Source organism: Mus caroli, unplaced genomic scaffold (genome assembly GCF_978045245.1).
Source record: "Mus caroli unplaced genomic scaffold, Mus_caroli_1 scaffold_12, whole genome shotgun sequence".
Taxonomy (NCBI): domain Eukaryota; kingdom Metazoa; phylum Chordata; class Mammalia; order Rodentia; family Muridae; genus Mus; species Mus caroli.
The window spans coordinates 12,377,316-12,449,404 of record NW_028227267.1 but is presented as its reverse complement, the minus strand read 5'-3'; the positions used below and the strand labels follow the sequence as shown (position 1 = coordinate 12,449,404).

General features: G+C 42.9%; 1 protein-coding gene and 1 pseudogene across 1 annotated transcript; one reads left to right on the top strand and one right to left on the bottom strand.

The window, feature by feature from the left end:
• Nucleotides 1-827: 827 nt before the first annotated feature.
• On the top strand, nucleotides 828-8,033 carry LOC147001643 (uncharacterized). The gene is made up of 5 exons (XM_085829012.1): nucleotides 828-1,022; nucleotides 1,761-1,914; nucleotides 3,503-3,634; nucleotides 4,310-4,493; nucleotides 7,878-8,033. The coding sequence occupies exons 1-5, from the start codon at nucleotides 893-895 to the stop codon at nucleotides 8,031-8,033; spliced, it is 756 nt and encodes a 251-aa protein (XP_085685138.1). The 5' UTR covers nucleotides 828-892.
• Nucleotides 8,034-43,922: 35,889 nt separating this feature from the next.
• On the bottom strand, nucleotides 43,923-57,408 carry LOC147001642 (uncharacterized; annotated as a pseudogene).
• Between the last annotated feature and the right edge of the window lie 14,681 nt (nucleotides 57,409-72,089).

Below are 72,089 nucleotides of genomic sequence, written 5' to 3'. Positions count from 1 at the left end.
GTCTGATATTTGCTGTGAGTACAGTATCATGGTACAACCTGCAACCTCCTCATTGCTCAACTTCACAAGTCAGGAGAAGTAATGGCTATGAGGCTACAATGTAGTAATGTACAGTCCAGGATGACCTTTGCTCTCTAATGCCCACTTAAATTGTCTGGTTGTATTTGAGAACAGGAGCATGTGCAAGATAATGTTTTGAAGATGGGACAGCAAGTTTACTATTTATTCCTGCCCTGTAGATGATCCCCTATGTTTCAAAGAAAAGGGAGTTTTCCTTGTAAAAGATAGGATTGTAAACCAGAGATTTTGTGAAACACATGGATATATATGGAAAGAATGCCCACTATCAAGGAATGCACAGTTTGAAAATATTATCCAGGTTTTATACAATTAAATATATAGGAGAATGATGACATTTGCCTCTGTGAGACAGGAAAACCTTGGGAAATTGGAGTGTATGTCACAGGAATTGACTCAGGTGGTATACTTATTTTTGTGAAAAATCTACGACATCCACAGTCCCTAGAGGTTTGGGTGCTAACAAAAATCTCTTAAGCATGTCAGAGTCCTAACCAACATTCCCCATCAAAAGCACATGACTTCTAATGAAGCACTTTGAATTCTCTAGCTTTGGAAGGAGATGTTGCCAAAGGGTATCCCATGGGTCCATGAGGGGCTCCAGGAAAGGCACCACAGAAAAGGACCAGGTAGGGGAGAACGAGTTAGCAGGTAGGTCATGGCAGTTCCTAGTGACATTGTTAGTAATGCCTTCCTTGGACAATCTCTTGTATCTAGGAGAGAACTAGAATCTTCTGTGATGTCATCTCTGTGTTGTGGTAACAGCAACTGCCTGTGAGTCATCCCTTCGTTTGCTCTGGGTTCAGCAACAGGGATGTTTTCCTGGCTGTTCAGGCTATGTCAGAAAGAGAATGGAGATGAAGGAGAGACCAGACCAACACAGAAGGAAGAGGAAATCCTCTCTCTTAAAAAAGGAAGAAGGAAATCATTCTGGAGAAGGCACAGTGAGTCCTAGGCAGAGTTGGGGAACTTCCTGGTAGATTTAGGCTTGAGCTGAGCCTTCCAGGAGTAGGTCTTACAAGCTGAAGCCTTGGACTTTGTCAATGTCAGACAAAGAGTCAAGAATTTCTGATGATTCGTTTGACAGAGCCAGTAATTGACAAACCTTCAGCTACTTTTCTGGGAGCTATTTAATTTCATTATGAGTGACAAAGAATGCCAGGAGTGGGCACTATGAGAATAACAGTGTGTTATTCCTTTCATAGAAGGGAGTTGAAGAACTTCATCTTCCAGATTACTGTAGGTTACATGAGTCTCTGAAGAAAAGAACAGAGAAGGATGCTCCCTTGGTCATGTCATGTGGTGAGGTCTCAGACACTTTGGATTTGAAGACACACGATTAATTAGGGCTTAATAGTGCTAAGCACGATGAACTTCAGGATTTCCCTGCATCACATCTGATATGACCTGACAATGTTCCCCGTATCTTTATTTCTGAGGCATCTTATAGATTTCAGGGCAAGGGGGCCTGTAATAGGGAGTGTGGCATATGTCTGATAATGATGGTTAGGAAGAAGAACATAGCTTGGCAAACCAGCTGGAAGAGAGCTTTTCTGCTCTTTTAGGGATTCACCCTCTGTTTACCTTTTCTCTCCCTAAATCTTCTTCTTGGGACTCAGAATGGTTTCCACTGCCCCTGGGCCATCAAGTATGCAAATTCATTTTTGTTTTTCATTCTCCAGGGTCTGCTTCATCTGAAAATTCCAACATCACTAATCAGACATCAAATATAAATGAAGTAGAAGAACTGAAATTGTATATGAGGAAGATCAGCAATGACATGGAGGAAATGTGTGGAGTCCTGGAACTTTACAAGTGTGAAGATTTGAACTACAGGTAGTAATTATGCCCAGTACCCTGTTGACTGTATTGTGCCATCTGTGAACCCAATTTCCTTCCATGAATGGAGTGTGTCATCTCCCATCATTCAATTAAGTAGCCCTGACAGGTGTTTCATTGTTGGATAAACAAGGTGCTGTGTGTTTATTATCATCTTCTTTTGTATTTGACTTTGGGGTGCTTGCAATCTGATTCTTGTTGTAAAGAGCTGAAAGGACCTGCTCACACTTGCTGCCTCTCATTGTGTGAATGCAATGCCTGCAGGCTATCATGGCTTTACTCTGATATTGTTCATTATATTCTGAGAGATGGCACCTCCCTGGATTTATTTGGCATTCTAATTGTGTCTGTGTGTGTGAATGTAGTTGTGTGTGTTTTGTTCAGGACTGGGGCTCTGGGACCTTTGATGGTGTCTGAGGACTTGTGTGATGCACAGTTTGCAGGTCCTGATAGTGTTGAGTCCATAGAGGCCCAAAGTGATCACCAGGGAAGTTTGCTCCTGGTGTTTCCTTGCTGTCACACAAGAATCCCCTGGGGGAGGAGGTGTGATAAAGCCTTTGTCCTGTAAATACTAGTGGTGCCCTCTGGGAATTCCCATAACAACAGGAACCAAACAAAGGAATGAGAATCCCTGCCTTAAAAATAAGAGGAAAGCCATTACAGATATCTACTGGACCCATGCCTGTGGCATATTGTAGTGGAAAATTGTCATAGAAGTAGTCTATTCCTTCATGCTTGCCCTGGAAGCTTTTGAAGGTCAGCTACCTCCATTTGGTCCCCTGGCTCTGCTGTCCTCTGCCCAGGATAGTAAGTTTAATTAGCATCAAGTGGACCCAGTTTGAATGAGCCAGGATGTGGCATGCACTTGGCTTGGGTAGCCTGTTTGTGAAGGAAGATGGAATATTGTAACTTGTTTAAGATCCCACAGCTCTGATCTGGGACTGAGAACAAAGCAGAACAGCCCCCAGGCATGCCAGGGCAGGGCTGTTGTTAAGGCATTCCTAAGAACATCTTGGCCATAAAGATGAAATGGAATTCAAGGACAAATGGGACTATATTATCTAAGCTAACACCATCTGGCCGGAATCTCCCCTCAATCTGTAGACAGGCAGGGTCATCTTATCTAGTCCATGACATCTGGCCGGAACCTCCCCTCTGTCTATTGCCGCTTGGCGCCAGGAAAAAGTCATACATCAACTGGTTGCTATGTGAACAAAGATAAGCCCAAGCCCACCGGAACAAAGCTCTGATGCCCCTTTTGCTGATATGTAATCTTTCTGTTAATGAATCAACCCCATGCCTTTGTCAAAATTCTTTGTATTCCTAACCCTTTGCTTCCTTAAAAACCCCTAACTCCTGAGCCTTGGGGTCGATTCCCCTGCCTCCTGTGTGAGGTACGTATTGACCCAGAGCTCTGCTAATAAAGCCTCGTGCGTCTTGCAACAAGAGAGATTCTTGTGTTCGTGGGTGCTTCCCATCCCTGGACTAGAGTGGGGTCCGTATATTTGGGGTCCTACATTTGCACATGATTATTGAATCCTTAATTCAGAAGATTATTTGCTTCTTGGGCCATGCCCTAACACAGGATGAACACTGAATTCAACATCATTAAATCACAACATGAGAAGACAATGGTGGATATGGAGAAAATGACCAAGTCCATAAAGGGTTCCATGGACTACTCCAAGGAACTGATCGAGGATAATTATTCTTACAGGTGAGTCAGTTCCACAACTGAGACCTCCACAACTAGGCAGGGAATGCTTCTGTCCTTTTAGGACTTTGAACAAAAGCAAGGGTTCTGGATCCATGCTATGTGTTTTTTATCCAGGAACCCTGCCCGAGGCTAGGGTCTTGGATTTGTACCTCTTGGACTCAGATGTCCTAAGTGTGAAGAGTGTCCAAGACCCTCCAATCTTTATTCTTCCAAATTCAAGATCCTCTACATAGAAAACTTTTCCACCGTGCTGGAATTTCCAGGAACTCTGAACCTCTAGTATTCTGACCAAAGATTAAAAGATGTAGGATTCCTGACAAAAATGGAAAGAGTGTACACCTGTTGGGTCTTCTCAACTCTCTCAGAGGGGTAAGCCCTCTACCTGCTGAAGGTTTTTTTGGTACTGCAGACCTATAATCAACCATGAGGAACATTTCCTCTTCTGTGATGTATAGGGAGCACTCTTAGTGTCAGGGTTTTCAGAAGTTTGTTGAGTCCTGTGGAATACGGCTGGTATCTTGATTTCACTTGCCTCTGATTGGTGCTGCTATGTATAGTGTGGACTCTTCTGTGGCTGTCTGGGGATCAGGGCCCTTGCAGGGATCATGGGACTTGGAGGAGGGGTAAGCAAATGGAATCTGGCTGGGAATCATCCAATTTTGCTTTGTGGATCAGCATCAAGGAGCAACACCTCTTTCGTGAGTGCACTCAACTCAATGAAAAAGTAAGGATATTACTGAATGAGAACAGAAAGCTGCTGGTGGAGCAGGCTGGAACACAAGTGTCCTGTGGGGAAGAAAAGAGGTTCTGTGAGGAGGCCATCAAGAACATCTGTGTCCCAAGTGCCAAGGAGCAGCAGGTAGGATAATATATATCAGAGGCCGATTGCCCTCATGTCTAACCATAAACATAGACAATCCAATGTAACAGTCCAACAACTTCTCCAGACACTCACCTATGTCTCCTCCAAGTGTTTGTTTATGTGATCATCTACAGGCCTCTCTGTGGAGGTAGCCTGGTTCAGGAAACTGCAAGTTTGGCACAATAGATACCTCATTGTTTTCTGCTCAATTATGATTTTATGTGAATAAGTCTGTGTGTGCTTGTGTGTGTGTCTGTGACTGTGTGTCTGTGTGTTTCTTTTTGTGTATACATGGTTTTCCTGACTTGTGTCTCTCTCGGTGTGTTGGGAGGCCCTTCAATGATATCTGGATTGTCCACTCATTCTCTATATTACTTCTTTGAGCCTTGGACTCTCAATAAACATGACATTTCCTGTTTTGTTCTGTCCAGTAGTCTTGGCATCTCTTGTCCACTATCAGGAGGCATTCCCTCTCTTATTTATTTCAACAAACTGATAAACAATACAGCTATTTTAAAAATAAGTTTTAGATTTCTTTACTTTCCCTGCATAGAGTTATCTCCCTGGGAGATATCGGTTTGACTTATTGGCTCCAACATAAACATGCACAGAATCCTACAGCTCATCCCTCTGCTAACATGGTTTTTGCTAACTATATCGTGGGCATGGCTTTGTTTCAGGATAGATTCCCCCTCATAATTGGCACAGCACTGCATTTAAGAAATTTCACAGCATGTCATTTCATCAGCTTTCTTCTGACTGATATTGAGGAAGATTTAAGATCACATGAACTGTAATAGGTTCAAAAGTTCCTGGGTAGTGACCAAAAGTCACTGTCTTCCTCTGATGCTACCAAGGATCCTGTGTAGGTATAGTGAAGCAATACCTACACAGAGAGTCAACATGGGGCTTGCTGGAGGCTTTTCTTAGGAATCTCTTTCTTGGGAATTTGGTACTGGGTTGTCCAGGTTATCTGTGCAGAGCTTGTAACTTCCTTGTAGGACCAGCAAGTATCTGGATAAAAAACTTTCTGAAGAAGAGTTAATTACAGATGAGGGTGGCGGCAAAGACTGCCTGACTCTAAGAACCTTATACATATACACATCAGAGGTCCTAGAAGGTGTTCATGCAACAGGAAATGTGCTGGGCGAGAGTAACATTTTCATTGATTTGTGTTTGTGTGTCTCTGTGTGTGTATTGTGTGGTGTGTATGTTTGTGTGTCTTGTGTGTGGTGTGTGTGTTTGTCTGAGTGTGTTTGGACCACCTGGGGCTGAGCTTGTTTATACTAAAGTTGTGTGTTTGTGTCATACTAGGTAATCTTGTGTTTGTGATATGGGTTCTTGTATATACAAATATGTGTGTATGTGTTTGTGAGTTCGTGTGTGATTGTGCATAAATGCAGCTGTGTGTGTCTCTAGAGACCAAATTTCATGAGAAATGCACTCTGAGTTTTTAGTTTGCACCTATGAAATATCAAATACAGCAGTCCAATTATTCTGCATGCTCACCTAACTCCCAAATAAAAAAGAACACAAAAATTATTTTAGGGTCAGATTTTTAACTGACTAGAGACAAAACTATTGATTCTCATTGAAATCTTTAGAGCAAATAAAAGAGATATGGTATATGGAGGGAAGGAGGAGGTTGCTGTATAAAATCTATGTGTTTATGTCCCTTTTCTGCTCTTGGTGAATTGTGAAGGACCACCTGAAGGTCACGTGGCTCAATGTGTCTTCAAAGCATTCCAGGTTGTTTTCCTCCTTTCTTGCCACCATTACATTTCCTGCTACCTCTGCTCAGTAAAGCTTTGCCTTGTAGTTTGTCTTGGATTTTACTCATTGAGAGATTGAGTTGCTTGGAGCTGAACTTGCATCCAGCAGAATTCCCATAGCTGTGGAGCAAAACCAGGCCTGTTTCAGGAGCCCATTGAGGGTCTAGATAATCTAAAGTCCTCACGCTATCTTATCTGTGTAGCATTCAGCATGACTTTTCTTCAAAATCATTTTCTCAGAGTTAAAATCAGCCTCAGTGGAGTTTGGGAGAAATGAGGACCTTCAGACAGTTCTGGTAGTATAAAATTGAGTATGTTTGTTGGAAGCCATGTTCATAAAGTGGGAAAGAAGTCCTCTTTGACCCAGTGCTTCCAGAACAGGGAGGAGATATCCACAGAGTCTAGGGTGCTCAGGGTTGTAGTGGTCCTCAGAGCAGCCCTGAAGGAGAAGCTATCCTGATGTCCATCTGCTGAAGAACAGAAAGATACTGTGTGGTGTAGCCCTTCCATGAACTCAGTGTGAGATAATCCATGCAAGCATATGTCCTTTAACTAGTCAGCCATATCTTACTCAAAATAGACCTGACACAATCACATTCTGGGGAGAAAATGGTTCGTTTGGATCCTAGTTATAGCTAGTTCATATTACTCTGGGCTCATACCATTGGACACCAGGTCAGTCAGGTGATGGAAAAGGGAGATCCTATTGGAAGAAACTGTTTACTTTGGGACAAGTCTGAAACAGTGAACAAGAACAAGAGGCTGGTCCACCACCAACATGTGACCCTAGGCTGGGAAACAAACCTATTCTACACAGCCTTAGGAACTTACTGAGTCAGATTGGATAATAGGACGAGTACCCTGAATCCTAGACCAGTTTAGGAGTAGAAAGCATATCACTGACTGAGCTGCCTATATGCTATGCCCAGTAAGTACCTTTCCCATTCAAGATTTGCTTCTTTTAGGCCTCCAAAGTATCCTGGGAGATTTTTATATTAGTATTAACCGGGAAACTAAATAGGTCACAGTAATACAATATGCTTGTATTGCAAAACACAAATATTATGTGTGTTTGAGGGTGTGCCCTACAATAATCATAGATGTACAGGGGTGTTGTTCTGTTTCTTCATGACCATCACTTTTAAGGTTCATTACCTAGCCTTGTGAATATATTTATTTAGCAAACTTTTGCAGGTTCTAGGATCTATGAAGTACCCATGGGTTTTGTGTTGTATGGTTTCTATGGTTAATTGCAGATAGAGGGATTGACAAGAGGAACCCTGTGAGGTTCCTGCACTGGAGAAAAAATCATAGCCTTCACTTCAGTTCAGGGCATGCTCCCACCCAATAAGGATCCACATGGTTTTCAAGGTTGCACACATCTCTCTTGAACTCACATTCAGACATTGCTACAATGTTATTACTCAATATAATAAATATGCACAACTGGGGAAATGTGGTGTTTTTTAAAACTCCAGTATAATGTGTAGTTGACAGTTCAGTTTCTAGCAGCTTTTAAATGGTGAGAAATAATTTCAAGCTCAGGTGCTCTATGACAATTGGGATGCACGGAATGATCTCAGCTGATATGTCATGTTGTTTTGTCCAGCTGAATACAGCTGTTCTGGGAGGGACAGCTGAATTGACAAATGCTTACCAGGCCTTTGTTTCTTCCTTCCCTAAGTGTGAAATACTCCAACAGACACCGGAACATGGCACAGACCACGATCTCCCTCAAAGAGAAGTGCTGGAGGAGGAGCACTGAGAGTGCACCTAAAATACACCACTATTGCCTCTCATCCCTAATAACCATGGCTGTAATGGGCTGTATGCTCTTCCTTTATTTTGGTTTCTTTCGTATGAACAGGCCTTAATTTCATCTAGCCTCTGGCCCAGGAAGAGTGCACATTTAAAGGACTCAGTGAAGTGCTGAGGCTCATCAACTGCTACTGGGCATCCATGAAGACTCTGAGTGCAAATTTATCTTTTCCTGATGGGTTATCATGAATAATTACATGGAGATCAGTCAACCAAATTGTATAAACTGGGACGCAAGTCTACAACATCTTTTCTGTTTTGACTTGGGAGGCCATATCCTTCAGACCCACACTCTAAAAGGAGAGTGTTGCTTAAATTTCTCCTGCAAAGATTGCTACCTCCAGTAACTGCTTTTCTATTTAGTTGCCAAACAGCCATAGGATGTAAGTCTGTGCTACAAAATGTGCAGACAAAAATTTTGTGTTACACAATTTTTGTGGTTTGATTTTTATTTGAGTTTTGATTAGTTTAGTTATTTGGTTTTTCATGTTTTCATTCAAAGTTTTGTTATATATTGGTTGTTTATTTGTTCTTGTAATTAATTTGATATTTTGATAAGGCTATACATAGTACATATTGACTGTCAGCTTTGAGTTACAATTGAGTTCATTGCCTTTATTCTTATGACTAATACAGTGATCTCCAACTCTTCACTCTTAAGAAACTTATTATTCAGGGGTGATCATGAAATTCCACAGATATTAGTCCCAGATGGATCTCTGCATTCTTCATGGGACTTGGGCCCCATAGTTTCTTCCCAGACAGACTGAACTACAAAGTCCATCATACATTCAGTGTGGAGAGTGTGTCAAACTCGCTGGATAGGAACTTAATGTTGGAAAACTTACCCATGCTGCATTCTTGTTGTGAAATATTTAGCTACTGTGAAAATAATGTGGATGACGGTGTTGAACACATTAATGGCAAATACATCAGTATTTCTGTAATAGCTCTCATTAAGTCAAAGCAGAGTCTAAGGGAATAAAAAGCTGTCAGAAAACACAACAGTGTATGCTTCTGCTTTCCTTCAAATATACAGTCACTGGTAAATGCAAGTAAAGATAATAAATTCCAAAATTTTGGTGGGCAGGTTTCTGTGGGGGTTCTTCAATGTTCATTTTATTACTTTATGATTCACCTGTGTCTGCCCAAAGACATCATTCAAAAATGATGAAGATTGTAATTAGGTATCAGCTCATAAAGTCCTAACAAATGCCTTTTTCTTTGATATTTTCTTTACTTACATTTCAAATGTTAAACCCTTTCTTAGTTTCCCCTCTGAAGATCCCCTTTTTTCTACCCCCATCCCCTGATCCCCAACCCACGCACTCCCTCTTCCTGGCCTTGGCTTACCCCTCTACTGGGGTAAAGAACCTTCCCAGGACCAAGGATCTCCTCCCAGTGATGACCGACCAGGCCTTCCTCTACTACATATTTAGCTAGAGCCATGAGTTCTACCATGAGATTTCTTTGGTTGGTGGATTAGTCTCAGGGATCTCTGGAGCTACTGGTAAGTTCGTATTGTTTTTCCTCCTATGGGGCTGCAAACCCTTCAACTCCATAGGTCCTTTCTCTAGCTCTTTCACTGGGGACCCTGTGTTCTGACCAATGGATGGCTGTGAGCATCTACTGCTGTGTTGGTCAGGCACTGGTAGAGCCTCTCAGTAGACAGCTATATCAGGCTCCTGTCAGCAATCTCTTGTTGGCATCCTTAGTAGTATCTTCCCATAATTCAATCACAGGGTCAGCACCCAATCAGTGGTTTAGAAGCTCTGACCAGCAGAGAATTTCTAAACCTGATATACAACTTCAGCAAATTGGCTGGATAGAAAACTAACTCGATGAAATCAGTATCTTTCCTTTATTCAAAAATGATAAACAGGCTGAGAAAGAAATTAGGGAAATGACACCATTCTCAAGAGTCACAAACAATAGAAAATATCTTGCGGTGACTAACTAAGCAAGTGAAAGGCCATCCTGAGCCTTCCCCACCTGGTGATCCATCCCACATTCAGATACCAAACCCACACACTATGGAAGATGCCAATAAGTGCTTTCTGACAGGAGCCTGCTATAGCTGTCTCCTCAGAGGCTCCACCTGAGAGTGACAAATACCAAGGCACATTTTTACAACCCCTCTTTGGAATGAGCATAGAGTCCCCAGTGGAAGAGTTGGAGAAAGGACTGAATGAGCTATAGGGGTTTGCAACCGTCGGAAGAACAATAATATCAACCACCCATATATCCTAGAACTCCCAGGGACTAATCCTCCAATCACACATGTAGTGACCCATGACTCTAGGCACATGTGTGCCAGATGACAGCCTTGTTGGACATCAATGGAAGGAAAGGCCCTTGTTCCTTTAAAGGCTCAATGCCCCAGTCTAGGGGAATGCCAGGGTAGCAAGAGAGTTCTGTGTGGTTGTATGGAGGAGCACCCTCATAGAAGCAGTTGGAAGGGGCATGAGTTAAGGGGGTTCTAGGCAGAAAACCGGAAAAATGGCTAACATTTGAAATGTAAGATTAGTGTTTTAAAATAGAAAAAAAAAATGAAGACTCAGAAATTAAACTAGACTTTTGGACATTTGATCTCCTACAAAGTCAAAAATATACAATCCAAAAAGAAACATCTTCAATAAATGATACTCGTCTAACTTGCAGTAAGTATGTAGAAAAATGAAAGTAGATGCATATTTGTCACCTGGCACAATACTCAAGGCCAGGTGGATTAAAGAACTCAACATAAAACCAGATTCACTGAATCTAACGGAAGAGAGCAGGAAAGAGCCTCAATCTCATGGAATGGGGATAAATGTCATAAACAGAATTCTAATAGCTCAGGTTCTAATATTAAAAATTTATAAATGGGCCACAAGAAACTGAAAAGCTTCTATAAGACAAAGGGCATAGCCAATAGGACAAATTGGCAAACTACATATTGGGAAAAACAATGTTCACCAGCAATGTCAAGGTCTGTCTGATCCACAGTCAGGACTATGAAGCTCACCCCTATCTCAGAAAGCAAAGCAAAACAAAAATAAAAATAAATGTTTGCCAAGAAAGCTCTAGGTTGAACAGTACTCTCGTCTGTCTGAAATGCCCAAACGTGGTGGTGTGTGCTGTAGATTCAGCTACTCAGGAAACTGAGGCAGGAGGATGGTTTGAGGCTAGGGATTAGGTGGGAAGAACATAACAGACCCCATCTCCTTATAAAAATAACCCAAATAACTCAAACAACATCCTCATTCCTAAAACCAAAATCCCCAGAGTGTGAAGTAAGTACATTCGTGTGTCTGTGTGTGTGTATGTGTGTGTGTGTGAGAGAGAGAGACAGAGAGAGAGACAGAGAGACAGAGAGACAGAGAGACAGAGACAGAGACAGACAGAGACAGAGAGACCGCAAGAGAGAGACAGAGAAGTGGTGTTAGCCCAGGGGAGCTTAGAAATAGTGTCCATTTTTATTTCAGTTTCTAGAATGCTGGTTTTAGCCGCACGGCCATCACATTCATTTGAGAAGGTTTTCTGTACCACACATCACCGTTTTTAAAATCTTTTTTAAACAGGAGGATCTTATAAAGCTTCTGTAAGCTTGGAGTTTCTGCTGCTTCATAATTTTAATGTTTCGCATATCACGTGTTTAGAATGCACTCAACACCTCAGCTTTGTCAAACAAGTTGTCAGTGGTTCTTTCTCAACCTGTGGGTTACAACACCCTGCAGAGGATACCTTGCATATCAGACATTTACATTAAGACTCATAATGGTAGCAAAATTACAGTTAAGATGTAGCCGTGGAAATAATTTTATGGTTCGGGTCATGAGGAACTGAATTAAAGGGTCGCAATTATAAAGGTTGAGAACCACTGCTCTGGCCAATCATATCTGACTCGTGTCTGTTCCAAGAGCAAGGCAGGTGCTTTGTAAATGTGTGCCTGTGTCATTCTGCCCACTTTCTCTGTTTCTCTCTCCAGTTTAATTCTGTGTACTGTTCTTTTTCTTATGTTCTACACACTCTGTGTCACGCTTTGTTTTGGTAAAGTATGGAGAGGGGAATGCGATCTAAGAAGACTATGTGGATCAGGCAACCTGTTCAGATATGGCACACCATGTGTTCTCCGGGACATTTTCACAGTACTGGTGAGGGATGAAGTAGATGTTCTCTTCATATACATCATAACAAACCCAGAGGGTACCATGATGACACCCTCTCCTGTAAGGCCCATAGAGAATTCAGATATCAACTGAGTGACAGCTGCCACTCAGGGGATCTAAGTGAGACACTTTTAGTTCTGGGTGACATAGGCACAAAGGTGCAAGTAGTTTTTATTCCTTTGGCATTTTTGAGCCAATGTCTCTCAAAGGCCTTGAACCCCTGATCCTTCCAACCCTTTCAAATGATTTCTGAAGATTGAATAAGTATCAGGGATTTTGTATTACCCTTTCTTTAAACTGGGTCTTTTGCAGAACTTGGGCGATGTTGTTTTTTGTTTTCACTTCCACCGAGTTGATATGTTTTGGGTTGAACAGTATGTTAGAATGTAAGGGAAATCTGGCAGTTCTTGGTGGCTTTAAAGATCAGAGGGAAATGATGAGACACTTGTATAACAATGTTTGAAAGCATGTTTAGATGGTTTCACAATGAATATGTTATTGTGAGAACAGTGTTGATACCATGAGCCCCTGAATAATTCTTTTGTTATGACAGTGTATTTGGGTTTCCCCTTTCCCTTCCCTCCTTCCATTTACCTCCATCTCTCCCTCCATCCATCCCTCCACCCCTCTCTCCCTCTTTCTTTCCCTCCCCACTCTGCTTCCCTCCCTCCCTCCCTCCCTCCTTCCTTCCTTCTCTTTCTTACTTCTATGAGCTTATATAAAGGAGTAACAGAGCAAGGGGAAAGAATGGAGGATGCAAAGAAAAGTGGTGATGTAATACCTCACATTTCCATTTGTATTTATAAACTAGTATGTAAATTATTCATGATGGGCTCTAGTCATTTTTTTTTATATTTTATTGTTCACAATTTTATTACAAATATCCTTAAAAAGGAGATACTAGTAGTATGAATGCCTATGAAGTTGGCTGTGTTACCACATGGAAGATATTAAAGAAACTACTAAGTATTTATGAACACATCAACATCAAAACTTTAAAAATCTAAGTATATAGTAGTCCTCCAAAAACCTACAGCTTACAGATCGTGGTGGAGTACACCATTAAATCATCACCAAGGAGGCAGAAGCAGGTGGATCTGTGTGAGTTTAAGCATAGCTTGATGACACAGAAACTATAAAAAAAAAAAAAAAAAAACCAAAAAAAAAAAAAAAAAGAAACTATGTTTCAAACAAACAAACGAACAAATAAACCCTGGGGGTATGGGGGAGCTACAGAATGTATAAAAAACTTCTTTGTCTACCACAGTACTAGGGATTGAACTCAGGACTTTGTAAATATTAAGTTAGCACTAAAAGCACCCACTACTGAGCTACATCCTGATAACATACAATAAAAAACCTTCATACGTGTATACAATATATCTCAGTTATAGTCATTCCTTAGACACGCCCTCTAGCCTTACCACCATCACCTCCAGCCCCCAACTGGTCTTCCATACCCTTCGACTACCACTCTTCCCTCAACAAGTCTCCTCCGTCCTTCCCAACTTCATGTTGTTTCTTAAAATAACCCACTAAGTCCAACTGGTGCTGCCTGTATAAGTGCATGCCTGCTGGGTCATACACAGGGTTGTGGGAAATCTGCCAATTGCTACCTTTCTCAAAGAAAAGTAGCTCTCTGTCCTTTAGCAGTTATCAGTTGCCATTAGCAATTCATCAAGGGGAGGTGTTGGGGTATTGAGAATCCCTCCCCCTCCACAATGGAAAGTTTAACTCTCTGGATATTGTGAAGGGCTTGCACGGGTAAACACAGCTGCTGTGAATGTGTGTGTGTAACAGCCATGGTGTGTTCAGAGGCCAGCCTCTCACAGTATTCCTCTCCATTCTTCAGGTTTTTACACTCACTCTTTCCATAGCTTCTTCAATACTGTTTCCTGAGCCTTGAAGTAGGTAGCGATCATATACAAAACAAAAGACTATGGTATTGATACAGAAGCCAGTGTTAAGCTGTACTTAAGTTTCACATTTGTAATGAAATAAGTAACTGGGCCTCCACAAGTTCCATGGGAATCACAGACTAACCATTTGGTTTTCCTCTGCCTCATTTCCTCCTCCTTCTCCTGCTCCTCCCCCTCCTCCTCCTCCTCCTCCTCCTCCTCCTCCCCCTCTGTCCTCCTCCTCTCTTCCTCCTCCTCCTCCCCCTCGGTCCTCCTCCTCTCCTCCTCTTCCTCCTCCCCTCTGTCCTCTTCCTCTCCTCCTCCTCTTCCCTGCCTCTCCTCCTCCCCCTTCTCCTCCTTCTTCTTTTTCTCCTCCTCTTTCCTCTTTTTCTTATCCTTCTCCACTTTCTTCTTCTCCTTCTCCCCCTCCCCTCCTCCTCCTCCTCCTTCTCCTCTCCCCCTCATACTCCTACTCCTTTTTCTTCTTCTACCTCCTCCTTCACCTCTTCCTCCTCCTCTTCATCTATTCATTCTTCATTGAGCCTCCTGGCCCACCAAGGCCCTTCTTCCTTGCATCACCTCTGCCCTCTGCAAGGCATGCAATATCCTGTAGCTCATACTTCCTTTAGTTAAGCTGCCTCTCTTCACATGGTGGTCTATCCTCGGCTGTCTGCTCAGACCACATCTCACCCAATTTCCTTGATACATTCCCAGTTGACAAGCCGGGGGATTCACTCTTGATCTTTGGACAATATTCAGAACGAAGCAGGAGGAAAGTAAGTGGTCTTTTGTGAGTATTTGAGTCTTCTTTCTTCTTCCGTTCCTTTCTTATTGCCTTTAAGAGGAACATAATTCTTCATCAGCTATCATAGCCTCAGAGCAAGCTTTGTCACTTGGAGCTGTATCTTCAGGTTTCATCTTTTCCTTTGCAGGCAAGAAGGTCCTCTCTAAGAACTCAGCAAAGCTGACTGGAATCCAGGCGTTTCTTTTCTGTTATCCTGGAAGTCTGCAGGAAGACACCTCCTGGGCCTTTTCTTCCTCCAGGCACCCAAGTCTCCTTTACCCAAGCTGACCCGGGGGGGTGGGGGCTCTACCTGAGTGGGCTTTTTCCTGAGTCAAAACCAGACACTTTTTTCTCCAGACTTTTGTCAGCTGGCTTCACTTTTCATACTATTTCAAGCTTTAATTTTTTTTTTCTCAGTGGGGAACAACAATTTTGGTAATAAAACAAGATACCAACTCTTGTCTCAAGTTAGTAATATAGTTGTTGCGTACTATCTAGAAATTTACCTGCCTTTTCTTTTTTTTCTTTCCCTTCCCTTCCTTTCCTTTCCTTTCCTTTCCTTTCCTTTCCTTTCCTTTCCTTTCCTTTCCTTTCCTTTCCTTTCCTTTCCTTTCCTTTCCTTTCCATTTCTTTTCTTTTCTGTACTAGTAGTACGAATGCCTAGGAAGTTGATTGTGTCACCACATGCAAGATATTAAAGAAACTACTAAGTATTTATGAACACTCAACATCAAATCTTTAAAAATCTAAGTATATATTAGCCTCCAAAAATCCTACAGCCTGCAGATCGTGGTGGAGTACACCATTAATCCATTACCAAGGAGGCAGAAGTAGGTGGATCTCTGTGAGTTTAAGCCTAGCTTGATGACAGAGAAACTTTCAAATAAGCAAACGAACAAGTAAACCCTGGGTCGAGGGGGAGCTACAGACCGTATTAAGTTCTCTACCTCAGTACTAGGGATTGAACTCAGGACCTTGTGAATATTAAGTTAGTACTCCAAGCACCCACTACTGAGCTACATCCTGATAACATACAATAAAAACCATTCATACGTGTATACAATGTATCATAGTTACAGTTATTCCTTAGTCACTCCCTCTAGACTTACCACTACCACCTCCTGCCCCCAACCTGTCTCCCACACTCTTCGACCACCACTCTTCCCTCAACAAGTCTCCTGTATCCCTCCCAACTTCATGTTGTTTCATAAAATTGTTATGTCCTATAGGTATACCTATAGGAGTAACAATTCTGGTAATAAAACAAGAAACTAACTCTTGCCTCAGATTAGTAATAAAGTTGTTGCCTACTATTTAGAAATGTACATGCCTTTTCTTTTTTTCGTCTATTCTTTTCTTGTCTTTTCTTTTCTTTTATGTAAAATGTGGCATTTTACAGGTTGGGATGTAGCACCGTTGGTGGAGTGTTTACCTAGCTAGTATATACAAAGCCATTGTTTCAATCCCTAGCACTGTGTAAGGGAGGTATGGTGACTCGTGTCTGTAATCTCAGAACTCTACAAGTAGACATGTGGGAAGCAGAACTTCATCCTCAGCTTATAGTGAGTTTCAAGTTTGCCTGACCCAGAGGAACAACAACAACAAAAAAGGCGATGTCTTTTCTCTCTCTTTTTTATTTTATTATTATTATTTTTTTGGTCCTAATTCTTTTGTTAGAGAGAAGGAAAGAGATGAACATGTATTGAGTTCCCTGGTACCTACCAAATTTGTATATTTCTTGTCGGTTAATATGATAACAAACATTAAACTGCATTCAGAAACATATTTTGATTATTATCTTTGTGTGCTTTGGATCTCATGACAGTGATAGTTACCTGAGGTGCTTAACTACCGTTTCTGTGACAGTAAACTATTTAATTTTAGTGTCTCCCTCTACAGCCCAATGCTGTGTAGTTGTATGGTTCATTTGTTGTTGGCTTGTGTGGGTGAGGCTAGAGGCTGGGGACTTGTATATGTTCGGCAGGAAAATGCTCCACCTGTGAGCCTCCAACCACTTTGCTGGAGGTTTTTGTAGCTGTAGATTGTACTGAAGAAGTCTCTCAGCTCTTATATTTGAAAAAGGTACCACTGCACCATACACAGCCACAACCAATGCACCAAGATAAATGACCAACCCAACAGAGTGGCATTATTATGCAGTAGTTGTAAGAATCAATTTATAAGATATATCACCTCATCCTTGGGTTTGCCTATGTTCTCATCTGTGAGATTAAAAATCTTTTGAAACATTGAATGAAGCCTCTCATATATCATCTACCGCCATTAAACATCACATGTTCACAGCTGAAGAAATGGACCAGCCGACATCCAGAAGAGTCCTCCAGTCAGTCAAAAAAGAGTTCCTGACTAAGGACAAATTGTTTCTACTGGTTTCTTTCCTGGGGTTTGATTTTGCATTGCGTGTTCACTTTAAGGATGCTTGCTGATCTCTTCGTGGACCAGAGATGGAGGAAGCACTCCACTCTATTTGTTCAACACAAGATTAATTCAGGTCAATCTCAGCTCTCAGGTTTGTTCTTGTAGTGGTTTTGAAGGTTTCAAATGAAATGTTGCTGCATGGAGAGCTATGAAGCTGCAGATATTTGCAAGTGGGTTAGAGAGTGACTTCTACTAGCATCATATTGGTGGCCCTGATCTTCTGGCTGTTAGGGGAACACCACTTTGGCCACTGATTCAAAGAATGTTCTGTTGAGAGCATTTGCTAAGCAGGTTCTGATGATGGCAACTTGCTGATGTCAGGGAATTCCAGGGACATGAGCTCACTGAATCACTGCTTTCATTGGAAAAGTCACTTTTTGTCCACAACCATTCTGTGCTGGCTAGCTTTATGTCAACTTGGCACCAGCTGAAGTTATCTGAGAGGAAGGAACCTCAATGGAAAAAATGCCTCACAAGATCAAGCTGTTGGTATACCTATAGGACATTTTCTTAATGAGATTGATGGAGGAGGGCCCAGCACATTGTGGGTTGGGCCATCACTTACCTGATAGTTCTAGGTTCTATAAGAAATCAGTCTGAGCAAGCCATAAGCAGCAAGACAGTAAACAGCATTTCTCCATGGCCTCTGCAACAGCTCCTGTCTCCAGATTTCTATACTCTTTGAGTTCCTGTCCTGACTTCCTTCCATGATGAGCTGTGATGTGGAAGTATAAGTCAAATAAACTTAGCTTCCCAAGTTACTTTGGTTATGATATTGCAGCAATAGAAGCTCTAAGTAACAAATTCCAATGTAAAAAAATTCATTTAACATATACAACTATTAAATCTATTAGCATGTATGTTGGCACATGATAGCAAGTAGGACTCTAAATGTTAATTTATATGATAAGGGTTTAATATACCTAAGCACCAAGGAAGCACATATCAACCACAGTGCCATGCTGCCTCATACCCCATCCCTGTGAGCACAGATATCAAAAACAGAGCAGAGAGATCAAGCACTGCTGACAGCATACAGTAAATGCATCATTCTGCATCTCTGCCTTACTTCTGGGGTTAGGAATGCCGCCAATGTGCCACTTGGGGTAGGCAAACTCAGGGATATTAGGCTGTGTTTGTTCCTAGCCCCTGGGTTGCTGAGCCACATTGCTCAGGGAAGGCTGAAACACAGTCTCAGATAGAGGGCCCAACCTATGTTTCTCTGGCTGAAAACAGCAGGGTTGTGGGGGGGAAGGGGGAATCCATTGGAGGCTGTGGTTCTCAAAGTATTGTGCATCCAGAAGCTCCTGGGGACCATTAGGAGATGAAAATGGTGGTTCCAATCCTCCTGTGTACCCAGACACCGCTGGGGACCTCAAGGAGTTGGGGACAGGAGCCAGTAGCCCTAGATGAACCCATGTGGGGAATTCAGCTTAGCTCCAGGTGAGTGACAGGAGTATGGAGGGGCTAGAAGAGGGGTCCACTACAGGAGACTTAGCCACAGCTCTGTGTGTCAAAGCCTTTCCCCCCTGCTGTCCCCCATCCCACTACAGCCCACTGTCCCCCACACCCCTCAGGTCCTTGATGAAAAAGACAATCCTTGCTTGTATAAACTGTTTTATTCATGGCAGATGAAGATGCACATGTCTTACTCTGTAAGTTATTCAACCAGAGATTGAATATCTTTCACAGAAAGGGATGAAAGCTCATTGGTTAAAGACTTGGAACTTAGCTAGATATCCCATCTCAATGGAGAACTCTATGCAATGTGACTGGTTGTCATGATCCTCTGGTGACAGGGTCCACTTCCCCACAAAGGAGAGCTGTGGACACTCCAGGCAAGAATATAAATTGGTGGAGCCACAGGCAAAACAACATGGCAATTCCTCAAAAGAAACATAAAAATAGAGCTAGCTTCCTCATGAGGTGTTAGAAACAATTGTCTCATCTGGGCATATAGGCAAGTCTTTGGGGCATTTTCTTGATTAAGGATTGATGTGGTAGAGCTCAGCGCACTGCAAGAAGTGGGCTGCCTTGGCAAGTGGTCCCAATTGGTGTATGAAAGCAGGCTGAACAAGTCGTGAGGACCAAGCCTCTAAGCAGTGCTCCACCATGGCCTCCTGCACTGACTTTAGTTCATGATGGTCTATAACAGCAAGCTGAGAAACTCTTTCCTGAGTGTGGTAGTCACTGTTCTATAGCTGTGATGAAATTCTATCAACAAGGTATATTATACAATAAAGCTTTTAACTTAGGACTTGCTTAGTGTTTCAGAGAGTCCATGTCATCATGGTGGGAAATATGGCCACAGACAGGCAGGCCTGGTGCTAGAGCAACAGCTAAGAGCTTACTAACATCCTGATCTGCAGGGAGAAAGAGATTGTCACTGATTCTGAATTGGACTTTTGAAATGGGCTGAGAAAGAAATTAGGCAAAAAACACTGTTCACAAGAGTCACAAACAATATAAAGTACCTTGGTGTGACTCTAACTAAGGACGTGAAAGATCTGTGTGATAAGAACTTCAAGTCTCTGAAGATAGAAATTAAAGAAGATCTCAAAAGATGGAAAGATCTTCCATGCTCATGGATTAGCAGGGTCAATATAGTAAAAATATCTATCTTGCTAAAAGCAATCCTCAGATTCTATGCAATCCCCATCAAACTTCCAAATCAATTTTCAACGAATTAGAAAGGGCAATCTGCAAATTCATCTGGAATTACAAAAAACCTAGGATAGTAAAAACAGTTCTCAAGGATAAAAGAATCTCTGGAGGAAATACATAAAAAAGTTAGCCAGAGTTGGTACATGCCTGTAATTCCAGCACTCAGAAGAATTTTTTAAAAAATTGTTGTTGTTAGCGTGACCTAAATCTGTACTACAGAGCAATTGTGATTAAAAACTGCATGGTCTTGGTATAGCGACAGACAAGTAGACCAATGGAAAAAGAATTGAAGACACAGAAATGAACCCAGACACCTATGGTCACTTGATCTTTGACAAGGGAGCTAAAATCATCCAGTGGAAAAAAGACAGCATTTTCAAAATATGGTGGCAGTTAACATGTAGAAGAATGCAAATTGATCCATTCCTATCTCCTTATACTAAGGTCAAAATCTAAGGGGATCAAGGAACTCCACATAAAACCAGAGACAGTGAAATTTATAGAGGAGTCAGTGGGAAAAATCCTCAAAGATATGGGCACAGGGGAAAAGCTCCTGAATAGAAGAGCAATGGCTTGTGTTGTAAGATGTAGAATCCACAAATGGGACTTCATAAAATTGCAAGGCTACTGCAAGGTAAACGACACTGTCAATAAGACAAAAAGGCCACCAAAAGATTGGGAAATGATCTTTACCTATCCTAAATCAGATAGGGGACTAATAACCAATGTATATAAAGAACACAAGAGGTGGACTCCAGAAAATCCAATAACCCCATTAAAAAGTGGGGCTCAGAGCTAAACAAAGAATTCTCACCCGAGGAATACGGAATGTCAGAGAAGCACCTGAAAAAATGTTCAGCATCCTTAATCATCAGGGAAATGCAAATCAAAACAACCCTGAGATTCCACTTCACACCAGTCAGAATGGCTAAGATCAAAAATTCAGGTGACAGCAGATGCTGGCAAGGATGTGGAGAAAGAGGAACACTCCTGCATTGTTGGTGGGATTGCAAGCTGGTACAACCACTCTGGAAATCAGTCTGGTGGTTCCTCAGAAAATTGGACATAGTACTACTGGAGGATCCCACAATACCTCTCCTGGGCATATATCCAGAAGATGTTTCAACCAGTAAGAAAGACACATGCTCAACTCTGTGCATAGCAGCCTTATTTATAATAACCAGAAGCTGGAAAGAACCCAGATACCCCTCAACAGAAGAATGGATACAGAAAATGTGGTACATTTACACAATGGAGTACTACTCAGATATTAACAAGAATGAATTTATGAAATTCCTATGCAAATGGATGGACCTGGAGGACATCATCCTGAGGGAGGTAACCCAATGACAAAAGAATTCACATGATATGTACTCATTGATAAGTGGATATTAGCCCAGAAACTTAGAATATCCAAGATATGAGAAACAATTTGCAAAACAGAGGAAACTCAAAAAGAAACAAGACCAGAGTGTGGACAATTTCCCCCTTCTTAGAATTGGAAATAAAACACCCATGGAAGGAGTTACAGAGATACAATTTGGAGCTGAGATGAAAGCATGGACCATCTAGAGACTGCCATATCCTGGGATCCATCCCATAATCAACCTCCAAATGCTGACACCATTGCATACACTAGCAAAATTTTGCTGAAAGGACCCTGATATAGCTGTCTCTTGTGAGACTATTGGCAAACACAGAAGTGAAAGCTCAGTCAGCTATTGGATGGATCACAAGGCCCTCAATGGAGGAGCTAGAGAAAGTACCCAAGGATCTAAAGGGATCTGCACCCCTATAGGTGGAACAACAATATGAACTAACCAGTTCCCTCAATCCCGCCCCGCCCCCAGAGCTCATGTGTCCATCTGCATATGTATCAGAAGATGGAGTAGTTGGCCATCAGTGGAAAGAGAGGCCCCTTGGTCTTGCAAACTTTATATGCCTCAGTACAGGGGAATGACAGGTCTAAGAAGTGGGACTGGGTGGATAGGAGAGTGTGTGGGGGGATTATATGGGGGACTTTTGCATTAGCATTGAAAATGTAAATGAGGAATGTCACTAATAAAAAAAAGGAAAAAAAAGAGTACTTCAAGTCTTTGAAGAAAGAAATTGAAAATCATAGAAGATGGAAAGATCTCCTAAGCTATCTGGGGAAAGAAAGCAGCATGCAGTGTCACACAGCTCTCTCTGATGCAACTGCTAGAACTGGAATAGGAATGTTTGTTTGTTTAATATAAATGAATACAAAAGTTAGCCAGAGTTGGTACATGCCTGTAATTCGAGCACTCAGAAGGTTTTTTAAAAATTTTTGTTGTTAGTATTCCTGTTTTTTTGGATTTGTTTTGTTTAGAACTCTCCCAGCTATTTGCACTGGACCCAGAAATTAAGCCCATGCTCTGTACAGTCCTATTATTCATGTTAATCAGTGATTTTATTCTTAGCAACCACTCCTCAGATGATCTCATTATAACTTTTAAATTAGGAAAACAGTCATACAGACATTGGTTAACTTGTATGGTCTCACATAACCAACTCTTCATGACTGTAGAGTGACATCCCAATTTTTGGAATACCCAAGCTTCTATTGTTGAGATGACAGGCCTCTGTGGAAGTCTCCATTAACTGGCAGAGGACCTGGAATGGCTGGTGCCTAAAGGCCAAGGATGCCCCTCCAGTGTATCTGAAGCCTGAGGCAGAGATCAGACAACAACACAGGTTCACTTGGCCACAGCTGGTTCAGGACTCTATTTTGGATGAGCCTTGAGACCTGGATGAACAGAGGTCTCCAGAGATCTGGTAAAGGTGAGCAAAACACTTAGACTTGAGGAGAATAATGGATCTTTGAGATGCAAGTCTTTCTTTTTATTTATCTTTGCCATGTACATAGTTTATGTCAAAACCAACTTATTCTATAGTCCAGCCCTCACCTAATCAGTCTGACAGACATTTTGCACCCTCTGACAAACATCACTCCACCCCTCTTCTACCTTTCTTCTTGGCCCATCATTCTCAGTGATGAGCAATTCTGAGGAAATCCTAATAGCCCAAAAGGTTCATCTTTCGCACTGTGATCTTTAGGAAAGTGGCAGAGTTCTGTCCCAGATGCATGCAGATGTTCCTCTTTGCCTCCAACTTGTCTGGAAACCTTTGGTCTTACTTCTCCCTTCTCATCTTATTTGGACCTAGATTCCAATATTTCCACACAGAACAGAGGCTGAAGATTCTTAATGATACCTTGTGGTTTATTGCTTCTGTTTTAAACACTAGGTAGAAACTCCCATGACCTCACAAACAATATGATTTACAATTTGAAAGTCAGTGACCAAATGCCTTATTGTCTCCTCCACCGAGAAATAATGATTAAAAAATTAATAATAATCCATGGTGGAAGAATGTTGCTCTTGTTTGTTTGTTTGTCTGTTTATTTGTTTTGGGGGTGTTGGGTTTTTTGTTTTGTTCTGTTTTTTTGAGACAAGGTCTGTCTGTGTAACCCTGGATGGCTGGGGAACTTACAACATAAAGCAGGATGGCTACAAATTCAGAGAAATCCACCTGCCTCTGCCTCCCAAGTTGTGGGAGTAAAGTCGTGCACCACCATATCAGATAATAATGTTTTAATTGCCTAAACTATATCTCATAAAGCAAAGAAAATCAGAAGTCCAAATTGCCTCACTGTAAAGCTACTTTGATGACAAATTAAAAGCGAGGTACTCATCAGCTGACTGTGTTTTGTGTTTAGCACACTTTTGCCAAATTTACACAACAAATTATAGCCATTCAGAATTCACAATGAATATACATAAATGTCAAACAAAATAAGAAATCCATTACTTAATCAGGAGATATTTTTGACACACAAAGCTGTCTGACCTTGGGTGAGATAATTCTTTTATTGTTGTTTTTGGGATTCTTGTTTGTTTTTTGTCTGTTTGTTTGGGTTTTTTGTTGGTTTTTTTGGTTTTTAGATTTTTCTAAGACAGGGTTTCTCTATATAGCCCTGGCTGTCCTGGAGCTCACTCTGTAGACCAGGCTGGCCTCAAACTTAGAAATCTGCCTGCCTCTGCCTCTCAAGTGCTGGGATTAAAGGCATGCACCACTGCTGCCCGGCAGGCTGAGATAATTCAATGGCTGAAAGTCATGGAGACAGTTCTCATCCGTGTGTACCACTGGATGACCGACTGTTAGCCGTGCCACCTTGAAAGTAGAGCAACAATCTCCAGCCATTGAGGCATAATGAAAGATTACTGCGCTCACAGGCCAACAAAAGGCGCACACAGTCTTCTTCACATTCAGAGTTTATAGCAATGTCCTTTCAGACCATTGATACCTACGAAATGCATATGAAATGCTCTACAGCACCAAGTCCAAAGGGGATTCCACCTCACAGGGAACATACAGAAGGGTAAAGAGGCAAACCAAGAATGGAAACCTTACAGCTCCCAGTTGCCTTTTTCAAGCCAGCATCTCTTTCAAGCCTGCAGAGTTTTTTTGTCTTTGGGAAATTAAGTTGGATACAAAGTTATCTTGCTTATCACATGGCAACCTAAATGTAACTACCTGAAGTTCTACTCAGCTGACAGGAGAGAAGATACAAGTGAAAAACAGGGAAAGAGTAAAGAGGAAAACAAGATGTACCTAGACACTAGGAAGACATACACAATGGATGAAAGACATCAAAAAGATGGAGGTGAGGAGGGCGCTAAGATACAGAAGATAACTGTCAACCTACATGCCCTTCAAAGCACAGTCTTAGCACTGAGAGGGGCAGTGCCAGCACACCTCTTTCTCTCGGTCTGTCGGTCTGTCTGCCTGTCTCTCTCTCTCTGTTTCTGTCTCTGTCTCTCACCCTTTCTCTGTCTCTGTCTCTCTCTCACACATACACACACAAACACACACACACACACACACACACACACACACACACCTCCTATTCGTTACATTAAAAGTTGGAGTATCCACTACCCCCCCATACACACACACACACACACACACACACAAATGTTGAGACTAGTGTACTGTCCTAAAACGACCAATTTCCTTCCACTAAACTGATTAATCAAAAGCTCACATACCGAGTTAGTTCAACCAAATGAAACTTTCTACACTTTGCCAACTTTGAACTGCTGAAAGCAATTTGGCACAGCTCATCTGAATGGCCTACTATCACTAAAAAGAAGGAAGTAAATATACAGAAGACCATTAGGGAATAATCCTATTAGCAGTTTTTAAAGAGAATATATACACATTTTGTGTGTGTGTGTGTGTGTATAAATATCTATGAATATAAAAATAGACAGTGATATTTTCTAAATGTCTATTTTTTGAGAGAGGGTCTCACTATGTCACCCAGGTTAGCCTTGATCTTTAGGCAATCCTCCTGCATCAGTTTCCCTAGTGCTGGGACTACAGGTATATACCATGTTATTTGGTTGTCTTAAAAAATGTATAAATGTATATATATATACATACATATGTATACATGTATATATATGTATATATATACATATATATGTGTGTGTTTATATATGTATGTGTATATCTACATACAAATATATATATATATATTCTTACATGTATTATGTACATAAATAATATATAACACTTGTAAGTGCATAGAGATTTTCTGGAAGTTCCCCAAGAAAACATCACTTATGATTGCCTCTGAGAGGAAACCAGAGGTCAGTGGAAGATATGTTTTCTCTCATGGCTAGAATCCTTTAACCTGTAGTCTCTTGTATTGTTAGTATGTGTGGGTTTGAATATGCTTGGCACAGGGAGAGGCACTCTTAGGAGGTGTGGCCTTGTTGAAGAAGGCATGGCCTTATTGGAAGAAGTGTGACACTGTGGGCGTGGGCTTGTATACCCTCCTCCTAGCTGCTGGATTCTAGTCTTCTCCTGCTTGACTTTGGAACAAGATGTGGAATTCTCAACTATTCCTATACCATGCCTGCCTGGACACTGCCATGCTCCTGCCTTGATGATAATGGACTGAACCTCTGAACCTGTAAGCCAGCCCCAATTACATGTTCTCCCTCTGTTGCCTTGGTCATGGTGTCTCTTCATAGAAATGAAACCCTAACTAAGACAATATGTCTGACTACATACATGTCTTATTGTTGTTTTGAGATAGGGCCTTACAAGATAGGCCAGGCTATAGTCAAATTTACTATCTTCTTGCCACAGCCTTCTGAGCAGTATAATTAAAATACCCATTGCCAGCTTGCACAATGTTTTCAATTAAGAAAATGCCTAGACACTTTTCAAATGTCTCAAGTAATGCAATGTCCATTTTAGTGTGCAAATAATTTAGAGTATCATGAAATATTTACAAAAAGTAATTCAAATAAGGTTAATTACTTAAACTCTGGCCTTTTGTTAGTTTGGTTTTGAGACAGAGTTTGATGTAGCCCAGGCTGGCCTGGGACTCCCTTTGTAAAACAGGATAGCCTTGAAGCACTGATCCCCTGCCTCTATGTCCTGAGCATGAAAATTCCAGATGAGTGCCAGTGCACCTTGTTTCTATGCAGTACTGGGAACTAAATTCAGAGCTTCATGCATGCTAGCAAAGCAGTCTACCAGTGAGCTGCCTCCCCAGCCCAAACTGTTCTACACTGTTCACTACCTGCCAAACAGGGGCATGACCCTGGGGATCTTTAATGGGAACTAAAGTCAGTGGGCTTTGTTCCAATGATAATATTCACATTGCAAGTATTTAATAACTATGAAGTCATTCATGGAAAGATATTTGTGTGTGTGTAAGAGTGTGTGATTTCGTGCACACCCATGTGCCCGCACATTGATGGGGTCAAGGTCAGCTGTCTTCTTCCTCTTCCTCTTCCTCTTCTTCCTCTTCCTCTTCCTCTTCCTTTTCTTCTTCCTCTTCTTCTTCTTCTTCCTCTTATTCTTCCTCTTCTTCTTCTTCTTCTTTTCTTTTTGAGACAGAGTTTTGCTGTGTACCCCTGGCTGTCCTGAAACTCACTGTGTAGACTAGGCTGGCATTGAAGTCAGAAATCTGCCTGTCTCTGTCTCCCAAGTGCTGGGATTAAAGGCATGTGCCACCATGACCTGCAGCCCTCTTCTTTAGTCACTTTGCTCTTTAATTTTTGGACAAGGTTGATCCTTAAACCTGAATGTTTGATTGGCTTGGCCAACAACTCAGGGGGATCCTCCTGTGTCTGCCTCCCCAGCACCTGCCTTTTATCAAATGTGGTAGAGAGGTCTGGCCCCAGTGACAGTTCCTCCTGTGAAGCCCTGAGGGTGGTGCTGGCTGCTGGCCCAGGCATCCTCTCTGATTCTGGCAGGGACACAGCAGTGCCCCGAGGGGCTGTGGTCAGCTGCTGGGCTCTGCCCAAAAGTCTGAGCCCTGCGCATAGCACCATCTTTCACGATCCCCTCTGCGCAGCACCCTGAACCAAGGAGCCTGGATCACAAGCTGCCCCTGCCAAGACCTCTTGGGTCCGCTGCGCGCTACACTCCTGGGCACCCAGCCTTGGTATGTTCTGGTGTTGCTGACTCAGATTATAACTAGCACTGGAATGAGAGGATGAAAGTCGAGATAAGCCTCGAAAGACCTCCCTCTTACTCCTCCTAGGGTCTGGAGTGCTCAGAGGGAATGGAGAGCAGAGATAGGCAGGCGCATGCTGCAGCAGGTCAGCAGTGGAGATCCTCCTCCCCTTGTTCTAGGTGGCAGGAGTGAGGAGAAGGCTCCTGAGGGAAAGGGGGACACGGAGCTATCTCCTATGTTCTGGGGTGCACCTCTGGATCCGGAATCCCTCCACGTCCTCGGACCACAAGATACAATTCCAGCTAAGTAAAAGTTCCCTCTGCCCTGGAGAAGAACTGGGTCTCACGGACCCTCTCTCAGCACCATTGCTAGGATCTTACCTCCCCACCTGTGCGAGGGGATTCGGGTCCTTTAGGCCACTTCTTCAGTGCTGTTTAGTTTCGGGCCCACAATCATCCGGCGCATTCTGAAGAGAAGAGCATTTTCTGGGAGTTTCAGCTCAACTCTGAGAGCTTTTGGTTCAGAAAGAGTGATTCCCTTTGACTGACAGGAAGCTGGGAAGGGAATGGAGAGGACTCAGAAACAAGAGAGGACACACAGCCCAAGATGACAATATGCTGAAATAAATGTCTAGGCTAAAGCGCCCATCCAGAATGCCTGGAAGAATGCACTCAACTACATGAACAAAGTATAAAGCAAAGAATATATATACACACATCCACAGGAGAGAAGGCCACTTCCTGGTCCGGACTAAAGTCTGAGGAAAGAGAATCCACAGGCTGGAGCCTCAGCTCCCAGTCTTCCCTGGCCAGCTGCTTAAGCACAGCCACAGGGAAGACCAACCATGCAGCAGCAGTACAGAATGCACATTCAACCTCAAAAACCTACACAGGTGGGGGAAGAGGGGCTGAGGGAGAGGGTACAAAAAGGACAGGCTTCCTGCTGTCCACCTTAGAATACTTCACACTGCTGTTAGTGATTTCCCAATTGTGAAGTTCCTACCAACTGGGGGGGGGGGGGTGCTCCCCTCAGTAGAACAATCCTTTTAGCCCTTGCCCTTCAGGTTCCTCCCCTAGTTTGTCACTTACTCTTGACCTTGAAAATTCCTGGAAACTAAGATTTGGGGGTTTGATTCTTTCAGGTTTCAGCTACAACCTTAAGCCCAGCAATGATCTGCTGCCAGCTCTAAGAGATTTTAACTACACTGAAAATGTGAAATCCGTTTCAGTCATTTCAGCATGAGAGCGCGGCCATGTTTCTGAGACACAGAATCACCCTCTCTTGTGCTTCAGTTATTCCCTTGCACGAGGGAAAACATGGGGTGAAATGGACTTCAAAAGTCCTTCTGGCCTTATAATATGAAATTCTGTACTTACAAGAACACACTGCTGAGAACTCTTTAAGAAACAATAGCATTAAATAGCCTTGGCAGGAGATCCAGAGCAGTGCTTAGAGTACAGAAGGCCCATCATGGCCAAAATCAAAATAATGCCCTTTTAGTGTCCTTTGTCTTAGTCTGACTATTTGGTCACAGACAAGTCAAGAGAAAGACCCCTAGTAAAGGGCCTAACACAGTTCAGACTTTTCCTTTTAATGTAAACAAGACAGAGGGCACAAGCTGGGACTAAAATGTGAGTATGATTCTAATGTTCTCTTCCCCACACTCTATATAGCTAAAGGTCACTTTGACATCTATCCTGTATTTCAACCTGCACATTAAACTTTCAGGTTTTCTATAGCAACATTTCCCAGAATCCAGTCAAGGGTGACTGAAGTGAAAGGTGGTCTAAGGCCCATGCCTATTTGGTGAAGAAGACGGGTTCCATTTCTTACTCTTTGAAAGGATGCTGATTGCTTAAAGACACATTGCACAGCTTCACATCCAGGAGCCAGGCAATTAATTCCTCAAAGTGCAGGTATTCCTTACTTATAAAAACCTATCCTTGCAGCCTGCTCTGATCAACACAGAATTCAGTAGCCAGCTCCTAAAGCTTGTAACTTTGAAAAGCAAAGCCAGTCTAAGCCAGTTCCTGCTAAGTAAATGACTGCAACTCTACAGCATCTGCAGCTGTAGAGCAAACCCAGGAAGGTTGAAAATACTGTGTAGGCAAAGAATGGAAAGCTGCCTCATTTCCCACTAAAGGCAGCTCAGGGGAAAACCCTGGTGGACAACCATTGCTTCTGAGAAACTTTCAAGGAATCCACAAGTTAAAATAGTAATGAAAGAGTAAAACATAAAAACAAAATTCTAGGCCTTTAGGCCCAGGCTTGGGAATGTGGCCTTTGTGATAATAAAACAGATAGCAACATTCCTCCATCCACCCGCTTCCTGGGTTCAAAGAGTATTCATTCAAAGAAAGTCACCCTGACCATTACTGGAACCTGCAATGCAAATGTGCTATTCTTAGGGGCTCTTAGAAACTGTCTTGAGAGTTAACAATTACCAGGTATTCCTTGTGACACTTGTGACTTTGTACTTCCCTGTGACTCTTAACTGGTATCTTTGGTATTTTTTTTCCAACAAAGCCATCCCCACTTCCTTGAGTTGTGTTTTCTTCCTTTAAATACCCCCTTATCCAGCTACTCGGGGCGCCACGGTCCTCTACCCCTGTGTGGTATATGACCGTGGGCCCGAGAGCGCTCTTAAATAAAAATCCTCTTGCAGTTTGCAGCAAGACCTTTCTTGTGGGTGATTTTGGGGTGTCGCCTCTCCTAAGTCAGAACGTGGGGTAGTCCTCACGTTGTGGGTCTTTCAGTATCTCACCTACTAACTGCTTCTCCTAGTTAAAAGTGTTCAAAATGGTTATCTGACCTAAGGGACATGCACTTGCCTTTTCTTTGTTCAGTTTGTTTCTTTGTTTTGAAGTAGTCCCCTAGCACACCTCAGGCCCAATCTGACTTGGAATTTAAGGCAGGTCTCCTGCATCAAACTCTATTTCTCAAAATGGCTACTACAAATTCAAATACATGGCATATTGTCTCATTTGGTTTATAAAAAGGTCCTTGACTTTCTTTAGTGTTTTAGATTTTCAAATAATTTCTCCCCTACTGCCCACGAATTCCTTTTTATTACTGTTACTTTGAGATCTTCCTTGGTGAGCCATTGTAGTGCACACCTTTGGTAACAGAATTCCAGAGGCAGAGGCCAGCGGGCTTCTGAAATGTGAGGCCAGCCTGGGCTATAAAATGAAACTTCCATGTAGAACATATAACTAATCTTGTTGAAAGCTTGCATGTTGAAGTTTGAGGTATGAGTGCTGCCAAGAGCTGGAAGCCAGTCTGGTCTACATTGGTATAGGCCTGCTAGGGCTACACAGCCAAATCTTGTTTCAAAGAAACAAACAAACAAACAAGCAAACAAAAGCAACAAAGTGTCTTGGCTATACAGTCTATAGATGCTACAGTCAGGGTTAAACAGAAAGGAGTAAAGCTGACCCCCCAGTAAATTTTCTATGTAATAAGGTGCCATACCCCCCCCCAAGTACAAGAGACATAAGCCAAAGCTGATAAAAAATTTATGAGCACTCTCTTACTACTTACAGTTATTCTGAACTAAGCAATTGCTCACAAGCAGAATCATGAGTCACTTAAAGTGTCTAATCCCATGTTCTAGGGATTTACCTTCAATTGTGATAGAACTTAAGAGTTATGTGTCATATCTTGAAAACCATGAGTGGGTATTTGAGAAGCCATGGTCCAGGGTGTATGTTCCTGATCAGTCCAGAACCAAAGGACTACAGATGGAACCAGCACAGACTGGAAGGCTGCTCTGGCAGCAATATGGAACAGATTCTGCAATCACTATGTATTCCATAGTCAGAACTTAACATTCAAAAAGTTTGCCCTGTGTCAATTTTCTTAGTTGTTACCCAGATAACAAAACATTCCATGAACAACAGTGCTGTCGATTACAGGAACTTACTGTGGTCCTAGCCCACAAGGACAAAGCCTCTCACCATCCAGGCAGAAAGTGGAAATGTACAACCTCTAGCTTGTATTGTGGCCTTTTTGCTTCTAAACACTTCCCTTCCTATGTGTTCATTAATTCTGGACTATTAACTGTATACTGCCAACAGCTAATGCCAACAGGTATAGAACCATTTGAAAATAAAAACTAATTTTAGGCAATGAAGTATAGTCAAGCCTCCCTCTACTTAAGGTATTTTGTAAATACTCCCACATTTTTAAACTGAGCTAGAGTTGTAACTACCTATCTGCTACCCACTCCCACCCATGATTAAGGACTGCTTTGCTAAATATCTTCCTACCTGCTCATTCCCAACAGCAAAACGCTTGATTCTCCTTACTTATTTACTTTAGTGATGCTAGGGCAAGCCTTGCACTGGCATATTCTCTGTCCCTGATCTATATCCCAGCCCGCATTCCTTTCTTCTCTTGTCTCTGGGTACAGAGTCTCAATATGTAGCTTATGCTGACTCCACAATCTGGGTCCTCCTTCCTCACTTAGTTGTTGTGAATACAGGTGTGCAGCACCACACCCAATTCCCCCAAATACTTTTTGGGCTAAAATTTAAATTATGCCTATATTCACTAACACTATACTATATTCCAAAGCTAGCACCAAACAAAACCAAGAAACTTACTATGCTAGCAAGTATCTTCTTTAGGCTCAAGACATCAGCTTTTTTTTTTCCCCATATTCCTCTGGGTCAGGCCAACTTGAAACTCACTGTATGCTGAGGATGAAGTTCTGCTTCCCACATGTCTACTTGTAGAGTTCTGAGATTACAGACACGAGTCACCATACCTACCTCACACAGTGCTAGGGATTGAAACAATGGCTTTGTATATACTAGCTAGGTTAACACTCCACCAATGGTGCTACATCCCAACCTGTAACATGCCACATTTTACATAAAAGAAAAGAAAAGAAAAGGAAAGGAAAGGAAAGGAAAGGAAAGGAAAGGAAAGGAAAGAAAAAGAAAAGGCAGGTACATTTCTAGATAGTAGGCAACAACTATATTACTAACTTGAGACAAGAGTTGGTATCTTGTTTTATTACCAAAATTGTAGTTCCGCACTGAGAAAAAAAAATTAAAGCTTCAAATAGTATGAAAAGTGAAGCCAGCTGACAAAAGTCTGGAGAAGGTAGTGTCTGGTTTTGACTCAGGAAAAAGCCCACTCAGGTAGAGCCCCCACCCCCCAGGTCAGCTTGGGTAAAGGAGACTTGGGTGCCTGAAGGAAGAAAAGGCCCAGGAGCTGTCTTCCTGCAGACTTCCAGGAGAACAGAAAAGAAACGCCTGTATTCCAGTCAGCTTTGCTGAGTTCTTGGAGAGGACCTTCCTGCCTGCAAAGGAAAAGGTGAAACCTGAAGATACAGCTCCAAGTGACAATGCTTGCTCTGAGGCTATGATAGCTGATGAAGAATTATGTTCCTCTTAAAGGCAATAAGAAAGGAACGGAAGAAGAAAGAAGACTCAGATACTCACAAAAGACTACCACTTACTTTCCTCCTGCTTCGTTCTGAATATTGTCCAAAGATCAAGAGTGAATCCCCCACCTTGTCAACTGGGAATGTATCAAGGAAATTGGGTGGGATGTGGTCTGAGCAGACAGCCCAGGACAGACTACCATGTGAAGAGAGGCAGCTTAACTAAAGGAAGTATGAGCTACAGGATATTGCATGCCTTGCAGAGGGCAGAGGTGATGCAAGGAAGAAGGGCCTTGGTGGGCCAGGAGGTTCAATGAAGAATGAATAGATGAAGAGGAGGAGGAAGAGGTGAAGGAGGAGGTAGAAGAAGAAAAAGGAGTAGGAGTATGAGGGGGAGGGGAGAAGGAGGAGGAGGAGGAGGGGAGGGGGAGAAGGAGAAGAAGAATAAAGTGGAGAAGGATGAGAAAAAGAGGAAGGAGGAGGAGAAAAAGAAGGGGGAGGAGAAGGGGGAGGAGGAGAGGCAGGGAAGAGGAGGAGGAAGAGGAGGAGAGGAAGAGGACAGAGCGGGAGGAGGAGAGGAGGAGGACAGAGGGGGAGGAGGAGGAGGAGGAGAGGAGGAGGACAGAGGGGGAGGAGGAGGAGGAGGAGGAGGAGGAGGAGGGCGAGGAGCAGGAGAAGGAGGAGGAAATGAGGCAGAGGAAAACCAAATGGTTAGTCTGTGATTCCCATGGAACTTGTGGAGGCCCAGTTACTTATTTCATTACAAATGTGAAACTTAAGTACAGCTTAACACTGGCTTCTGTATAAATATCATAGTCTTTTGTCTTGTATATGATCCCTACCTATCAAGGCTCAGGAAACAGTATTGAAGAAGCTATGGAAAGAGTGAGTGTAAAAACCTGAAGAATGGAGAGGAATACTGTGAGAGGCTGGCCTCTGAACACACCATGGCTGTTACACACACACATTCACAGCAGCTGTGTTTACCCGTGCAAGCCCTTCACAATATCCAGAGAGTTAAACTTTCCATTGTGGAGGGGGAGGGATTCTCAATACCCCAACACCTCCCCTTGATGAATTGCTAAAGGCAACTGATAACTGCTAAAGGACAGAGAGCTACTTTTCTTTGAGAAAGGTAGCAATTGGCAGATTTCCCACAACCCTGTGTATGACCCAGCAGGCATGCACTTATACAGGCAGCACCAGTTGGACTTAGTGGGTTATTTCAAGAAACAACATGAAGTTGGGAAGGACGGAGGAGACTTGTTGAGGGAAGATTGGTAGTCGAAGGGTATGGAAGACCAGTTGGGGGCAGGAGGTGATGGTGGTAAGGCTAGAGGGCGTGTCTAAGGAATGACTATAACTGAGATATATTGTATACACGTATGAAGGTTTTTTATTGTATGTTATCAGGATGTAGCTCAGTAGTGGGTGCTTTTAGTGCTAACTTAATATTTACAAAGTCCTGAGTTCAATCCCTAGTACTGTGGTAGACAAAGAAGTTTTTTATACATTCTGTAGCTCCCCCATACCACCAGGGTTTATTTGTTCGTTTGTTTGTTTGAAACATAGTTTCTGTGTCATCAAGCTATGCTTAAACTCACACAGATCCACCTGCTTCTGCCTCCTTGGTGATGGATTAATGGTGTACTCCACCACGATCTGTAAGCTGTAGGTTTTTGGAGGACTACTATATACTTAGATTTTTAAAGTTTTGATGTTGATGTGTTCATAAATACTTAGTAGTTTCTTTAATATCTTCCATGTGGTAACACAGCCAACTTCATAGGCATTCATACTACTAGTATCTCCTTTTTAAGGATGTTTGTAATAAAATTGTGAACAATAAAATATAAAAAAAATGACTAGAGCCCATCATGAATAATTTACATACTAGTTTATAAATGCAAATGGAAATGTGAGGTGTTACATCACCACTTTTCTTTGCATCCTGCATTCTTTCCCCTTGCTCTGTTACTCCTTTATATAAGCTCATAGAAGTAAGAAAGAGAAGGAAGGAAGGAGGGAGGGAGGGAGGGAAGCAGAGTGGGGAGGGAAAGAAAGAGGGAGAGAGGGGAGGAGGGATGGATGGAGGGAGAGATGGAGGTAAATGGAAGGAGGGAAGGGAAAGGGGAAACCCAAATACACTGTCACAACAAAAGAATTATTCAGGGGCTCATGGTATCAACACTGTTCTCACAATAACATATTCATTGTGAAACCGTCTAAACATGCTTTCAAACATTGTTATACAAGTGTCTCATCATTTCCCTCTGATCTTTAAAGCCACCAAGAACTGCCAGATTTCCCTTACATTCTAACATACTGTTCAACCCAAAACATATCAACTCGGTGGAAGTGAAAACAAAAAACAACATCGCCCAAGTTCTGCAAGAGACCCAGTTTAAAGAAAGGGTAATACAAAATCCCTGATACTTATTCAATCTTCAGAAATCATTTGAAAGTGTTGGAAGGATCAGGGGTTCAAGGCCTTTGAGAGACATTGGCTCAAAAATGCCAAAGAAATAAAAACTACTTGCACCTTTGTGCCTATGTCACCCAGAACTAAAAGTGTCTCACTTAGATCCCCTGAGTGGCAGCTGTCACTCAGTTGATATCTGAATTCTCTATGGGCCTTACAGGAGAGGGTGTCATCATGGTACCCTCTGGGTTTGTTATGATGTATGTGAAGAGAATATCTACTTCATACCTCACCAGTACTGTGAAAATGTCCCGGAGAACACATGGTGTGCCCTATCTAAAAAGGTTGCCTGTACCATATAGTCTTCTTAGATCGCATTCGCCTGTCCATACTTTACCAAAACAAAGCCTGACACAGAGTGTGTAGAACATAAGAAAAAGAACAGTACACAGAATTAAACCGGAGAGAGAAACAGAGAAAGTGGGCAGAATGACACAGGCACACATTTACAAAGCACCTGCCTTGTTCTTGGAACAGACACGAGTCAGATATGATTGGCCAGAGCAGTGGTTCTCAACCTTTATAATTGCGACCCTTTAATTCAGTTCCTCATGACCTGAACCATAAAATTATTTCCACGACTACATCTTAACTGTAATTTTGCTACCGTTATGAGTCTTTTTTTTTTTTTAGTTTTTAGAACTTTATTTCAATGTAACTATATGCATAAGAAATACACTCATATTGGTTAATAGAATGCAATTATGTTTAACTTATCCTACACAATCTTGACCAGAAACCTGGTACATGGTTTACAATTTAAAAAAAAAAAAACAAAAAACAAACTGCAATCTGTTTCATCTCTACCTATTACAAATGTATAAAAAAATCCTCCATCAAATGCTGCAGACGGCAGCAGAACCTTGAGAAATATACCTTTGGTTTGCCTCAGAAAAGTAACACATATTGCACTGTAAAGGTTTATAAAATTGGCGTAAAACATTGTTGTAACGTCACAATACCAGTTTTAAAGAGTTCAGTATCTACCAGGAGGGAGAACTGCAGATGCTATCACACTTAGCCAGCAGTACACAGACTGTAAATCGACACAATTTGATCATTCTGAACTAAGACTGTCGGTTCAGCTCAGGTGCCCAGTCATCAGGAACCCTTGATTTTCTGTAAAGAAAGCTGAGTTTCTTCAGCATTTCCGTTTACAAGTAACAGCATGCTAACAGGCAAGTCGGCACTTCCGCTGTCCACATTCAGAGTGAAACACGTGAGGTGAGAGCTTGGGTTTTACTTTGCATTGTTTTACATCTGAAGTGGCCCATCTCAGGATTTATCTAAAAAAGCACAATGACCCTTCTTGGAAGACTAGAGAAAGACAACCTGACATTGTAAAAAGTCTCTCATCAAAGCAATGTAGCCTTTTATGGTTTACGCCTCAATTTAAAAAAAAAAAAGTAGCCCCAAAATAAAAAGCAGCTCTGAAAAAAGAAAATATAACTTAAGATATCTTGAGAAGACAAGATGAATACAGGTTCAGAATTAATAAAGATACATTTCTCTCAGGCTACCTAGGATTAGGCTGTAAAGAATGCTACCATTTCAAGTTTACCACTAGTTACTAGATATCAATTTACAAGTAAAATGTTCATTTTTGTGTTCCTTTATCAAGAGAAAAATTTACCTTCAGACTATGAGGGTAGTGATGGGGAAAGGGAGACTAGAAAACAAGATTCAAATAATCCCATGCAAGTATCCCAGTTTTCAAATGAAGAACCCCCACTGTCCTGGAGTCTCAATCACTAAGATACTTTCCACTGAGATGATTTTAAGCACAAACACATGGCTCCGGGGGTCAGGCCTAATATAGGCCTGAGGACCCAGTCCTTGTTTTCTGGAAGAAAGCCCTCAAAAGTCCCACTCAATTTCATGTAACAATGTTTTTAAAGACTAATTTAATGAGGTTTTAATTTCCGTTGTGTTTTTGTTTTTTTCCTCTAATCTTACAGACTAGATTAAAACTTACTCAATCCCAGAAGGCACTGAGTAAGAATGAATCCACAAAGACCTCTCTCTCCTAGAACCACCCACCTCCCAGCTCCAACCTGGGTTTGCGGAAGCATCTTTTCCAACATCTTGAAAAGGTAATGTAGGCAAAATTTGCTCATGAACATTAAAACTAGTTGTTAGAAAGACTTAACTAGTTTTATAATTTAAATTTAAAACATAAATATTCTGCAGTCTGATCTGCACTACAATGATTGTCGGAGCCTAGAATTCAACATTTACAAAGTCTCATGCACACACACACACACACACACACACACACACACACACACACACACACACGAAGCACACCCCATTATCTCACAACCGTGTCTTGAGAGAATCTGCTTTTTAAATCTTTGGCCTCCCAGTCAATTCCAAGTTCAACCGACTTTAACTAAGACTTCACTCAGAATTTCACCAAGCTTTTCACCCACACATTAATGCTTAGATCTGTCATGAACTGTCAAAATCTGAAGCCTGCTCAGAGATCGCCAGGTAAAATAAATGAAATACACAGAGGTTATTCCATCAAACGTCACCACTCCCTACTGGGCTCATACTTAATTTACTACTCCAGTGAGCACAGTCCATGCTGGGCGCTTTCATGCTCTGGAGAGCGGAGAGAACAGACTCTGGAGTACGTACATGCACAGCTTCTCAGTGTCTCCAGAGGACCTCCAGGGCGGCGACAACTCACTTAAGGCCTCTCCTGTACAGAGGCTGTCTCACAGGGACAGCGAGGCCACCCACTAGTCTGTGGAGATCCCTGTGAAAATATGATGCTTAAACTCCAAACTGTACTTGGTTCTAACCTCAGCCTTTTCAGCACTCACTGGAAGCAGCAGCAGCCTCTTGCTGGTACTCGGCACTTTCAACTAGCCTAGTCACGCGACCACAGTGGCTCTCTCACAACTGACAGTCTACAGTCTGAAGGGTAATTATGTCTCGCTCCAGGTTTGCTGCTTCCAAATACCACTTGGAGGTCTCTACTCAGTGGAGTAGCCATCCCACCATCAACCATCTACTGAAGACAACTCCTCAAAGGATGCTCACTCTGTAATGAGCTACAAACAGCAAAAGAACACTGGTGGCTCATTTTTGAGACAAATATTGTTCCATATGCATCTAGTGGCTTATGGGGGGGGGGATCAGACTGGAAAGCTGTAGAATTACACATATCCTCACCATTCAAAATAACTTATATGAAACTAATTCTGGCATAGATAAGTGGTGAAATTTAAAATAAAAAATAAAACAAAACCAAACCCAAAACAATGGATTGAACCTGCATGTTCTATTGCTTATAAACTTTCACATACTATTCTGCAAAAAAGACAATTGCAGCAAAGAAAAGGAAAATGGCCCTTTGCAAACAAGCCTAAAAGCATCCCTCCAAAAAGGAAAAACAAAAACAAAAACATGCATATATATGTATAGAGTGTTACTATTTAACACAATGCTGTTTCAGGGGGAAGGGAGATTAACTGCATAGGTTAAAGAAACAAAAACAAGAACCATGTGCAACATCTTAAGCCAGAAAAGCACCAAAATAAAAAATACCCAAAAAACAAAAATCACGTTTTATAAAGATTAACATATAAACACAAAATATTGATAGCAAGTTAGGAAGCAATTACCTGGACAGATACAATGTCCAATGTTGAGAATTTCTCTCCAATTAAAATCTTTTTCATCTCTAAAGAAACTGTAAAGTGCTAACTTAATTTATATAAAGCAGGCAAATTCTTCAAGTAATTTACTAAGCCAATTTGTATCGATCTAAACAAGGAACTAAAAATTAGGAACTATCGTGAAAAGAGAAAACCCAACAGGTTGTAGGCAGGCAAGGCAAGTGGTGTGTTCCACCATCCTACCCTTCTCCTTGCACCTGCCTGCACGAGCTAGCTACGTATCTGTCCTCTTACATTAACTCCCTAGGATTTGCTAAGATTTATGCAACAAGCACTAAACAGATGTACAGTCCTAAGAAAAAGAATGTTACTGAAAACTCAGCGCTGGAGACTAATTAAAGCAAGCTTTCGTTTGTCTACAGTCAAATTAACATTGCATGCTCACAAAGTCTGCACAGTGCTTCTGCCGAGGCTCTGCTACTCCTGCTCCTCCTGCTCCTCCCGCTCCTCCTGCTCTTCAGCTGCTTCGCGTCGGCAATCTCTACAGTTAGACGTCCAGATTTAGCCAGAAGTCTAAAAAGGGTCGGGGGAAAGGTTGAGAGCAGCTTTTTCATATTATATACACAGGCCTTCAACAGCGACAGCGTTTCCGATTGGCCGCTTGCGGTTGTCGCGTCTCGGCTTCTCTCTGGTGGAGGGAAGACCCGCGGCCCAAGGATCGATCGTTCCTCTCGCCATGATTCGGGGCCCCGCTCACCTTCGTCCAGGTCCATCCAGGCCTCGGTTCATCCAGGTCTGCGTGCTCGGCCACGGGCGGGCCTCCCGTCCCGTGCAGGCGATGGCAGAGTGTTCTTGCTCAGAACCGCCGCCTCAGGCCGCAGAAGCCCCGAAGGCCCAGCCTTGGCCTTCAGGTGGCCGCCATTCTTCCCACCACGCCACGCTCGCCGCCACTTTCGAGGCGTCCTCGAAGGCCTGGCTGGGGCTCCTCGTGGGCCGGGCCCTGGAGAGCAGGGCGCCGGTGGAGTCCGGGAGGCCGCCGCCATGCAGGCGCATCGTTGGCAGGGCAAGAGTCGCTGCGGAATGGCCGCGTGGCTTGGCCGGTGGCTGCCTCGAGGGCGAGGGCTCCTGGCGTCCGCAGGGTAAGGACCGAGGCTGCTCCCGGGCCCCTCTGGCTCACCCGGCGCAGGCCAAGGCCATGAGGAGCCCGGGGCGAAGAAGGCCGCACTCCCGAGCTCGCTGTGCTCTCTGCCTGAACTGACTTGGCAGTTCCCATTATGAGTCTTAATGTAAATGTCTGATATGCAAGGTATCCTCTACAGGGGTTGTAACCCACAGGTTGAGAAAGAACCACTGACAACGTGGTTGACAAAGCTGAGGTGTTGAGTGCATTCTAAACACGTGATATGCGAAACATTAAAATTATGAAGCAGCAGAAACTCCAAGCTTACAGAAGCTTTATAAGATCCTCCTGTTTAAAAAAGATTTTAAAAACGGTGATGTGTGGTACAGAAAACATTTTCAAATGAATGTGATGGCCGTGCGGCTAAAACCAGCATTCTAGAAGCTGAAATAAAAATGGCCACTATTTTTAAGCTCCCCTGGGCTAACACCACCTCTCTGTCTCTCTCTTGCTGTCTCTCTGTCTCTGTCTGTCTCTGTCTGTCTCTGTCTCTCTGTCTCTCTCTGTCTCTCTCTCTTTCTCACACACACACACATACACACACACAGACACACAAATGCACTTACTTCACACTCTGGGGCTTTTGGTTTTAGGAATGAGGATGTTGTTTGAGTTATTTGGGTTATTTTTATAAGGATATGGGGTCTGTTATGTTCTTCCCATCTAATCCCTAGCATCAAACCATCCTCCTGCCTCAGTTTCCTGAGTAGCTGAATCTACAGCACACACCACCACGTTTGGGCATTTCAGACAGACGAGAGTACTGTTCAACCTAGTGCTTTCTTGGCAAATATTTATTTTTATTTTTGTTTTGCTTTGCTTTCTGAGATAGGGTTGAGCTTCATAGTCCTGACTGTGGATCAGACAGACCTTGATATTGCTGGTGAACATTGTTTTCCCAATATGTAGATTGCCAATTTATCCTATTGGCTATGCCCTTTGTCTTATACAAGCTTTTCAGTTTCTTGTGGCCCATTTATAAATTTTTAATGTTAGAACCTGAGCTATTGGAATTCTGTTTATGACATTTAACCCCATTCCCATGAGATTTATGCTCTTCCCTGCTTTCTCTTCAGTTAGATTCAGTGAATCTGGTTTTATGTTGAGTTCTTTAATCCACCTGGCCTTGAGTATTGTGCCAGGTGACAAATATGCATCTACTTTCATTTTTCTACATACTTACTGCAAGTTAGACGAGCATCATTTATTGAAGATGTTTCTTTTTGGATTGTATATTTTTGAGTTTGTAGGAGATGAAATGTCCAAAAGTCTAGTTTAATTTCTGAGTCTTCAATTCATTTTTTTTTCTATTTTAAAACACTATAATCTTACGTTTAAAATGTTAGCCGTTTTTCTGGTTTTCTGCGTAGAACCCCCTTAACTCATGCCCCTTCCAACTGCTTCTATGAGGGTGCTCCTCCACACAACCACACAGAACTCTCTTGCTACCCTGGCATTCCCCTAGGCTAGGGCATTGAGCCTTTAAAGGACCAAGGGCCTTTCCTCCCATTGATGTCCAACAAGGCTGTCATCTGCCACACATGTGCCTAGAGTCATGGGTCACTACATGTGTGATTGGAAGATTAGTTCCTGGGAGTTCTAGGATATATGGGTGGTTGATATTATTGTTCTTCCTACGGTTGCAAACCCCTATAGCTCATTCAGTCATTTCTCCAACTCTTCCACTGGGGACTCTATGCTCATTCCAAAGAGGGGTCATAAAAATGTGCCTTGGTATTTGTCACTCTCAGGTGGAGCCTCTGAGGAGATAGCTATAGCAGGCTTCTGTCAGAAAGCACTTATTGGCATCTTCCATAGTATGTGGGTTTGGTATCTGAATGTGGGATGGATCACCAGGTGGGGAAGGCTCAGGATGGCCTTTCACTTGCTTAGTTAGTCACCGCAAGATATTTTCTATTGTTTGTCACTCTTGAGAATGGTGTCATTTCCCTAATTTCTTTCTCAGCCTGTTTATCATTTTTGAATAAAGGAAAGATACTGATTTCATCGAGTTAGTTTTCTATCCAGCCAATTTGCTGAAGTTGTATATCAGGTTTAGAAATTCTCTGGTGGTCAGAGCTTCTAAACCACTGATTGGGTGCTGACCCTGTGATTGAATTATGGGAAGATACTACTAAGGATGCCCACAAGAGATTGCTGACAGGAGCCTGATATAGCTGTCTACTGAGAGGCTCTACCAGTGCCTGACCAACACAGCAGTAGATGCTCACAGCCATCCATTGGTCAGAATACAGTGTCCCCAGTGAAAGAGCTAGAGAAAGGACCTATGGAGTTGAAGGGTTTGCAGCCCCATAGGAGGAAAAACAATATGAACTAACCAGTAGCTCCAGAGATCCCTGGGACTAATCCACCAACCAAAGAAAACTCATGGTAGAACTCAAGGCTCTAGCTAAATATGTAGTAGAGGAAGGCCTCGTCGGTCATCACTGGGAGGAGATCCTTGGTTCTGGGAAGGTTCTATGCCCCAGTAGAGGGGTATGCCAAGGCCAGGAAGAGGGAGTGCGTGGGTTGGGGATCAGGGGTTAGGGGTAGAAAAAAGGGGATCTTCAGAGGGGAAACTAGGAAAGGGTTTTACATTTGAAATGTAAGTAAAGAAAATATCAAAGAAAAAGGCATTTCTTAGGACTTTATGAGCTGATACCTAATTACAATCTTCATCATTTTTGAATGATGTCTTTGGGCAGACACAGGTGAATCATAAAGTAATAAAATGAACGTTGAAGAACCCCCACAGAAACCTGTCCCCCCAAAATGTTGGAATTTATTATCTCTACTTGCAGTTACCAGTGACTGTATATTTGAAGGAAAGCAGAAGCATACACTGTTGTGTTTTCTGACAGCTTTTTATTCCCTTAGACTCTGCTTTGACTTAGTGAGAGCTATTACAGAAATACTGATGTATTTGCCATTAGTGTGTTCAACACCGTCATCCACATTATTTTCACAGTAGCTAAATATTTCACAACAAGGATGCAGCATGGGTAAGTTTTCCAACATTAAGTCCTATCCAGAGAGTTTGACACACTCTCCACAATGAATGTATGATAGACTTTGTAGTTCAGTCTGTCTGGGAAGAAACTATGGGGCCCAAGTCCCATGAAGAATGCAGAGATCCATCTGGGACTAATATCTGTGGGATTTCATGATCACCCCTGAATAATAAGGTTCTTAAGAGTGAAGAGTTGGAGATTACTGTATTAATCATAAGAATAAATGCAATGAACTCAATTGTAACTCAAAGCTGACAGTCAATATGTACTATGTATAGCCTTATCAAAATATCAAATTAATTACAAGAACAAATAAACAACCAATATATAACAAAACTTTGAATGAAAACATGAAAAACCAAATAACTAAACTAATCAAAACTCAAAGCAAAATCAAACCATAAAAATTGTGTAACACAAAATTTTTGTCTGCACATTTTGTAGCACAGACTTACAGCCTGTGGCTGTTTGGTAATTGAATAGAAAAGCAATTCCTGGAGGTAGCAATCTTTGCAGGAGAAATTTAAGCAACACTCTCCTTTTAGAGTATAGGTCTGAAGGATATGGCCTCCCAAGTCAAAACAGAACTGATGTTGTAGAATTGGGTCCCAGTTTATACAATTTTGTTGACTGATCTCCATGTAATTATTCATGATGACCCATCAGGAAAAGATAAATTTGCACTCAGAGTCTTCATGGATGCCCAGTAGCAGTTGATGTGTCTCAGCACTTCTCTAAGTCCCTTTAAATGTGCACTCTTCCTGGGCCAGAGGCTAGATGAAATTAAGGCCTGTTCATACCAAAGAAACCAAAATAAAGGAAGCGTATATAGCCCATTACAGCCATGGTTATTAGGGATGAGAGGCAATAGTGGTGTTTTTTGGTACACTCTCAGTGCTCCTCCTCCAGCACTTCTCTGAGGGAGACCGTGGTCTGTGCCATGTTCCGGTGTCTGTTGGAGTATTTCACACTTAGGGAAGGAAGAAACAAAGGCCTGGTAAGCATTTTTCAATTGAGCTATCCCTCCCAGATCAGCTCTATTCAGCTGGACAAAGCAACATAACCTATCAGCTGAGATCATTCCGTGCATCCCAATTGTCATAGAGCACCTGAGCTTGAAATTATTTCTCACCATTTAAAAACTGCTAGAAACTAAACTTGCAACTACACATTATACTAGAGTTTTAAAAAACACCACATTTCCCCAGTTGTGCAGATATATTATATTGAGTAATAACATTGTAGCAATGTCTGAATGTGAGTTCAAGAGAGATGTGTGCAACCTTGAAAACCATGTGGATCCTTATGGGGTGGGAGCATGCCCTGAACTGAAGTGAAGGCTATGATTTTTTTCTCCAGTGCAGGAACCTCACAGGGTTCCTCTTGTCAATCCCTCTATCTGCAAATAACCATAGAAACCATACAACACAAAACCCATGGGTACTTCATAGATCCTAGAACCTGCAAAAGTTTGCTAAATAAATATATTCACAAGGCTAGGTAATGAACCTTAAATGTGATGGTTCTGAAGAAACAGAACAACACCCCTGTACATCTATGACTATTGAAGGGCACACCCTCAAACATACATAATATTTGTGTTTTGCAATACGAGCATATTGTATTACTGTGACCTATTTAGTTTCCTGGTTAATACTAATATAAAAATCTCCCAGATTACTTTGGAGGCATAAAAGAAGCAAATCTTGAATGGGAAAGGTACTTACTGAGCATAGCATATAGGCAGCTCAGTCAGTGATATCCTTTCCACTCCTAAACCGGTCTGGGATTCAGGGTACTTGTCCTATTATCCAATCTGACTCAGTAAGTTCTTAAGGCTGTGTAGAATACGTTTGTTTCCCAGCCTAGGGTCACATGTTGGTGGTGGAACAGCCTCTTGTTCTTGTTCACTGTTTCAGACTTGTTCCTAAAAAAGAGTTTCTTCCAATAGGATCTCCCTTTTCCATCACCTGACTGACTTGGTGTCCAATGGTATGAGCCCAGAGTAATATGAACTATCTATAACTAGGATCCAAACGAACCATTTTCTCCCCAGAATGTGATTGTGTCAGGGCTATTTTGAGTAAGATACGGCTGACTAGTTGAAGGACACATGCTTGCATGGATTATCTCACACTGAGTTCATGGAAGGGCTACACCACACAGTATCTTTCTGTTCTTCAGCAGATGGACATCAGGATAGCCTCTCCTTCAGGGCTGCTCTGAGGACCACTACAACCCTGAGCACCATAGACTCTGTGGATATCTCCTCCTTGTTCTGGAAGCACTGGGTCAAAGAGGACTTCTTTCCCACTTTCTGAACATGGCTTCCAACAAACATACTCAATTTTATACTACCAGAACTGTCTGAAGGTCCTCATTTCTCCCAAACTCCACTGAGGCTGATTTTAACTCTGAGAAAATGATTTTGAAGAAAAGCCATGCTGAATGCTACACAGATAAGATAGCGTGAGGACTTTAGATTATCTAGACCCTCAATGGGCTCCTGAAACAGGCCTGGTTTTGCTCCACAGCTATGGGAATTCTGCTGGATGCAAGTTCAGCTCCAAGCAACTCAATCTCTCAATGAGTAAAATCCAAGACAAACTACAAGGCAAAGCTTTACTGAGCAGATGTAGCAGGAAATGTAATGGTGGCAAGAAATGAGGAAAACAACCTGGAATGCTTAGAAGACACATTGAGCCACCTGACCTTCAGGTGGTCCTTCACAATTCACCAAGAGCAGAAAAGGGACATAAACACGTAGATTTTATACAGCAACCGCCTCCTTCCCTCCATATACCATATCCCTTTTATATGCTCTAAAGATTTCAATGAGAATTAATAGTTTTGTCTCTAGTCAGTTAAAAATCTGACCCTAAAATAATTTTTGTGTTCTTTTTATTTGGGAGTTAATTGAGCATGCAGAATAATTGGACTGCTGTATTTGATATTTCATAGGTGCAAACTAAAACCTCAGAGTGCATTTCTCATTAAATTTGGTCTCTAGAGACACACACAGCTGCATTTATGAACAATCACACACGCACACACACAAACAAACACACACATTTGTATATACAAGCACCCATATCACAAACACAAGATTACCTAGTATTACACAAACACACAACTTTAGTATAAACAAGCTCAGCCACAAGTGGTCCAAACACACACAGACAAACACACACACAAGACACACAAACATACACACCACACAATACACACACAGAGACACACAAACACAAATCAATGAAAATGTTACTCTCGCCCAGCATATTTCCTGTTGCATGAGCACCTTCTAGGACCTCTGATGTGTATATGTATAAGGTTCTTAGACTCAGGCAGTCTTTGCTGCCCTCATCTGTAATTAACTCCTCTTCAGAAACTTTTTTATCCAGATACTTGCTGGTCCTACAAGGAAGTTACAAGCTCTGCACAGATAACCTGGACAACCCAGTACCAAATTCCCAAGAAAGAGATTCCTAAGAAAAGCCTCCAACAAGCCCCATGTTGACTCTCTGTGTAGGTATTGCTTCACTATACCTACACAGGATCCTTGGTAGCATCAGAGGAAGACAGTGACTTTTGGTCACTACCCAGGAACTTTTGAACCTATTACAGTTCATGTGATCTTAAATCTTACTCAATATCAGTCAGAAGAATGCTGATGAAATGACATGCTGTGACATTTCTTAAATGCAGTGCTGTGCCAATTATGAGGGGGAATCTATCCTGAAACAAAGCCATGCCCACGATATAGTTAGCAAAAACCATGTTAGCAGAGGAATGAGCTGTAGGATTCTGTGCATGTTCATGGTGGAGCCAATAAGACAAACCGATATCTCCCAGGGAGATAACTCTATGCAGGGAAAGTAAAGAAATCTAAAACTTATTTTTAAAATAGCTGTATTGTTTATCAGTTTGTTGAAATAAATAAGAGACGGAATACCTCCTGATAGTGGACAAGAGATGCCAAGACTACTGGACAGAACAAAACAGGAAATGTCAGGTTTATTGAGAGTCCAAGGCTCAAAGAAGTAATATAGAGAATGAGTGGATAATTCAGATGTCATTGAAGGGCCTCCCAACACACCGAGAGAGACACAAGTCAGGAAAACCATGTATACACAAAAAGAAACACACAGACACACAGTCACAGACACAGACACACACACAAGCACACACAGACTTATTCACATAAAATCATAATTGAGCAGAAAACAATGAGGTATCTATTGTGCCAAACTTGCAGTTTCCTGAACCAGGCTACCTCCACAGAGAGGCCTGTAGATGATCACATAAACAAACACTTGGAGGAGACATAGGTGAGTGCCTGGAGAAGTTGTTGGACTGTTACATTGGATTGTCTATGTTTATGGTTATACATGAGGGCCATCGGCCTCTGATATATATTATCCTACCTGCTGCTCCTTGGCACTTGGGACACAGATGTTCTTGCTGGCCTCCTCACAGAACCTCTTTTCTTCCCCACAGGACACTTGTGTTCCAGCCTGCTCCACCAGCAGCTTTCTGTTCTCATTCAGTAATATCCTTACTTTTTCATTGAGTTGAGTGCACTCACAAAAGAGGTGTTGCTCCTTGATGCTGATCCACAAAGCAAAATTGGATGATTCCCAGCCAGATTCCATTTGCTTACCCCTCCTCCAAGTCCCATGATCCCTGCAAGGGCCCTGATCCCCAGACAGCCCCAGAAGAGTCCACACTATACATAGCAGCACCAAACAGAGGCAAGTGAAATCAAGATACCAGCCATATTCCACAGGACTCAACAAACTTCTGAAAACCCTGACACCAAGAGTGCTCCCTATACATCACAGAAGAGGAAATGTTCCTCATGGTTGATTATAGGTCTGTGGTACCAAAAAAACCTTCAGCAGGTAGAGGGCTTACCCCTCTGAGAGAGTTGAGAAGACCCAACAGGTGTACACTCTTTCCATTTTTGTCAAGAATCCTACATCTTTTAATCTTTCGTCAGAATACTAGAGGTTCAAGGGTTCCTGGATATTCCAGCACGGTGGAAAAGTTTTCTATGTAGAGGATCTTGAATTTGGAAGAATAAAGATTGGAGGGTCTTAGACACTCTTCACACTTAGGACAACTGAGTCCAAGAGGTACAAATCCAAGACCCTAGCCTCAGGGCAGGGTTCCTGGATAAAAAAACACATAGCATGGATCCAGAGCCCTTGGTTTTGTTCAAAGTCCTAAAAGGACAGAAGCATTCCCTGCCTAGTTGTGGAGGTCTCAGTTGTGCAACTGACTCACCTGTAAGAATAATTATCCTCGATCAGTTCCTTGGAGTAGTCCATGGAACCCTTTATGGACTTGGTCATTTTCTCCATATCCACCATTGTCTTCTCATGTTGTGATTTAATGATGTTGAATTCAGTGTTCATCCTGTGTTAGGGCATGGCCCAAGAAGCAAATAATCTGCTGAATTAAGGATTCAATAATCATGTGCAAACAGGCTACCCAAGCCAAGTGCATGCCACATCCTGGCTCATTCAAACTGGGTCCACTTGATGCTAATTAAACTTACTATCCTGGGCAGAGGACAGCAGAGCCAGGGGACCAAATGGAGGTAGCTGACCTTCAAGAGCTTCCAGGGCAAGCATGAAGGAATAGACTACTTCTATGACAATTTTCCACTACAATGTGCCACAGGCATGGGTCCAGTAGATATGTGTAATGGCTTTCCTCTTATTTTTAAGGTAGGGATTCTCATTCCTTTGTTTGGTTCCTGTTGTTATGGGAATTCCCAGAGGACACCACTAGTATTTACAGGACAAAGGCTTTATCACACCTCCTCCCCCAGGGGATTCTTGTGTGACAGCAAGGAAACACCAGGAGCAAACTTCCCTGGTGATCACTTTGGGCCTCTATGGACTCAATACTATCAGGACCTGCAAACTGTGCATCACACAAGTCCTCAGACACCATCAAAGGTCCCAGAGCCCCAGTCCTGAACAAAACACACACAACTACATTCACACACACAGACACAATTAGAATGCCAAATAAATCCAGGGAGGTGCCATCTCTCAGAATATAATGAACAATATCAGAGTAAAGCCATGATAGCCTGCAGGCATTGCATTCACACAATGAGAGGCAGCAAGTGTGAGCAGGTCCTTTCAGCTCTTTACAACAAGAATCAGATTGCAAGCACCCCAAGGTCAAGTACAAAAGAAGATGATAATAAACACACAGCACCTTGTTTATCCAACAATGAAACACCTGTCAGGGCTACTTAATGGAATGATGGGAGATAACACACTCCATTCATGGAAGGAAATTGGGTTAACAGATGGCACAATACAGTCAACAGGGTACTGGGCATAATTACTACCTGTAGTTCAAATCTTCACACTTGTAAAGTTCCAGGACTCCACACATTTCCTCCATGTCATTGCTGATCTTCCTCATATACAATTTCAGTTCTTCTACTTCATTTATATTTGATGTCTGATTAGTGATGTTGGAATTTTCAGATGAAGCAGACCCTGGAGAATGAAAAACAAAAATGAATTTGCATACTTGATGGCCCAGGGGCAGGGGAGACCATTCTGAGTCCCAAGGAGAATATTGAGGGAGAGAAAAGGTAAAGACAGGGTGAATCCCTAAAAGAGCAGAAAAGCTCTCTTCCAGCTAGTTTGCCAAGCTATGTTCTTCTTCCTAACCATCATTATCAGACATATGCCACACTCCCTATTACAGGCCCCCTTGCCCTGAAATCTATAAGATGCCTCAGAAATAAAGATACGGGGAACATTGTCAGGTCATATCAGATGTGATGCAGGGAAATTCTGAAGTTCATCGTGCTTAGCACTATTAAGCCCTAATTAATCGTGTGTCTTCAAATCCAAAGTGTCTGAGACCTCACCACATGACATGACCAGGGGAGCATCCTTCTCTGTTCTTTTCTTCAGAGACTCATGTAACCTACAGTAATCTGGAAGATGAAGTTCTTCAACTCCCTTCCATGAAAGGAATAACACACTGTTATTCTCATAGTGCCCACTCCTGGCATTCTTTGTCACTCACAATGAAATTAAATAGCTCCCAGAAAAGTAGCTGCAGGTTTGTCAATTCCTGGCTCTGTCAAACGAATCATCAGAAATTCTTGACTCTTTGTCTGACATTGACAAAGTCCAAGGCTTCAGCTTGTAAGACCTACTCCTGGAAGGCCCAGCTCAAGCCTAAATCTACCAGGAAGTTCCCCAACTCTGCCTAGGACTCACTGTGCCTTCTCCAGAATGATTTCCTTCTTCCTTTTTTAAGAGAGAGGATTTCCTCTTCCTTCTGTGTTGGTCTGGTCTCTCCTTCATCTCCATTCTCTTTCTGACATAGCCTGAACAGCCAGGAAAACATCCCTGTTGCTGAACCCAGAGCAAACGAAGGGATGACTCACAGGCAGTTGCTGTTACCACAACACAGAGATGACATCACAGAAGTTTCTAGTTCTCTCCTAGATACAAGAGATTGTCCAAGGAAGGCATTACTGATGATGTCACTAGGAACTGCCATGACCTACCTGCTAACTCGTTCTCCCCAACCTGGTCCTTTTCTGCGGTGCCTTTCCTGGAGCCCCTCATGGACCCATGGGATACCCTTTGGCAACATCTCCTTCCAAAGCTAGAGAATTCAAAGTGCTTCATTAGAAGTCATGTGCTTTTGATGGGGAATGTTGGTTAGGACTGACATGCTTAAGAGATTTTTGTTAGCACCCAAACCTCTAGGGACTGTGGATGTTGTAGATTTTTCATAAAAATAAGTATACCACCTGAGTCAATTCCTGTGACATACATTCCAATTTCCCAAGGTTTTCCTGTCTCACAGAGGCAAATGTCATTCTCCTATATATTTAATTGTATAAAACCTGGATAATATTTTCAAACTGTGCATTCCTTGATAGTGGGCATTCTTTCCATATATATCCATGTGTTTCACAAAATCTCTGGTTTACAATCCTATCTTTTACAAGGGAAACTCCCTTTTCTTTGAAACATAGGGGATCAACTACAGGGCAAGTATAAATAGTAAACTTGCTGTCCCATCTTCAAAACATTATCTTGCACATGCTCCTGTTCTCAAATACAACCAGACAATTTAAATGGGCATCAGAGAGCAAAGGTCATCCTGGACTGTACATTACTACATTGTAGCCTCATAGCCATTACTTCTCCTGAATTGTGACATTGAGCAATGAGGAGGTTGCAGGTTGTACCATGATACTGTTCTCACAGCAAATATCAGACTCAGGAGGTAGGGCAGGGAGTGCAATGGCCTGAGTTGAGATGAAACCTCAATTTTAATTGTCTATAAGTTCAGGATGCTGTCCCTTTGGCATTATCATCTCTAGCTTCTGTGTTCTGATGCTGGGTTTGCTGAATCTGTGCCTGGAAGGACAGACTAGGTCTCTAAACTCTCAATAGTTTATGGCACGGCTGTGGGTATACCAGAAACTGAGAGGACATTTATCCCTTCTTTTTTCAGAACACGGACTCTTGATCCTTGGCCTAGTCCTATGAATTTTGAAAAATAAATAATCGATATTTCTGGGAGAATGACCCAGCATAAGGAGGTCATGGTGAATTCACCACAGATATTTCATCAATTTGAACACATAATGCAAGTGCATTGTTCCTTAAAGTATGGTTTCTAGTCCTAAGCATTGGCATTGTCAGCAGACTGTAAAGCAGACAATTCCTCAGGTCCCACCACATACCCTTATGGTCAGAATATAGAGGGAGACACACACACACACATGCATGCACACAGACTCAGGGTGTGTTGCAGGGAGAATGAGAGACTACAATTGAAATAGAATCCAGAGGAAATGCAGAGGACATTCTGTTTAAGAGGCCCAAAACCTGAGAAGAGTATTAATGAGCCCAAGACCTTCCATCATGTATCAGGATGGACCAAATGGGACCAAGCTTTCCTGGTGATATAGCAAGCTTCAGCAGGCAACACCTGCCAGACAATTACAAAGCTTTGCAAACAAACAAACAAGCAAACAAACAAAGAACTCAAGCAAGCAAACAATCAAACAAACCTCACAGCAGCTAATATCTCACTCAAACTGTCACATGTCAATGCCTCTATTAATACATGCTGAGACATCACATCCTCTTCAATCCCTGAATTGTAGGCTTTCATTTTCATATAAAAGAAATAAAATAGCCCATGTCCGCAGCTCACTCCTGCTCAGACTTCAAGTACAGCCTCTGAGAATGTATAGGGAGAAAAGGTTCGGCACAGTGACACCCTGGAGTTACAGTCTCCCAATACCATAAAATTTAATAAGAATAAATTGTAGGTCATACCATAGACCCAAGAAATTGACCGTGGTGTTTGACAGAATGAACGAATACCTCTTGTGCAAAGCTTTCTCACTGATGAAGATCAGGTGATCTTGTAGCTCATTTTTCCCATAGGTCATGGGCGCAGTGGTTAGGCTCTCTCCTTTCCTCCCCCATCTTCTGAACAGGAGTGTTGGGGATGATGGTGGTACCCCAGCAGCCCCTATGGGTAGATGAACACAAGTGAATATGCATACTGACAAGTCACAGAGTATTAACAGAACACTGGGTCCTATACAGACATTTGACAAAACAGGAATGCCTGTGACCCAGTCATACCTATTTTGTTTTACTCATCTCATGCATCACGTGACCTAGGACAGGATCCTCAGGCTTATTCATAGCTGCATATGATTTAAAAAGGCAGTACTGTCCATAAGCCTGTGGTTACAGAAACCATCAGAAAATTATCATAGTCCACAAGCACAAAGATGGTGTGGAGATGCCTATATCTCCTGTCAGGTGACTCTAGAAACATGACTATAGATAGAGAGACAGTGCAGGAGCACAACACGTTCCCAGACTCACCAAGTCAACTGAGTGAGAGCCCAGTGTGCCCAGAGTTGGCAAGAAAGCACCACTCTCTACCCGGGCTCACTATTTTGACAGTCTAGTGGCTAGACCAGAGAACAAATTGATACTCACACCTGCTACTTATATGGGCAACTTTCAGGGAACACTGATCAGAGACGTTCTTCTGTGACGTCTGAGAAATGAAAGGTCTTCCCTGGGAAGCCAATTTGTCTCCTTCATAGGAGAGCTGGACAGACAGTTCACCTAATGGAGTCCCTGGGGTAAAGGACAGTGATGCCCTGCCCTGAGGTGCTGACATCTCACTCACAGTCCTCTGCCTGCTGCTGCTTTCACTTTTGTCCCATTCAAACCCATTTCTCCTGTAAGAGGAGAAGCCTGAAACTCCCAGGACAACAGCTTTGGCCTGAAAACTTCATTGATCTGGGAAAAACTAATGTCCTGTATCATTGGCAAATTCAGGATCCATGACAAGCAGGCAAGGCCAGAAGCTTCCCAGAGAGACTAACTCCTGAGTCCCAATTCCTGAAGACCCAGAAACAGACTGTGGTCTCACTCAGGAATTTTCCCATCTTCTCACCAATACTTATGGTGGTGCATTTTCAAGGACCATTTATTTCTTGATGCTTTAGTCTGAGGGTCAAGGGTCATCTTTCTTCCTCTCACTTGTGTTCATTTTTTCTCCTAAGTAGCATTCTTGCTCTGGCCAACATATCTATGGGTGATTAGGAAAGCAGTGCATAAAGTGGTCCAAGAGCAGTTGGTGTTGCCACAACACTGGTGACATCTCAAACCATGCCAGGCCTCTCCAGGATACAAAAGATTGTCTAGGGAATGAACTGCTGATGTCATGGGGAACTGACACTGCAACCATGCTAAGTAGCTCTCCTCACAAGTCATGCTGCACTTTCCAGGAACCACTCCTAACACTGAAGTGTTAATCCTTTCAGTACCTCCTCCTTCCAAAGACCTCCAACAGATTGGTTGGAAACTCATTACTAATTCCCCCATGGCGAACCGATTGTTTATTTTCAAAAATTTACCCAGGAATGTTTCATTTCTTTCTCAAAATTTCCCTACTCATATAAATGTGAAATAAAATACGCCTGAAAACTTAGATCAGGACAAATATGGATGCAGAAGGAACACCTGCCTCAAGTAGTGATGATTTGAAGTACACCCAGGAAGAGCCTACAGGGCCTTGAACTCACAGATATCTACTTGTGTCAGCCATACTCCCAAGCGCTGAAATTAAACGCAGGCAGAACCAGGTCAGGCATTCCCCTCACCTCCTTTCTCTCCCCTACTTCAACTTGTGTCCCAACATTTTCTTTGGTCCCTACCTCCAATAGAAAGCAGGGCAGAAGGTACTCTGATTCTAGCTAGTGGCTCTTTTACTGTCCTTCTCTTGTGAAGCCTAGACCACATGTGGGCTGTTAGTCAATGTGGTCACAGATAGCTTCAAACATTAAAATATACCCTTTGTTACAAGATCCAATCTTCTTGAAACTCAAACTGTGTTCACTGAAAAATAGATCATAGATGGAAAAGAGGGAGAGAGAGAGGGAAACACCAAATTCTTGCATGCATGTTGCCACATGCCATAATAACACAGTAATCCCATTTAGTCAAGTTTGTATGGTAAAATATTAAATTGCCTATATTTAAATTTTAAGAACGTTAAAAAAAAAAACAACCACAGAACTGGAATCCCAGTGAAAACAGGTTTGCTTTCTTTGCTGTTGTTTCATTTTGTTTTAAGAGAGGAAGGATTTACTTTGGCTCAGAGGATAAATGTATCTTGATGGGAAAGGCATGGAGCTGGGGCTCTAGCTGTGTTTGCCAGAGCATGTACCACCTGCTTGTTCTATGAAACCTACTAGGAAGCAATGAGGAGAGGGGACACACAGGACTTGAAAATGAGAGTCTCTGAGCACACACAGTCTGGGCTTCAAGAAAGCTGTGATTTTACTGTTTAGATCTGATCTCTCTTTCTCTCTCTCTCTCTCTCTCTCTCTCTCTCTCTCTCTCTCTCTCTCTCTCTCTCTGTCTCTCTCTCTCTCTCCCTCTCAATTAATGTTCTAAGTATAGCATACCGCATGACAGTCATATTGATTCATTTTGAGGGAAACCAGAACTTACTTCGTTCAGATTCTTGAGATCCCTGAATCAAAGTTAAAGACTCTGATTTTTAATAATTTGATGATGCCTTGTACTCTGCTGAAGCAAGAGCAGGGCATGCAGTTTCAGGCCTGCCTGGCTTACCGAGTAAATCCCACACCAGCCTGTCCGACAGTGTGGTGTTCTGTCCCAAACATAAACACGGATTCGGATGGACCCAGTGTTCCTTCAGAACATATTTAGATTAAATCATCAACCCCATTGCTCCCCAAGCCAGAAATATTTAACATTTAAAGCTGTTTCCTCTAGTGCATTCTTCCTTTCTCTTGAATACACTCCTCTTTTAGTCGTTCAGGTAACCCAACTTTCTTAAGTAGTTATATAGAGCATTTGAAAAATCCTTACATGTTGTAGTCATTACACAAAGTTCTGATTGAAATCCCTCGGGAGAACTTTTTATGACACATACATGGATAGATGTCAGTCTCCAGCTATAAAGTAAGGCTCTTGGGGACAACGCTTGTCTGAGAGTTAACAGCTTACCCAACAATCTCAGAACACGATAGGTGTTGGATAAGAATATCTGCTGAACTAATAAAATGCCTTACCACTTACATGGGCCAAGTTTTGAAGCGTTCAACATTTAGCCACTGCTCCTGCTCCATCTCGCATCTCTGTGAAGGTTTTAGCTTTAAACGTTCATGTGGCGAGATGAGTACTGATGATTTTCTAGGAGAATAAGAAAGCACTTTGTTTCTTAGCACTTTGGAGAAGAAAGCCAGAGGTTCTCTAATTTTCTAACTGCGGTGAAGTCCTAACATTCAGCACCCAAAAAGCACTACACATAACATTGGAGCTTCCCACTGTAAGTGGTGGAAGCTGATAGGATTTTATATAGTAAAGTTCAAAAGAGGTCGCTGGATTTAATTCCCAATGATCTTAAATGTCAAGACTGAATTGTATTTTTAACCAAGAATAGCTTACTCCCTAATAATGATACCAATAGAACACGAGCAGATGGACTACATATTGTGCAAACTCACAAAAGCAAATGCAGTTGCAGATGGATCAAAGTCGAAGGACACTCCTGAAAGGTTAGGAAGCAGGAGGCAGCGAATCTTACCCTGGCAAAGGGCTGGAAGTCTAAGGGTAAGAAAAGGATAAGCAAGCCTGGCACCTGACCTACAAGCTCTCAACAGGCAGAGGGCCCACCTGAGGAGACTCAGGAAGTCCCTGGGAAAATGTCATCAGAACAGCACCTCAGCATGGATGAAGCCAGAAATTTTGGACCAGGCTTTTGAGACGGTTCAAAACTTCAATCAAAAAGGAGTAAGAAATACATAGATTGGGTATGCAGAGCCAAAATTCATTGCCCACTCAAGATTACAAGGTTTGAAGCAGGATGGGGATTCCTGCGAGGAATCCCTGAAGGGATGGACTGATAACACACCGGTCAGTTTGAGGTGCAAGAAATAAGTTAAAGGAGTTTAGGGAATAAATCCAAAGACCCCGATTCTCATCTTCTCACACGCAACACTCTGAGCCCCTAAAATGACTCAATCTGTGCGTGGCGCATGCTGTGAGATCCAGGGGAAAGCGAAGTTAGCTGGGGCTGAATCCCAGGCCAGGTCCCTGACCCTGGGAACAGTTCAGGGAGGCCAAGGCCACCCGAGTCTGAGGCGTGGCTCTGGACTTCTGGCAGCCACCGGCCTCCCCAGGCGGCGGTCAAGAGGTGAGCCCCATCTCCTCCCGGCGCCACCCGCTGACCGCGCAACCCAGTCGCCTCCACTCCCCGGGCCACTGTGCAACACTCGGGAATGAAGTGCAAAGCTGAGAAAAGGATGAAGCACGGAAACCGTCCTCTCAGGACCATCGCGAGAGGTCGACCGGACAAAGGCGCTTCGGGCGGCGAGCAAGGAGGAGCCGGGACGCTGGAGGAAGCGCTGCCCCGGCTGGGAAGCAGCTGGAGACCTCATCCCGGACCGCTTCCTGAACGGAACCTGAGCGGGGAGAGGGAGGCAGGGAGCAAGGACAAGCGGGAGGGGTGGGCGCGGGCGCGGTACCCACCGGTTCCTCCCAGGCGGGGCTCTGGGCTCCATGCACGGGGCGCACGTGCTGCGGCTCCATCGCGCCGGCCCGCGCCCGCTGACCGACGGAGCGCACGGACATGGACGCCCGCTGCCGCTGCTGGCTGTGCCTCCCTCGCTGGGGTGCGGGTCGCTGCCGCCCAGGCTCCTGCCCGGGGCCACTCACAGGCCCTCCAGTGCTCTCTGGCTTCCGCCGCGCTCGCCCGCCTCCGCACCGATCCCTTCCTCCCCTAGCGCCTCTGCAGCCACAGGAGTGCAGCTCCGAGGCGCAGTGGCGAATACTTGGCTCCTCGAGCTGCCCTCGCCTCCCACAGCCCCAGAATCCGCCCCCTCTCTCTCCAGTCTCCGCCTCCGTCTCCCTCCCGTTTTCTCCTGCCCTCCGCCCATTCCCCAGCGACCCCTCCCGGCAGGCACCCCGGGATGCATGTGACCCCCCTGCCAGGCCATCTAAGGACAGAACAGAAAGCAGCCAAGGAGTGGTCACAGGCACCTGGTGGTGGTGCAGCTAAAAGAGGCAGCCTCACCTGAGTATAGGCTAGCAGGACCTTTCTTTCCTTTTGGCATCCCTCCCTATGGGTGCCTGTAGCCCCCAGCGGCCGCCTCCGGAGCTGAACCTGGAACCAATTGCCCAGGACAGTACCTGGCTTCAACAGAGCAAGGCTGTGCATCACACCCCTGAGCCACTCCCAAGCACCTATTCTAGCAGCTGGGCTGTCTGGCTGGGATGTCTGGGGAGCCCTGCTTTTGTTCATTTTCTATGGCTGAAAGATTTCCTGGAAAGAAAGCCAGCTAAGGAGCCAGTCTGTGGTCACCTGTGAGCACTCAACTCAAATTAGGGATAGGGGCAGTTCAGAGAGAGGGCTTAAATGTCAACTGTCTCTCCTGCTTCTCTCTGGGAAAAAGAAAATAAAAATTGCAACGAGCAAGTTTTTAAATCATCTTAATTGAAATCCTCTTTACTAGCAGTGGAGACTGTTTCCTTCAGGTTGCAAAGAGAGCAGTGACTGCATTTGCATGGGTCATTTCCTCTCTCATGGACTTCAGACTCCTGCCAGCTCCATCTCCTGGCCCTTAGTCTGGTAGACAGATGCATTCACACGTTTTGAAACTGAAAAATCAAAACACTTACTTGATCCAGCATGCTCCCAAGTCATACTAACTTCCCAGGCTAATATTCCACTGAAGCTACACCTATAAAGGTCACCTAAGGATTGTGAAGAGAGCTGAGCCACTGGATGGTTTCCAGCCCTCACTTTCTATGACTTGACTGCCTAGATTTGCATTCCTGAATCTCCCTTTAAAAGGGCCCTTGGAAAGTTGGGTCTTCTTTGTTTGTGACTATACTTTGTTCAGTGGCCTCTTACCTGCTACCTAAGTATCCTGGAAAAGAAGAATGCAGCTTCCCCAGGAACCTGTGTAACTCCCAGAGCCAGGGTTATAATCCAGATTGCTTCATTAATATGTCTACATATACAGCTGTTTCTATGGTCTAAATGTTGGTATCTCCCCAGTTCCTGTTGAAGTCCTCACTTCCATGTGCACCTAAGGAAGGGGTTTGGTTATGATAGTAGATTCTGAATAAATGGAACTGGTGTCTTGTAGGTGGAGGGGCTGGAGAGATGGCTCAGTGACTAAGAACACTCAGTGTTCTTCCTGAGGACCCACGTTCAGTGCCCAGACCCATCTTGGGCAGCTCACAGCTACCTGTAACGCCAGTTCCAAAAGATCCAGTACACTCTTCTGGCCTCAGGTACCTGCATGAACATGGTGCACAGATAAACAGGCAGGCACACACACACATAAAAAAATTCAAAACATAAAGCAAGAAACAGAATACCATCTCCATTGTCTTATCACATTAAATTCTGACTTGTATAATAAAATAGTGTTCTATTTGCTCCTGAATGCACAGTATAACGAGTTCTGTTTTTCAACTCTTCCAAGTCATTGTGTTTTAAGGATGTCCTAAAAATACAGTTTGATCTCACTACTATCAGACCATCCTAAGAGCACTACTTTTAGCCTGACTGTTTTCATTCATTGCGTGTATTAATCAGACTACAGGGCTCTAGGAAAACTTTGCAGCTGCTTCCCCTCTCCCTCACTGTGTTTCCTTCTCAGGGAACAGTACACATTAGGAGATTGTTGGGTGTGTCCTCTCTTCCACATTACCATCCACCTCCTAAGGCTTTGCCCTCATACAGAGGAGGGAAGTGATATAGCTTCTGCTGTGGGAGACAAAAATGCAGGGAGGGGCAATGCTTCACAGACCTCTACAGACACTGGAGTGTGTGTGTGTGTGTGTGTGTGTGTGTGTGTGTGTGTGTGTGTGTGTGTGTGTGAGAATGTGCTTTTCAGTTTCTTTCACCAAAGGCCTCTGTATTTTAATTTCCTCCTATGCCTGAATCATAATTTCACTGTCTACAGAATTCTACATGGAAAGTGATTAACACCAACCCTTCATAACAACCTGTTGGCATCTAGGGCCAGCAATGAGATGTCTAATCTCAGTTCACTATGTTTCTTTCCAATAAGTTTTCATATTTTCATTTTGTGTTTGGACTAATGGTTTGAATCTAAGTGGATTTTAGTTTTTGTTTGTTCTTATGAAATTGATATTCATTTACCCTGAAATATAAATCCTTCCTTAAATCTGAAAATGTTTTTTGGGTTTGCGTGGTGGATTTTTAATTAATCATTTTATTTGTTTACATTTCAAATGATATCCCCCTTCTCCATTAACCTTCCACCACCAACCCCACCCAACCCTCTTTCTGCCCTCTCCTCTTTGCCTAGATGAGGGTGCTCCCCCCACTCCCGACCCCCTCACATTTTTCCTCTAGCATCCCCCTACACTAGGTCATCAAACCTGCACAGGACCAAGGGCCTCTCCTCCCACGAAAGCCGAACAAGGCCATCCTCTGCTACATATGTATCTGGAGCCATGGGTCCCTCCACATATACTCTTTGGTTGATGGTTTAGTCTCTTGGAGCACGGGGTGGTCCAGTTAGTTGATATTGCTCTTCCCATGGGATGCGACCCCCTTCAGCTCCTTTGGTCCTTCCCCTAGCTCTTTCACTGGTATTCTCATGCTCAGTTAGATGGTTGCCTATGAGTATCTGCATCTGTATTGGTCTGTAGCTGGCAGAGCCTCTCAGGGGACAGCCATACCAGACTCCTGTCAGCAAGTGCTTCTTGGCATCAGCAATAGTGTCTGGGTTTGGTGTCTGCAGATAATAATATCATCAATCAGCAAATGGGACCTCAAAAAATTGCAAACCTTTGTATGGCAAAGGACAATGTCAACGGGACAAAATGGCAACCAATAGATTGGGAAAAGATCTTTACCAGTCCTATATCCTATCAAAGGCTAATATCCAATCTATACAAAGAACTCAAGAAGAACTCCAGAGAACCAAATAACCCTATTAAAAATGGGGAACAGAGCTAAACAGGGAATTCTCAACTGAGGACTATCAAATGGCAGAGAATCCTGAATGACCATGGAGCACCTGAAAAAATGTTCAGCATCCTTAATCATCAGGGAATAGCCAATCAAAACAACCCTGAGATTCCACCTCACACCAATCAGAATGGCTAAGATCAAAAATTCAGGTGACAGCAGATGCTGACGAAGATATGGAGAAAGAGGAACACTCCTCCATTGCCGGTGGGACTGAAAGCTGGTAAAACCACTTCTGAAATCAATCTGGCGATTCCTCAGAAATTTGGAAATGAATCTACCTGAAGACCCAGCTATACCACTACTTGGCATGTACCCAAAAGATACCCCAACATATAACAAGCACACATGCTCCACTATGTTTATAGCAGCCTTATTTATAATAGCCAGAAGCTGGAAACAACCCAGATGTCCCTCAACAGAAGACTGAAAATGTTTTAAATTCAACTGCTACTTTTGCTTCATTCGTGTTCCGTGCAATTTTCTCTATTTTGAGTTTCTATAACTAGATCTGACACAGAGATTTTTATACTACCCTACAAATCTCGATTTTTCTGTCACGGTTCTCCTCTTTGGTATTGTTGTTGTTGATGATGATGATGATGAGATGGTTTGTATTGTTTTGTTTTGTATTGTTTGTGTCTGTGTCTTGGATAATTTTCTCTGATATATTTTCCAATTCCCTAATTTTGTTTGCAACTATGTTCAGTTGTCAGTGCTGGTTTCTTGTCCTTTTGAGGTAAGGTTTTGCTAGTAGTTCTGGTGGTTGGCCTATGAGTCTCCACAGAGATGGGACTGACTTCAAACTTGTAGTAATCCTCCTGTCTCCATTTAACCTGCTTCTTAATTTCTTAATACAACCACTGTCTTCTCATCTGTTAATCTCTCTAGAACTTTCATTTCATTCTTTTGAAAAGCTGTTAGGTCTTTTTAAATATACTTTGTTTTTTATTTATCTTTTAAATCTGTGTGTGGGCTTGGGTGGGCGGGCATGTATGTACAACAGGATCTTTCTATATAGCCCTGGCTAACCTGCCACTCTTTGACAGGTTTAGGGTTAGGATTAAGCCTCAGATTCACAGATAACCACCTGCCCCTGCCTCCCAAAAGCTAGAACTAAAGGCATGTGTCACCACGCCCAGCATCTCATTAACCATTTGAAGCACTTTTATTTAGAAATATTTCTTTTATTTATAGTTGCCTGAATAAATTCTCCCATTGGTGCACATATGGTCCCCATTTGTGTCAGCTTGCTTTCTTGCATGTTTAGTAGTGTTTTGCTGGGTGGTTTTCCTCAGTGGCCTTGTTTGCTTTAGTTTGGAGGTTTTTTTGTTTTTTTTCTTTTTGGTTGTTTGGTTTGGTTTTTGTTGTTGTTTGCCTTTTTTCAGGGGTGAGGGTAGGGAATAAAGCATGCATCCTGGAGGTGTCTACCTGAAAGGGTCTGCTCTGGATTTTGCGAGTAGCCACCAGATTTCCTTGTCTGACTGGAGTTTGTAGTCCTTAATGTTTGAGACTCAGGACTCTGAGTACTTGCAGGGCTTCTTACGAATCTGCAGCTCCAAGGCCAGGCTCTCATTTGTTCTAGCATGCTGGCTTCGCAGTATTGAATGGAACTTTGTACACCGAAGGTCAGGTGTCCCAAGATTTATTCTGAGATAGAAAGAGAGATATATGCACACTGCCCTTTGAAGTCTCAGAAGTCACATAGCATCACAGTCACCAAATGAGTCAGTTAAACCTGTCATAAAACCTTACCTAGACTAAGAGGGCCACAACATAGACCCTTCAAAAAGAAACCTTGTAAAATGAGCATGTGGATGAGATATTATACATGACTGTATATATGTGTGTGTGTGTGTGTATGTGTGTGTTTGTGTGTATGTATATATATTAGAACACTCTGTCACAATGCACTCTGTACTTGATAAGTTTTGACATTCATGCTCCAGGCAACCAGTGTTCATTTTTTTCCATGCTCATCAGTGTGGGCTATTTCTTCCCTCTAATGCAGCCCCTGGAGACCATGGTGAAGGCATCCCCCAGAATAGAGGCATGTGTATCTCCCATTCAAACAACAAAAACCAGTAGTTTCTACCTTTCCAGCCAGACTTCAGTGGAATGTGCTGGAGACGAACACTTTCCCAGGGAAATAATCTGATAAAGACTCTAAAGTGAGGACTGCCCTTGAGGGAGGCTCACAAGCAGATTGCATTTCAGTACTGATAATACATCTGACACAAGGAAGGAGAACTCTGGTCTCAGTCCCACTTTCTGAAGCCCCTGTGGAGCTCACAATGAAGTTACTGCTATGCTTTAGGTGTGTGGGTGAGTACCATTCCTATGGTGCTTCATGGAGTACAATGGAGCTTTTCCTTTTTCTTCTTTCTTCACGGGTGCTGAGACTGCAGGCATGTAACCATGCCCATCCCACATGCACTGTTACTTCCAGCTCATAACTCAAGGTGTAAATTCTACAAATGAACTTATTTTCCTGTTGTCTTCATCTCACCTAATTATCAAGAGAAAAAAATCTAAATGTCATCTTAAAATGAAAGACAGATTTTTTTTAAAAGCACAATATAGGGCTGGTGAGATGGCTCAGTGGGTAAAGGCATGGGCCACACAAGCCTAAGGATTTCAATTAAATAGATCATTAAATGCACATAAATGTGGAAGGAGAGAACTAAGGCTACAAAGTTGTCCCCTGACCCCCACATGTACAGGATAGCATGTTCTTCTACACACACACACACACACACACACACAAACACACACACACATTACTAATAGTAAAAATTGTTATTATTAAAAATAAAAAACTGTTAAATATTTTAACTACCTAAATCCCAATGTTTAAAAAGTGTACATATGATAAAATAAGAATTTCTGAATTGGTAGGTTAGGTCAACATGGCTACTGGTTATTAATGTGCCACAGGACTCCATAATTGCATGCATTTTTTTCTTTCCTTTTTGGCTAAAGTATGGTAAGATCATGTAATTTGTTTTCTCCACACAGTTGTTGTTGCTTATAAGAGAAGAAAATGATTAATAATTACCAACGATTCAGCTAACAAATAGATCAGTATAGAAAACTGTGGCCTCCCTTCCCCCAGCCTGGAACCTGCCTGCTCAAGGGTGGAGCTACCGGCTCATTCGTCCTGCCACACCCACTGCTGGAACCTGCCTTTGCTGCCTGGAGGCACACACGTGTTCGTCCTGCTACTGGACCCTGAGTTACTTGGCGGGAAATTGGGTTCCCTCCCCCTTCCTTTATAAACTGGGTGTCTGGAAATATTAAATTGAGTCTTGATCAGAGTCTTGTCTTGACTTCATTCTTTTCTTCCGCCCCGTCTAGTTACCTCTCTTTCAGCCTGAACTGCCATTTTCAGTTGAACCATTCGTGTTGTGTACCGCGGGCGGGCCGCAACAGTTGGCGCCAGAACTGGGACCTGAAGAATGGCAGAGAGACGTTAAGAGAAACGACTGCTGTGTGGAGCTCCACAAGAAAGGAAAGAATCTTCGTATCGGAGGAGCATCGGAGCAACGGACAGGTACACATGCTAGCGCTAGCCTAAAAAATTTCAGTTTTGTAAAGTGTTGCTGAGGATGCGGTAGGATACAAATCAAGTTTGAACCAGTGCTGACCCAACACTGCTTCTGCTTGGGGTCAGCAGTTCCTAAATCGGAACTAGATACGGAGACAGGCGGTGTGCCGCAGTTTTTTAGAAAACTGCTTAGGTGGAAGAAAGAAGGGTTCAAAATCATGGATCAGGCGATTGTTTTTAGTTTTCAGGAGTTGCTTAAGGAAAAAGGAGTAAGGCTTGAAGTACAATTAGTAAGAAATTTTTTAGATAAGATAGATAGCTGTTGTCCATGGTTCAAAGAAGAAGAAACGATAGATTGTGGAACCTGGGAGAAAGTTGGTGAGGCCCTGAATATCGCTCAGACAGATAATTTTACCCTAGGTCTCTGGGTGCTTGTAAATGATGCTATAAAAGATGCAACTTCCCCAGGGCTAAATTGCCCTCAGGCGGAACTTGTGGTATTTCAGGAGGAGTGCCTATCAGAGAAGGCCTCCTCAGAAAAGGATCTTCTTAACTCAAAAATTGATAAATGTGGAAACTCTGATGATGGACTGAATTTTAACAAAAATCACTCAGATAGAGGCATTGCCCATTACCCTAATGAGAATTGGTCCTCTTGCGAATCTCCCGCTTCACCCATAGTCACCACTTCGGGAGGTGCTACGCATAGGGACACACGGCTAAGCGAGTTAGAATTTGAAATTAAGCTTCAGAGGCTGACTAATGAGCTTTGGGAACTAATAAATATCTCAGAAGCGGAGAAGAGTAACTCTTCTGTAGTTCACCAAGTGCCGCTAGAAAGAGTTGTGAGTCAGACTCATGGGAAAGGACAGAATTTGTCTAATACGCTGGCCTTTCCTGTGGTCGAGGCAGTTGATCAGCAAGATGCTAGGACCAGACATTACCAGATCTTGGATTTCAAGTTGTTAAAAGAGTTAAAGGCAGCTGTTGTGCAATATGGTCCTTCAGCCCCATTCACTCAAGCATTACTGGACACAGTTGCGGAGTCAAACTTAACCCCCTCAGATTGGAAGACTCTGTCCAAGGCTACCCTGTCAGGAGGAGATTTTTTGCTTTGGGATTCTGAATGGCGAGACACCAGTAAGAAAACTGCTGCTTCTAATGCTCAGGCTGGTAACCCAGACTGGGATAGCAACATGCTTTTAGGAGAGGGTCCATATGAGGGACAGACAAATCAGATTGATTTTCCCTTTGCAGTGTACGTGCAAGTTGCGACAGCCGCACGCCGTGCTTGGGGAAAGTTGCCAGTTAAAGGAGATACTAGTGGAAGTTTAGCTAGCATTCGGCAGGGTTCTGATGAACCATATCAGGACTTTGTGGACAGGCTGTTGATTTCCGCTAGTAGAATCCTTGGAAGTCCAGACACAGGTAGTCCCTTTGTTATGCAGCTGGCTTATGAGAATGCTAACGCAACTTGCGGAGCTGCAATTCAACCGCATAAGGGACAGACAGATTTGGCGGGATATGTCCGTCTTTGCGCAGACATCGGGCCTTCCTGCGAGTTCTCGCAGGGAACCCTCGCGCAAGCAATGTTCTCGAGGAAACGAGAAAATAATGCATGCTTTAATTGTGGAAGTTTGGATCATTTTAGAAGTAATTGTCCTAAGAACAAGGGCGCCAAGGGTAGACAAACAGGCCGTACACCAGGAATATGTCCCAAGTGTGGGAAGGGCCGCCACTGGGCAAAAGATTGTAAGCATAAACCAAGGGTTTTGAGCCGCCCGGTGCCGGGAAACGAGGAAAGGGGTCAGCCCCAGGCCCCGAGTTACTCAAAGAGGACAGCTTATGGGGCCATAAATCTGCTGCCCAGCCAACAAGATCAGTTCTTGAACTTGTCAGGTCAAACCCAGGAAATGCAAGACTGGACCTCTGTTCCACTGTCCACGCAGTATTAACCCCAGAAATGGGAGTCCAAACTCTGCCTACCGGAGTCTTTGGACCACTGCCCACAGAAACCTGTGGCTTTCTCTTGGGACGAAGCAGTTCTATTGTAGAAGGCCTGCAGATTTTTCCAGGTGTTATAAATAATGATTATGAGGGAGAACTTAAAATCATAGCCGCTTGCCCTCGTGGTGTTATAACTATACCTGCTAATCAAAAAATTGCTCAACTTACTTTGATCCCTTTACGCCAGTCACTGTATAGATTCTTTGAAAGTGAGGAAGGACAAAATAATTTTGACTCCTCGGGCGTAAATTGGGTGAAATCTATCACAAATCAGAGACCTAACCTTAAATTGACTCTTGATGGAAAAGGCTTTGAAGGATTAATAGATATCGGGGCCGACGTAACAATTGTAAGAGGGCAGGACTGGCCCTCAAACTGGCCCTTGACTGCTTCCTTGACTCACCTTCAAGGAATTGGGTACGCCAGTAACCCAAAACGTAGTTCCAAATTGCTAACCTGGAGAGATGAGGAAGGGAAATCAGGAAAGATTCAGCCGTATGTTATGTCAAATTTGCCTGTGACCCTGTGGGGAAGAGATCTGTTGTCACAGATGGGTGTTATTCTGTGCAGTTCTAAGGAGATGGTGACTGGACAGACATTCAGGCAGGGACTCCTGCCTGGTCGTGAACTAGTAAAAAAAGGACAGGGAATTAAGACCTTTAAGGATCTTAAACCCCACTCTAACATGAGAGGTTTAAAGTATTTTCAATAGCGACCACTATCTTGCCTGCATCCCACGCGGAAAAAATTCAATGGCGTAATGATATTCCGGTGTGGGTAGATCAGTGGTCTTTACCTAAAGAGAAAATAGAGGCCGCTTCTTTGCTAGTGCAGGAGCAGTTAGAAGCAGGACATTTAGTGGAGTCTCACTCTCCCTGGAATACACCCATTTTCATTATCAGGAAGAAATCTGGAAAATGGAGACTGTTACAAGATTTAAGAAAAGTTAATGAGACCATGGTACTTATGGGAACCTTACAACCGGGGCTCCCCTCCCCAGTGGCCATTCCTAAGGGATATTATAAGATTGTTATAGATTTGAAAGATTGTTTCTTTACCATCCCTTTGCATCCAAAGGATTGTGAGAGATTTGCTTTTAGTGTTCCTTCTGTAAATTTCAAGGAACCTATGAAAAGATATCAATGGATAGTCCTCCCACAGGGGATGGCTAATAGTCCCACATTATGTCAAAGGTTTGTGGCGAAAGCAATTCAGCCTGTTAGACAACAATGGCCAAATATTTACATCGTTCATTTCACAGATGATGTCTTGATGGCGGGAAAGGACCCTCAAGAATTGCTTTTGTGTTATAAAGGTTTACAAAAAGCCCTAGCTGATAAGGGATTGCAAATTGCTTCTGAAAAGGTACAAACTCAGGATCCTTATAATTATTTGGGTTTTAGACTCACTGATCAAGCTGTTTTTCCCCAAAAGATCGTTATTCGTAGAGATAACTTAAAGACCTTAAATGATTTTCAAAAATTGTTGGGTGATATTAATTGGCTTCGCCCCTATTTAAAGCTTACTACAGGGGAGTTAAAACCTTTATTTGATATTCTTAAAGGGAGTTCTGATCCCACTTCCCCTAGATCCCTAACCTCAGAAGGATTGCTGGCCTTACAACTAGTGGAAAAGTCTATTGAAGAGCAATTCGTTACCTATATAGATTACTCCCTGCCGCTGCACCTGTTAATTTTTAATACGACTCATGTGCCTACGGGACTGCTATGGCAAAAATTTCCTATAATGTGGATACATTCAAGGATTTCTCCCAAACGTAATATCTTGCCATATCACGAAGCAGTGGCTCAGATGATTATCACTGGAAGAAGGCAGGCATTGACTTATTTCGGAAAAGAGCCAGATATCATTGTTCAGCCTTACAGCGTAAGTCAAGACACTTGGCTGAAACAGCATAATACAGATTGGTTGCTTGCACAGATAGGGTTTAGTGGAATTATAGACAACCACTACCCTCAAGATAGGTTAATAAAATTTTTAAATGTACATGATATGATATTTCCTAAGATGACTTCTTTACAGCCTTTAAATAATGCTCTATTGATTTTTACTGATGGCTCCTCTAAAGGGCGAGCTGGATATCTTATTAATGATCAACAGGTTATCGTAGAGACTCCTGGTCTCTCGGCTCAGCTAGCCGAATTAACAGCAGTGCTAAAGGTCTTTCAGTCTGTACATGAGGCTTTTAATATTTTTACTGACAGTTTATATGTTGCTCAATCAGTACCCTTATTGGAAACCTGTGGCACGTTTAACTTCAATACGCCATCAGGATCCTTATTTTCAGAATTGCAAAACATCATTCTTGCCCGGAAAAATCCGTTTTATATTGGCCACATACGGTCTCACTCTGGTCTTCCTGGGCCTCTGGCCGAGGGTAATGATCGCATTGACAGGGCTCTAATAGGAGAAGCTTTAGTTTCAAATCCTGTGGCTCTGGCCCAACGTGATCATGAAAGGTTTCACCTCTCTAGCCACACCCTAAGGCTCCGCCATAAAATCACCAAGGAGCAAGCAAGAATGATTGTAAAACAATGTCCTAAATGTATTACATTATCTCCAGTGCCACATCTAGGAGTCAATCCTAGAGGCCTTATGCCTAATCATATTTGGCAAATGGATATAACCCATTATGCAGAATTTGGAAAACTAAAATATATACATGTTTGCATTGACACCTGTTCAGGATTTCTCTTTGCTTCCCTGCATACAGGGGAGGCTTCAAAAAACGTAATTGATCATTGCCTACAAGCCTTTAATACCATGGGGTTGCCTAAGCTTATTAAGACAGACAACGGGCCATCTTATTCTAGTAAAAACTTTATTACATTCTGTAAAGAATTCGGTATCAAACATAAAACTGGAATTCCTAACAACCCCATGGGACAAGGAATAGTTGAACGTGCTCATAGCACCTTAAAAAATTGGCTTTTTAAAACAAAAGAGGGGCATCTATATCCCCCAAGGTCACCAAAGGCTCACCTTGCCTTTACCTTATTTGTCCTAAACTTTTTGCAAACTGACATTAAAGGTCAGTCTGCAGCGGAACGCCACTGGCACCCAGTTACTTCTAATTCTTATGCATTGGTAAAATGGAAGGACGCCCTGACTAATACATGGAAGGGTCCAGATCCAGTTCTAATCTGGGGAAGAGGCTCGGTTTGTGTTTTTTCACGAGATGAAGATGAAGCACGGTGGCTACCAGAGAGATTAATTCGTCAGGTAAACACAGATTCTGTCTCTCCTTGTAAGTATCATTCTAAAGACTAAAATTCCTCTTGTGCTGGGAGTGGAAGCTCTCAGAAAAAATTGTTTTCCTCTGAGCCAAATCCCCTACAGGAGGCCGGAGACTAGCTTTAGCTTTACAATTTGCATCTAAATAAAGTACCTTGACTTCTCCGAACAGAAAATTTACATTGCTACACTCTCATTGTTTAGAATTCTTCCTTCTCTCAAGCAGGTCAATCTACATTCTCCGGTTCTCCGCCCCTACGAGCAAACAGGTGGTATTGCTAATCTCCCTTCCAGGGACATCCCAGCATGTGGCTTTTCAGTCTAGAGAAGATTTAGATTTAACAGGAGAGCTAGGGAAGTAAAAATTTCATATATATTTACAGAGATTAGTTCTTATTTTGATAGATATAGGCTTAGTCCCTTAGCTGGCCTCTGGCTTTTCACCCTTGCTGTTACTGCAAGGTGTCCTTAGTTCCTCAGGCTACTGGGAATAACAGGGATGAAGAGGAAAGACTTTCAGCTCCTATTTTAACCAAAATTAATGGTGTTAATACTGACATAATTCTTGTCTAGGCCTTGCTAAATCTGAGGTTGACAAGTCTCATATAGAGACCTCGCAATAACTCAGAATTGCGCTACTGATTCATAATCATATGAATATGGTATGGGTACCGCTTGGCGCAGGAGATTACTGCGGAGGGAAGGTCCAGTTTGACCGTTTCTGAGTTCCCTGTGGGACACACCTGATTTGAAGGAGGTTGGTATCCGATTCCAGCTAAAAACCAAAAATACTTAAGGCTCTGCCTCCCCTCCCCAAAAGATACCAAGAGCCACAGATGTGAGTTGTTACAATGCTCACGGGAGGAATCAGGCCAATGTCCACCCAAGTCAAGGTTAAAGGCCCACTCATCTACGGATGAGAAAATCATTTGATCACCTCTGTTAAGCATTGCCTATTTAAACTTAATTAATAGGGGGGAGAGAGATTGGAGACCTTGCTGTTGTAAGAGCAGGCCCTTCACTGCCTCCCACCCAAAAAATAAAAAAGCCAATTGGCCTTGTACTAAAGAGCTGGTCTTAACCCCTTCTCACTGTTCCCCTGCCTTTTACCCAAAATTGCAGAGGATTATCAGTTCAGTGTTATTCTAAAATCATTTAGTTAAACTCAGCCAGGGTTCCAATGCCCTACTTAAAATGTAAACAGGTAGCTACCTATTCAGCACTAATTAGCATTATAAAGTCAGAGCCTACAGCCCAGCGCTGCTATTCAGTCAGTGCCTTAAGACAGTCTTAGCCAGATACAGTTTACCATTAGAAAAGTTAGGGAACCCCACGGAAACAAGTTTTTTCTTTAGCCCTAGGAACTCAGGCAGAACTATTGAACATAGATAATTTTTCTGCCACAGGCCACCCCCTTTTTATTTTTGTTTTGTTATCTAATGGGGGGAAATGTGGCCTCCCTTCCCCCAGCCTGGAACCTGCCTGCTCAAGGGTGGAGCTACCGGCTCATTCGTCCTGCCACGCCCACTGCTGGAACCTGCCTTTGCTGCCTGGAGGCACACACGTGTTCGTCCTGCTACTGGACCCTGAGTTACTTGGCGGGAAATTGGGTTCCCTCCCCCTTCCTTTATAAACTGGGTGTCTGGAAATATTAAATTGAGTCTTGATCAGAGTCTTGTCTTGACTTCATTCTTTTCTTCCGCCCCATCTAGTTACCTCTCTTTCAGCCTGAACTGCCATTTTCAGTTGAACCGTTCGTGTTGTGGACCGCGGGCGGGCCGCAACAGAAAACTATGAAAAAAGTATTCCATGACTGCTGGGTGAGATTGTTAACAGTGCAGAGAAAAGAACAAACCAACATGAGGTCTGCTTTCCACAGAAAGAGGATGAAACAATTGAGTAAAAATTAATATAAAATTTGACAGATTTAGTTGTAGTTCAAGAAATGGCACATTCAGGGCAGGAGAGACAGCTAATGGTTAAGAGCACTGGCTGTGTTCCAGGGGACCCAAGTTGGGTTCCTAGCACTCACACAATGGCTATCATTCATCTGCAACTCCAATTTCAGAGGATCTGACACCCTCTTCTGGCCTCTATGCATACAGCACATTCATGGTGCAAAGACATATATTGTGGGCAAAATCCTCATACACCTAAAATAAACGTGAAAATGAATACATTTTCTTTTAAAGAAATAGAAAGTATGAGGTTCCCTCCAAATGTGCAGGGGAAAAGCCAGGAACAGCATGGGAAAGCGAGCTCTTATGATCCCCTGAGAATACTTCTAGCAGAGCCCCTCTATACAGTGGTAGGACCCAGCCACTTCAGATTCCAGCTTAGAGCTCCAAAGCCAAGAGACTCGGTTGCCAAGAATCAACGCAGGTGCTGGGACTCCGGAGAATAATCACAGAAGGAGCCTGAAGGCGGGTGTAGGTGACTCAGTAGCCAGCATGACATCTACCAGGGACGCA

Bases quoted from the DNA above. Each gene is read 5' to 3' on its own strand.
- LOC147001643 (XM_085829012.1), top strand. From the start codon at position 893: ATGTTTTCCTGGCTGTTCAGGCTATGTCAGAAAGAGAATGGAGATGAA. The intron at 1,023-1,760 runs GTGAGTCCTAGG...TTCATTCTCCAG, and splicing joins ATCATTCTGGAGAAGGCACA to GGTCTGCTTCATCTGAAAAT. The intron at 4,494-7,877 runs GTAGGATAATAT...TGTTTTGTCCAG, and splicing joins CAAGTGCCAAGGAGCAGCAG to CTGAATACAGCTGTTCTGGG.